The following is a 66,560-nucleotide window of genomic DNA, read 5'->3' as shown; positions in this document are numbered from 1 at the left end:
CTACCCTTGAGACAGTCACATAGCCTGGTGGCCATGTTACAGGTTAAATTTCTTTGCTTTTTATAAGGGCAGGTCCAGTAAGCACCTGAATTTCCCCTCCATTTTATTCATCTGTGAAAAATACTGTATTCTTCTTGACTTAAGAAGGACAGTTTTATGACTACAGCTTTTAGGTGACAGGTTTTATTACCCTTTTTCTCAACACTTTGAGTGCATCATTCAACTCTCTTTTAACCTGCATGTTCTGTTGAGAAATGTGCACACTGGGCAACTTAAACAACAGCAATTCATTTTAACCATCACTAGAGGCTGACATCAATGTCTCACCAGAGCCAGGTTCAGGTGATGGCTTTCTTTCTGAATGTGCAGGTGAATTACCTTTGACAGCATCCTCACATGATAGAGCAAGAGGACCAAGCATTCTTCTTCCTCTTATAAAAAGGTCACTCATTATACTGCAAAGGGTGGACTCTCAAGAACCAACAACCTCCCGTTGGTCCAAACACTACATGTGTCTTAGGTTTCAACATAGGGATTTGTGGAGACACAAACTCACATTCCATAATACACTCACATGTTAATATCAGAGTAAAATGAATTTGCTTATGGATGGAGATTTGGGCTGGGAAAGAAAAGGTGAATCGAAGAAAAATGAGAAGAAAAGAATAATGAACCAACAGCTTTTTTTTTTCTTTTTTGTTGTTTTTTCTTAGAATAAAAGGCATTTTATCTATTGACAACCTTTTCACCTGTGGTATTTTTAGTGAGAATGCCCACCCCTACATAGGCTCATGTATTTGCATATTTGGTCACCAGTTGGTAGAAGTATTTGTGAAGGATAAGGAAATGTACTGCTTTTGGAGGAGGTGTGTTATTGGTAAGGAGTTTTGTGGTTTCAAAGAGACCATGACATTTCCAGGTGATCTGTCTTGGCCTTACAATTGTTGTCTCAAGATATGAACTATCAGCTACTGTTCCACCTCCATTCCTGCCTGCCTGTGGGTCTTTACTATGGTGGCAATGGACTAACCCTCTAAAGCAGCAATCAAGCCCTCAATTAAGTGTTCTTCCTTTTAATTGCCTTGGTCATGGTGTCTCATTACAGCAATAGAAAAGTAGCTAAGAGAGAACCTTTGATCAAATATCAGTAATTTGTGCTTTCTATTGGACTACTATGAAAGCCATTTTTTTTTTTAAATTTCAACCTGAAAGTTTAATTTACAATGGAGGGAATCAGAGGGAATTGATAAGATACCAAAAACCTAATTAATGTTAATTACAGTGATTCTGGGGATCATAGTTCAAGGATTGCCTAGACTAAGAGACCAACACCAACAAAAATATAACCAACCAAAAGTAAATCATTGAAACACTTTCTGATAGTTTACGTTGATTGTCAATTTAACAAGACCCGAAATCACACAGAAGACAAGCCCAAGGGAGTGTCTCAGAAGGACTGGTGATGTTAGGTTAACTGACTTGGGTAATCCCACCCCAATTTCCGCAGAACCATTCAGAGGGTTGGGGTTTTTAACCTAATAAAAAAGACAAAGCAAGCCTAGTACTCATCTCTCTCTGCTTCTTGACTGAGCTGCTGTGTGAACAGCTACCTCAACCATTTTTATGGCTTCCGCATAGAGATGCCTTGTACAATGCAACTGAGAGCCACAAACAACCCTCTTTTCTACAGCTGCTTTTGTCAGGGTATTTTGCTGAAACAACAATACAAGTAAGTGTGACAAAAACATAAGCCTTAAAAACCTATTTTTTTATTTCTTTATTAATTACACTTTATTCACTTTGTATTCGCCCTGTGGTTCTCTCCCTTCTACAGTCCCAATCCCTCACTTCCTCCCCCTTCTGTATGCATGCCCCTTCCCAAGTCCACTGATAGGGGAGGTCTTCTTTTCCTTCCTTCTGATCCTAGTCGATTAGGTTTCATCAGGAGTGGCTGCATTGTCTTTTTCTGCGGCCTGGTAATGTTGCTCCCCCCTCAGAGGGAGGGAATTAAAGAGCAGGCCAATCCGTTCATGTCAGAGACAGTCCCTGTTCCTATTACTATGGAACCCACTTGGATACTGAACTGTCATGGGCTACATCTGTGCAAGGGTCTCAGTTTATCTCCAAGCATGGTCCTTGGTTGAAGTATTAGTCTCAGGATATACCACTGTGCTCAGATGTTTTTGAACCCATTGGCACAGGAGACAACTTCCTGAACAGAACACCAACAGCACAGGCTCTAAGAGCAACAATCAATAAATGAGACCTCATGAACCTGAAAAGCTTCTGTAACGCAAAGGACAGTGTCATAAGAACAAAATGACTGCTTACAGATTGGGAAAGGATCTTCACCAACCCTATATCTGACAGAGGACTAATATCCACTATAGATAAAGAACTCAAACAGTTAAACAGCAAAAAATCAAATAATCCAATTAAAAAATGGAGTAAAAAGCTAAACAGAGAATTCTTACTAGCGGAATATTGAATGGCAGAGAAACAGTTAAAGAAGTGCTCAACATCCATAGTCATCAGGGAAATGCAAATCAAAACGACCCTGAGATTTCACCTTACACCCATCATAATGGCTAAGATCAAAAATTCAAGTGACAACACATGCTGGCGAGATTGTGGAGAAAGGGGAACCCTCTCCACTGCTGGTGGGAATAAAAACTTGTACAACCACTCTGGAAATCAATCTGGCTTTTCCTCAGACAACTAGGAATACTTCTTCCCAAAGATCCAGCTATACCATTCCTAGCCATATACCCAAAAGAGGCTCAAGTACACAATAAGGACATTAGCTCAACCATGTTTGTAGCAGCTTTATTTGTAATAGCCAGAAGCTGGAAACAGCCCAGATGCCCCTCAGTGGAGGAATGGATACAGGAATTGTGATACATCTACACAATGGAATATTACTCAGCAATAAAAAACAAGGAAATCATGAAATTTGCAGGTAAATGGTGGGATCTGGAAAAGATCATCCTGAGTGAGCTATCCCAGAAGCAGAAAGACACAGGATATATACTCACTCAAATAGACATATAGGATAAACCTACTAAAATTTATATACCTAAAGAAACTAATCAAGAGGGAGAAATCTTCCTAAAATGCTCAATCCCTATCCAGAAAGGCAAAGAGGATGGACATCAGAAGAAGGAGAAAAGAGGGAAGAAGTCAGGAGCCTGACACAGAGGACCTTTGAAAGGCTCTGTCCTGCAGACTATCAATGCAGATGCTGAGACTTACGGGCAAACTTTGGTCACAGAGTGCAGGGAATCTTATGAAAGAAGTGGGAAACAGTAAGTTCTGGAGAGGACAGGAACTCCACAAGGAGAGCAACAGGACCATGAAAAGCTTTTTAGATTTACTTTTCAATGAAAGGGCAAGTTCTCAGATGGTGGCTTAAGTATATTCTCTTCTCAATTCTTTCACTTTTACATTTTGATTGTTTTCTTTTCTCCATTCACCCCAACACAAGGGACAATTCTTTCCTGGAGCCAACTGTGCTGCTTGGTTTATAATAGAAGATAGTTTAGTTTTCAACAAACTTAGTAGTTTGATAACAGCCATGACAAAGATCTTATGACCATTTTTTTTTTTTACTGTGAAAATTGGGAAATACTAGAGAATAAATAACTGACTCTCCAAGCTATTAGACAAAAGACACCAATGTATTGATGACTTACAAAGCTCAATTCCATGCCATGGCATAAAAGACACAATTACTGAGGTGAGACCGGAGCTAAGAAGATGGCGATTCCGGCAGGACACTGTGTCTGAGGAAAGGGACAGCAGTGTTGGCACAGCGACCAGGATACTGGACCCAGGGACCTAAAGCACCAGCTTTTGTGATTGCCAGGTGAGAGGAAAGCCTACGGTGTGGAAATTAATTGGGACCGACCTCAGGTCACACAGTCAATACCTGGAAAACGTCCTGGGGACCTTGGTCGCCATCTGAAATCGGCGCACACAGCCTCCTGCGGCGTCCCCAGCCGCCATCCAGGACCTGGACACACAGCCTCTGGCCCAGAGTGAGGCGCCAAACCTCTGACCCAGAGAGGAGCCCTCAGTTGCCAGCCTAGAGAGGAGTGCACAGGTTCCGAACCAAAGTATCACCCCCAGGCACCATCCCAGACAGGGGTGAACAGTGTCTGGACTAGAGCAGCGCCCGAAGCCACCATCCCAGACAGGGACACACAGCTTCCAGCCCAGAGTGAGGCGCCCAGCCTTCAGACCAGAGAGGAGCCCTCAGTTGCCAGCATAGAGAGGAGTGCACAGCCTCTGGACCAAAGCGGTGCCTGCAGCTGCCATCCCAGTCCAGGGTGCACATCTTCCGGACCAGAGCGGCACCCACAGCTGCCATCCTAGACAGGGGCACACAGCTTCTGGTCCAGAGTGAGGCGCCCAGGCTCCAGACCAGAGAGGAGCCCCCAGGCGCCAACTCAACCTAGGCACACATTCTCCAGGCCCAGAGCGGAGCACTCAGCCTCTGGCCCAGAGACTTGCTGGGCGCTCCTCTCACCTTCCTGGACAGAACTGTGTGCCCCAGGATACCAGACTGAGTTTCCCTGTTGGGAGAAAACCCCACAGCTAGGGAATCAGCAGGTTCTTCAAGAGGGCTGTACCTGGAAAACTGTAACAACAGCAGCAGCTCACTAAATTCAGAACGAGAAACCCAGCAGCAGGACAGCTGTCTTGAGAACTTCTACTTGTGAGAGGAGAGCCACTCTGACTAACAAAGACCACAGCTACTACTCAGGTCTATACACCTGACGTGAGCAGTGGCAATTCCTGAGAAACACTGGCCATACAGTGACCATACCCAAAAAGCAGAGGAGGCCTCCTTCAGGAAAAATCATCTTCCGGCCAAGGGGATTCTCCTTACCTCAGGACTCCAGGAAGCACAGAAACTAACAGCCAGCACCTAAAACAGCCCAATGGGTAGAGGTCAGTGTAAAAGCTCAACCAACAAAAGACAGAGCAATATGGCATCTCCAGAACCCAGCCATTCAGGGACGAGCAGCCCTGGACAACCCAGCCTAATAGAAAATCAAGAAGATGACCTTACATCTATGCTGATGAAGAGAATAATAAAGGAAACAAATAAAATACGTAAAGAACTAGAGGAAGATAAAACCAAACAGATCATGGCTATCCATAGAGAAATGGAGGAAGTTAAAGACAAGCAGATTATGGCCATCTGAGAAGAAATTCGGGAAGATGCAGCCAAACAGTTTGCGGCCTTCAGAGAAGAAATAATTAAATCACTGAAAGTAATAAAAGAAACAGAGCTGAAGGAACTAAAAGAAAAACAGGAAAATACAATCAGACAGGTGAAGGAAGTAAACAAAACAACTCAAGATCTGAAGATAGAACTGGAAAAATTAAAGAAAACACTAATGGAGAGGAAGAATTTAGGGAAGAAAACAGGAACTACAGAGGTAAGCATAACCAACAGACTACAAGAGATAGAAGAAAGAATCTCAGGTGTAGAAGATACAATGGAAGAAATCGATGTATCTGTCAAAGAAAATGTTAAATCCAAAAAATTCCTGACACAGACCATCCAAGAAATCCAAGACAATATGAAAAGACAAAACCTAAGAGTAATAGGAATAGAGGAAACAGAAGATTCCCTGCTCCAACGCCCAGAGAATATTTTCAACAAAATCATTGAAGAAAATTTCCCCAAGTTAAAGGAGAGGCCAATAAGAATACAAGAGGCCTACAGAACACCCAACAAATTTGACCAGAAAAGAAAATCCTCCCACCACATAATAATCAAAACAGTAAGTATACAGAACAAAGAAAAAGTACTAAAAGGTGCAAGGGAAAAAGGCCAAGTAACATATAATGGCAAACCCATTAGAATCACACCTGACTTTTCAACAGAGACTATGAAAGCCAGAAGGGCCTGGACAGATATCATGTAGACCCTAAGAGAACACAGATGTCAGCCTAGGCTACTATACCCCGCAAAACTCTCAGTCCTCATAGACTAAGAAAACAAGATATTCAATGACAAACACAAATTTCAACAATACCTACACACAAATCCAGCATTACAGAAGACATTGGAAGGGAAAATACAACCCAAAAAAAATTAGCTACTTTCAAGAAAACACAGGAAATAATTAACTTTACTACAGTAAAACAAAAAGCAACCAAGCACACAACCTTATGACCACAGCCAACATCAAAATCAAAGGATGTAACAGCCACTTGTCATTAATCTCTCTCAACATCAATGGACTCAACTCTCCAATAAAAAGACACAGACTAACAGAATGGATATGTAAACAAAACACAGCAATCTGTTGCATACAAGAAACACACCAAAGGCACAAAGATAGACATTACTTGAGGGTAAAGGGTTGGAAGATGACTTTCCAAGCAAATGGACCCAAGAGACAAGCATGAGTAGCCATTCTAATATCTGATAAAATATACTTTCAACCAAAATTAATATAAAGAGATGGGGAAGGACACTTCATAGTCATCAAGGGAAAATTCCACCAGGAAGACATCACAGTCCTGAACATCTATGCCCCAAATACAAGAGCACCCACATTTGTAAAAGAAACATTGATAAAACTTAAAGCACACATAGATCTGCACACATTAAGAGTGGGAGACTTCAACACCCCACTATCAACAAAGGACAGGTCAACTAAATAGAAATTAAACAAAGAAACAATGTCTTTAACAGAGGTAATGAATCAAATGGACCTAACAGACATTTACAGAACCTTACACCCAAACAAAAAAGAATGTACCTTCTTCTCAGCACCTCATGGAACCTTCTCCAAAATAGACCACATCGTTAGTCACAAAGCAAGCCTTAACAGATACAAGAAGGTTGAAATTGTAAGACCTGGGGTCCTCACAGCTCAGGAGTTCAAGATCGCACCCTTCCCAGAAACTCCCCCAGACCAAGACTCATTGCAAAAGCAAGAGGTTTATTAACCATTGCACAATGGAATCACCCCTGCTGGTCAGCAAAGAGTGGCACTGGGAGACAAAGGCCTTTAGGTTTTTAAAAGGAAAATTGCAGGAGATTTGCAGTTGCAGTCTTGGCAATTTAGGATTGGATGAGGAAGCTATAAAGTAAGATAATTGGTTAGTCTTAGGTGCTGAAGCTTGGCCAGTCCTGCCAAGTGTGGATGCAGCTGCAATTGAAGGTGGGGGTTGTTAGCTCATCCTTGAAGATTAGGGGCTACAGACTTTTGGCTGGAGGTCAAAAGCTACTCAGAAGAAGTCTAGGTTTGTTGCTAAGAAACGTTATCTAAAAGACAAGGGTCTGGTCCTTCTTTTGCTGAGTGAAGGTCATTGCTTGCTTGCCTTTTTTATATCTGTCCTCACAGATAGAGTCACATTCCTCCATTCTCTGGAAAGATACTAAGAGGCTTTAGCTTAACCTGGACCTTAATCTCAAAACTATAGGCTTTAGAAGACATATAGGTTACAAAGTTAGACTAACCCTTTTATTTCCCCTTCTCCTTGTAACTGCTTCAATCATGAAGCAGCTGCAGAGTGAGAATTTTATCTTAAGAATTTTTTTTTCTTTTGACTCAACATTTCAGCCTGTAGAATGGGACAATGGGCTGAAGATCCGTCTTCTGGAATTTCTTCATGCTGATGATTGGATCGTTGATATCTCAGTTTGAAAGAGGCTGAAATGCTGGTCAAAAGTTGGAGAGAGTACATGGGTAGTTATCTTAGTCTGTAATTATCTGGGTTTAAAAGTTAAAGAAACAAGCAAAGTAGATAAGGGTCCCATTCCTTAAGTGTCCAAGGGAGTTGTTTTTAACTGAATTTAAGGATTTTTCCCAGATCTTTAGAGCTCCTGCCCAAGATACTAGAATTTTTTACTTTGATGCCTTTTGTCTAATCATAAGTTTTTTTTTTTTTTTTAATTTAGTAAAAATTACTAGGAGTCAGTCAAAGGCTGGTCAATGAGGCAGTCCTTAACAGTCTCTGGTTAGTTGATCCGATTGAAGAGATAGGGAGCAGTCATGTCAGCTTCCAACAAGTCCAGATTTTAACTTGCAGTCAACCAGGTGAAAATCTGCTGAGACAAATTCAGACTAGAGACAGAAGTTAAGATTTGTCTGTTAAATGGGAAAAGTGAGGAATCCCAACACCAGGGAAAAACTCATCTGGGATCCATTTGAGCTATGTCAGATCCAGGTCTCATGACCTTTTGATTTTTATAAACTCATATGAATTTTTGGTACACAAAAGGAAATATATATATATTTAAAAACTCAGAAAAGTAATATATCAGCAAATCTAATACAACATTTTGAGAGTAACAGCTAAAAACTATATCCAACAGAATGGGTACCAGTCAGCTGTTTTATATTTTTTATAAACAACTTAAGTGTGTCCATGTGGCAGCCTTTTTAGAGTTAACAGCATCTAGCAGCAGCACTCAGCCTCTTGGCTATTTTTTAAAGTCTCGTGTCTCACAGACTGTCCTTGGTGGTCCTACAGTGGACTGCTCTGACCCTCCATGCAACCATAGTAACCAGACAGCAGGCTCTGTGCAACCTTGAGTAAGCCCTCTTATATTTTAGCTAAGTAAAATTGCCTGCGTGAGAAACTGCTTGTACTTTTTTTTTATTTAAGTGTTAACCTGACGTCCATTAAATTGACACTTTGATCAGTATGTAGACCAACATTTTTTAGATTTTTATAACCTAAACTCCTATATCCTCAGACCCTATATAAACTTTATATTTTTTTTAATTTACCTATTATTATAAGACATTGGCAACTGATGTAAAGCCTGTGAGCAGGGCAAACCTGTTTTTTTCTTTTTACACAAAAGATATAGTACCTAGTAGTTTTAACTAACTAATGAACTGTCCAATGAGCTGATAGTGAATCTAACTGTCTGCTCTTTAGCTGCCAAGTTACTGTTAACTAAGCCTAGCCTTTCAGCCTAGCTGTCAATATGATCAGAGACCCTAGAAGGATAAATTATGAGCTAAGTAAATGTACCAATCAAAATGACAGAGATGACTAGTTAGTCCATCACCTAGGCAGTGTCCCTGGCTCCTGTGGTCTCCTGGCTTTCTGAGCAGAGGCAGTCCAGCCATCAGGCATAGAGGATGAGAAACTGCTGCTGTGGAAAGAGGAACAGGAGAGATTGACCTCACCTTGCCTCTCACAATGTGAGACAATAGCTCTTCAGGTGTCCCCGGCTTTGTCTGCAGTTTAGGCTGGCCCTAGCAGTGGGCCAGTTGGGGCAGTATTACCCAGTGGTTAGCATACCACAATCCAGAGTTGCAGTCATCTGTCGTTGTCTAAATCTTCTCGGAGACCTTGGGGAGCTACTGCCAGGATTTTGGGACTTTCTGCCACAATAAACTTACATATGTTAAAATGCCATATTTATCAGATCTCTGATGAGCTTGAGGGCCAGCATATCTGAGTTACTCTTTGTTTTTATCATCTGTTTTAAACTGTGTCCTATAAAACAGAATGTTACTTAATCTAGTTCTAGCATATTTCTGAGATGCATATTTTAGAACTATATATTTTAAAACAAATAGGCAAACTTTATAGTTATCCATCTTAGGCTTAACCTTAAAAAAACCTATACAAAGACACTAGGTAAAACTCAACACCTTTACCAACTGCAGTCATTAGCATAGCTTTAAGACTGCTCTTTCTGAACTAAAATCAAAACAAACATTTTAATCAGATACAGTTTATAGAGGGGCTAGTAAATCTTGCTGATCCTACCACTTTATATTAAAATTGAACAGTAAAAAGCTTTGCACTTAACACTAATTAGAGGGCTGAACATAACTGAGAGACCTAAACAAAATGGTGGTAAACTCATGGCTCCACCCTCTTTATCTCCAGACCAGCATGGCGGCTGGCCATGTATAACTGAACTCAGCTGAAAGCCCTAAACAAATATGGCAGCAAAACTACAGCTTTACGTGCTCTCTATCCCTAAACTATCATGGCGGCTAGCCATGTGTTAGCACAGGCTGTGACTGACAATACCAAACATAGCCATTAGGTGCTGTTGATGACACAGCAAACACTTGGAGCATCCATAATCCCCCACAATCAAAAGTTTTAACATAATGATCAAATAAGTTTTAGAACCAATTGCATAACAGAACAGTACAGAACATTTTTTTAAATTTTTTATTAATTACACTTTATTCATTTTGTATCCCCCCATAAGTCCCTCCCTCCTCCCCTCCCGATCCCACCCTCCATCCCCTTTCTGCATGCATGCCACTCCCCAAGTCCACTGATAAGGGAGGTTCTCCTCTTCTTTCTGATCTTAGTCTATCAGTCCAAGTTGGTTACATAGTAATGGGAAGAGGGACTGCCTCTGACATAATCTGATTGGCCTGCTCGTTGATCACTTCCCCCTGAGGGGGGAGCAGCCTTATTAGGCCACAGTAGAGGACAATGCAACCACTTTTGATGAGTACAGAATATTTTTAAACTGTATGAATTATTTTAGCCATACCAAACCTATCAGCCAGAATTTTTTTCCTTAAAAGAGCATTAAAAAAAACATTTTGTAATGAAGAATCACCAGCCTTTTAAATGAATTGTATCATATTTAAATATAGTTTTTTTCTTAAATCATATTAACTCTCTGGCTTTTTATAATACATTTACTAACCTTCTGCAACATCCTACATATCTTCAGGTTTCTAGCTTTTTTTTTTCTGGCTTAACCAGACAATTTTGCTTTAGACAAACTATTTTTTTAATATCTCTTGCTCACTCTCTCTTTCTTTTCAGACAACAGAAAAACTCCCATTAAAATTTTTTAAAATTTTTTTAAGGGTTGGGAAACTGCTTTAAGTTTGTTGTTAGACTGCCCAAGAGTTATTGCTTAAAAAATCTGATAAACTGTAAATGTTTTATCCTCTTAAACATCTAAACAATTTTTAAAACTCGTCCCTGCAATATCAAAGCAAAGTATCAACTTTAGAAGTGAATTTACAAAGCATAACCATAATTTTAAAAGTCAAAACCAGATTTTAAGACCAAAATTTATCAGTGAAAACAACCCAATCTTCAGAACCAATATCAACTTAGAACAAGACTTTCTTCTTATCCTAAAAGGAAATAAAATCATTTTGACTCAGAGATTTTGCAACCTTTGTTCTTTTCCTGAGCCACACCATGCGGCAATTTACATTGTTGTTATTTAAACATATGCATTCATAGACCCTACAAACACATAGGCACATATAGGTGTTTTAAACAAGAATTTGAATTTAACCTTAAAACATACCCAATTATTTTTTACCATATTAACCATTTAAGACCAGTTGAAAACAATCATATAATGGCTATATATTTAAACAGACAGACAAAACTTTTTTTTTTATTTAGACTCAGCTGTAATTCTAAACATTATAGCAAGTGCAGTTTTTTTTTTCTAAATTACTGTTTGATCTGTAAGTTGCAAGCCCCCTAGGTGAGAGGAGGGAAGAGAGGAGCAAGAGTGTGTGGTGAGCTCCTGCTGCTCACTTCCCTTCTGAGCTGCAATGAAGGCAAGGGGGAGGAGTTTTTCCTCACTCTCAGCAGCCAGAGCAGCTCCTGTCCTGGAGCAGCTACGGTGCCAATCCCAGGTGCTAATCCCTGCCTAGCCATGTATAAGGACTTCCACCTAGCAAGCCCATGAGCCTTGCCTGCTCCCTTGGCTCCCTTGTGAGTTTTACTCTAGCTCACCTCCCCCACAGGTCCTGAACCTGCTTCCTGGCCAGGCCTCTCCCTTCCCCCATGCTCTTTGGTTGTCCATCGCAATCAAACCCGTGCCCTACTGGGTGTGCATTGTTATTTCACAGACCTTCAAGTGCCTGAGCACCACCTGACCAAGCTCCAGCCCCAGCTCCATATGTCTCCCCAGGCACCCAAAAGCATTTCCTCTTCAGCTCCCTCAGGAGGGAGAGCACACTGCTTGGTGTCCTGCCATGCAGCCGTGTGCACTCCCGGGCCAAGAACTAGTTCTAATTTTAATTGTCCTCTGTCTGAATTTTCATCAGTCCAAGTCTACAAAGAAACAGACACAGAAAAATACATACATACATGAGAAACACAGGATTTAAATTGCTAGGGGAGCAGAATCTCTCTGCTCCTCCCTGTTCACAGGAAGGGGCAAGCTGAGCTTCCTACAGGATGTCCTATGGACTTGGCATTAATGACATGTCTGTCTGCCTTAATGAAACTGTTCTAGGCGAGTGGCCTCGAACCACTCAGGGGACTCGAACCCCTTCTACAGATGCTCTCGAGCTAGACCATCTCTCTGTCAAAAGAGTCAGAGAGGCAACAACAACAGAAACACAAAGAATCAGGCAAGTAATCAAACAAGGATGCCCTTGTGAGTGGTACCACAGTGCTCTGATAGAACGGCTGCCTGGTGGCGGTCGTTCTCTACGAAAATCAGACGGGAGGAGGACCGTCTCAGATCTAACCTCCCAAACGGAAACTGGGGCATCCCCCAGTTCCCAGTCAAGCAATATTCTGACACGTCTGTCTATCGCAATGACTGATTACATGACCAAAAAGGTCCAGATAGGTGCCTAAACTGAAACAGATTGGTACCACAGAAATCTAATTGAGAGGCTGCCTCATGGCAGCCATCTCTGACAAGAAACAGATTGGTAAGACAGAAACAGACTAACCTGTTCCCAGATCGACCTCCGAGTTCAGTCTGATGAGGGTTGGGGAAGGGGCATGCCTTTTCCCAGCCAATGCACCAAAAATGTAAGACCTGGGGTCTCACAGCTCAGGAGCTCAAGATCGCGCCTTTCCCGGAAACTAAACCAAACCAAGACTCATTGCAAAAGCAAGAGGTTTATTAACCATTGCACAATGGAATCACCCCTGCCGGTCAGCAAAGAGTGGCACCGGGAGACAAAGGCCTTTAGGTTTTTAAAAGGAAAATTGCAGGAGATTTGCAGTTGCAGTCTTGGCAATTTAGGATTGGATGAGGAAGCTATAAAGTAAGATAATTGGTTAGTCTTAGGTGCTGAAGCTTGGCCAGTCCTGCCAAGTGTGGATGCAGCTGCAATTGAAGGTGGGGGTGGTTAGCTCACCCTTGAAGATTAGGGGCTACAGACTTTTGGCTGGAGGTCAAAAGCTACTCAGAAGAAGTCTAGGTTTGTTGCTAAGAAACGTTATCTCAAAGACAAGGGTCTGGTCCTTCTTTTGCTGAGTGAAGGTCATTGCTTGCTTGCCTTTTTTATATCTGTCCTCACAGATAGGGTCATATTCCTCCATTCTCTGGAAAGGTACTAAGAGGCTTTAGCTTAACCTGGACCCAAAACTCAAAACTATAGGCTTTAGAAAAAATATAGGTTACAAAGTTAGCCTAACCCTTTCAAATTAATCCCTTGTATCCTGTCTGATCACCATGGAATAAAGCTGGACCATAACAACAACAGAAATAGCAAAAAGCCTACACACACATGGAAACTGAACAACTTGTTACTAAATGACAGCTGGGTCAGGGAAGAAATAAAGAAAGAAATAAAAGATTTTCTAGAACTCAATGAAAATGAAGACACAACATACCCAAACTTGTGGGACACAATGAAAGCAGTGCTAAGAGAAAAGTTCATAGCACTAAGTGCCTTCAAGAAGAAATTCGAGACAGCTCATTCAAGCAACTTAATGGCTCACTTAAAAACACTAGAAAAAGTAGAAGCAGACACACCAAAAAGGAAATAATCAAACTGGCTGGAAATAATCAAACTCAGGGCTGAAATCAATCAATTAGAAACAAATAAAACAATTCAAAGAATCAATGAAACCAAGAGCTGGTTCTTTCAGAAAATCAACAAGATCGACAAACCCTTAGCCAAGCTAACTAAAAGGCAGAGAGACACCACTCAAATCAACAAAATCAGAAATGAAAAGAGGGACATAACTGCAGACACTGAGGAAATCCAAATAATCATTAGGGCTTACTTCAAAAGTTTATATGCCACAAAATTGAAAACCTAAATGAAATGGACAATTTCCTTGATCGATTTGCCTTACCAAAGCTAAATCAGGACCAGGTAAATCAATCAAATAGTCCTATATCCCCCAAGGAAATAGAAGCAGTCATCAAAAGTGTCCCATCCAAGAAAAGCTCAGAACCAGATGGTTTCAGCACAGAATTCTACCAGACCTTCAAAGAAAAGCTAACTCCAATTCTCTTCAAACTATTCCACAAAATAGAAACAGAAGGAACATTACCAAACTCATTCTATAAAGCCACAGTCACCTTGGTACCTAAACTTCACAAAGAATCAACAAAGAAAGAGAATTTCAGGCCCATCTCCCTTATGAACATTGATGCAAAAATACTCAACAAAATACTTGCAAACCGAATACAAGAACACATCAAAGATATTATCCACTATGACCAAGTAGGCTTCATCCCAGGTATGCAGGGGGGATTCAGTGTAGGGAAATCCATCAATGTGATCTACCATATTAACAAACTGAAAGAAAAAAAAACACATGATAATCTCCCTAGATGCTGAAAAAGCATTTGACAAAATCCAACATCCATTCATGTTTAAAGTATTGGAGAGATCAGGGATAAAAGCCACATATCTAAATATAGTAAAGGCGGTATACAGCAAGCCTATAGCCAACATCAAACTGAACAGAGAGAAACTTAAGGTGATCCCACTGAAATCCGGGACAAGACAAGGCTGCCCACTCTCTCCATATCTCTTCAACATAGTGCTGGAAGTCCTTGCTAGAATAATAAGATCGTTGAAGGAGATCAAGGGGATACAGATTGGAAAGGAATAAGTGAAATTATCACTATTTGCAGATGAGATGATAATATACATGAGTGACCCCAAAAACTCTACCAGGGGACTTCTACAGCTGATAAATACCTTCAGCAAAGTGGCCAGATACAAAATTAACTCAAAAAAAATCAGTAGCACTCCTGTATACAAAAGACAAAAGGGCTGAGAAAGAAATTAGGGAAACAACACCCTTCACAATAGCCACAAATGACAGAAAGTACCTTGGTATAACCCTAAATAAGCAAGTCAAAGACTTGTATGAAAAAAAATTTCAAGTCTCTGAAGAAAGAATTAGAAGAAGATATGAGAAGATGGAAGGATCTCCCATACTCATGGCTTGGCAGGATCAACATAGTAAAAATGGCCATCTTACCAAAAGCAATCTACAGATTTAATGCAATTCCCATCAAATTGTCAACACACCTGGAAAGAAAAATTCTCAACGTGGTATGGAATAGCAAGAAACCCAGAATTGCTAAAACAATCCTCTATGATAAAAGTTCTTCTGGAGATATCTCCATCCCTCATCTCAAGCTGTACTATAGAGCAACAGTTATAAAAACTGCATGGTACTGGCACAGAAACAGAATGGTGGATCAATGGAACCGAAAGACCCAGAAATAAACCCACACAATTATGGACATCTGATTTTTGACAAAGATGCCAAAACCATACAATGGAAAAAAGATAGCATCTTCAACAAATGGTGCTGGTCCAACTGGCTGTCTACATGTAGAAAAATGAAAATAGATCCATACTTATCACCCTGCACAAAACTGAAGTCCAAGTAGATCAAAGACCTCAACATAAAACCAGACACATTAAATCGGCTAGAAAAAAAAGTGGGGAATGCCCTTGAACTCATTGGCACAGGAGACAACTTCCTGAACAGAACACCAACAGCACAGGCTCTAAGAGCAACAATCAATAAATGGGACCTCATGAAATTGAAAAGCTTCTGTAAAGCAAAGGACACTGTCATCAAAACAAAATGATTGGGAAAGAATCTTCACTAACCCTATATCTGACAGAGGGCTAATATCCAGCATATATAAAAACTAAAGAAGCTGAAAAGTGGAAAACCAAGTAATCCAATTAAAAAATGGGGAACAGAGCTAAACAGAAAATTCTCTGTAGAGGAATATTGAAAGGGAAAGAAACACTTAAAGAAATGTTAAACCTCATTAGCCATCAGGGAAATGGAAATCAAAATGATTCTAAGATTTCACCTCACACCCATCAGAATGGCCAAGATAAAAAACTCAAGTGACAATACATTTTGGAGAGGTTGTGGAGAAAGGGAACCCTCCTCCACTGCTGGTGGAAATGTAAACTTGTACAACCACTCTGGAAATCAATTTGGCACTTTCTCAGACAAATAGGAATAGTGCTTCCTCAAGATCCAGCCATACTCAATAGCAGAATATCAAATGGTAGAGAAACACTTAAAGAAATGCTCAACATCCATAGTCATCAGGGAAATGCAAATCAAAACGACTCTAGATTCCACTTTACACCCATCATAATGGCTAAGATCAAAAATTCAAGTGACAACACATGCTGGAGAGGTTGTGGAGAAAGGGAAACCTTCTTCCACTGCTGGTGGGAATATAAACTTCTACAACCACTCTGGAAATCAATCTGGCTTTTCCTCAGACAACTAGGAATACTTCTTCCCAAAGATCCAGCTATACCACTCCTAGGCATATACCCAAAAGAGGCTCAAGTATGCAATAAGGACATTAGCTCAACCATGTTTGTATCAGCCTTATTTGTAATAGCCAGAAGCTGGAAACAGCCCAGATACCCCTTAATTGAAGAATGGATGCAGAAATTGTGGTACATCTACACAATGGAGTATTACTTTGCAATGAAAAACAAGGAAATCATGCAATTTGTAGGTAAATGGTGGGACCTGGAAAAGATCATCCTGAGTGAGCAGTCCCAGAAGCAGAAAGACACACATGGTATAAACTCACTCATATAGACTTATAGGATAAACCTATTAAAATCTGTACATCTAAAGAAACTAATCAAGAGATAGGACCCTGACTAAGGGAAATAGTAGGTTTTGGAGAGAGCAGGAGCCCCACAAGGAGAGCAACAGAACCAGAAAATTTGAACACAGGGGTCTTCCCAGAGACCCATACTCCAACCAAGTACCAGGCATGGAGATAACCTAGAACCGCTGTGCAGAACCGCTGCCTAGAACCATGGCAATTTAGTGTCTACGTGGGTTACATAATAATGGGAAGAGGGACTGTCTCTGACACAATCTCATTGGCCTGCTCTTTGATTACCTCTCCCTGAGGGGAGAGCAGTCTTACCATGCCACAGAAGATGACAATGCAGCTACTCCTGATGAGATCTGATAGACTAAGCTATGAAGGAAGGAGAAGAGGACCTCCCCTATCAATGGACTTGGGAGGGACATGCGTGAAGAAGGGGGAGGGAAGGTGGGATCAGGAGGGGAGGAGGAAGGGGTTTATGGGGGGATACAAAGTGAAAAAAGTGTAAAAAAAAATGAAATAAAAAATTGCCAAAAAAAGACACAATTACTGTCTCTCCTTTCTTAATTTTTTTAAATCACATTCTGTGTTTTGGAAGTTTACTTTTTAACTTCTTACATTGTTGGTTACATTGACATGCTATTTTGCATTCTGTTCAATTTAGACACATAACAATGCTAAATGGAAAACAGATTCACCTCCAGGTTTCCCCGCCCCTTCCCTCCTTCTTTCCTGCATATCTGTCTGCTGTACTATGACCACACAAAGATGAGCATAAAGCTGAGAATAATAACCCTTCTCCCCAGACCTCATGAACACCATGAGGAGATCCCCAAGCACTCCAGTCCCTTGTATTTTGGACTGCTTTCTCCACTGCAATGTACCAAGGAAGGACCTGTGCTCTTAGAGTAAAAGACTACCTCCTTCATAAGGTGTCAGCCCCAGGTACTAGCATATGCTTGTGAGCACAAGTACCTGGGAAGTCAGAGGCATCAGATCATCCAAAGCTGGGGTCACATGTGCCTGTGAGACTTGGTGTGGGTGCAGGGAGCCAGACGCAGATCCTGAACAAGAATAGCACATGCTTTTAATTGCTGAACCATCTCTCTAGCCCCATGAAACTTTCCTTTTATAATACAAACCCTCCAATTCAGTAAATCATAACAACCTGGAAGATAACTGAAAAATGCCTTTCAGTTAGGTAGTCTCCTTTCTCATTAATATTGATTTGGGTTTGGACCATCTCCCAATGGCCCTTGGAAGAAATATTAGGACCCAGGCCCCTTCCATCCCCCCTCTCTCTTTTTTAACATAATTTTTTATTTATTACCATTTATTTATTCTGTAACAAAGCTGTAGCCCCACCCTTGATCCCTCCCAATCCCACCATTCCTCTCTCCCTCATCTCCTCCCATGCCCCTTCCCCAGTCCAGTGATTGTGGAGAACTTGCTCCCCTTCAGTCTGACCCTAGTCTATCAGGTCTCATCAGGACTGGCTGCACTGATCAAAGAGCCAGCCACTGAGTTCATGTCAGAGACAGACCCTGTTCCCCTTACTAGGAACTGGGGCATGTATACCACAGTATAGCAGTAGAGGACATAGAACAACTTGCATCAAACCCACCTTGTCAGGCTTAGTGCAAACATACCTTTCCACTGAGCCATCTATCTGGCCCCTCTTTAAGGTTTTAGTATAAGTTGATTTTGAAAGTAAATAGCTGTATGCTCTGAGGACACATGAATAAAATGAACACTGGGCTTAAGGCCTCCTGAATTTGAAAAAAGTAGACTTTGAGAACATTTTATACCACATCCTAGCTTAGATTTATTTTAACTTTATTTTGTCAGTATTTTACTGTATCTTGGGGCTTAAACCAGAGCCACATGTTTAGTAGGCAAACATTGTAACCCTAAGATAAAACCATATATCTAAAAAGGGCCTTTAAAGGATTGGCTTTCTCATGTGCCTGCTTCTAAGAAAGAGTTTTGTGATAAGGTTTGAATTGCCAAGGGGAAAAATCATGCAACAGTGTGGTTTTTTAATTACCTGATTTGGTTTGTCAGTGCTCTAAAAAAATAATCCAATGTGTGATGTGAGTAATGAAAGAAGGGATTGAAGACAAAAGGAGACACATTAATGAGAAGTCGAATCTTGGAAGCATCATGTCTAGAATAAAATAAAAGCGCTAACATCTCCTATATGTGGATGTCTATTTCAATGTAGCATGACTTCAGTGCATATTTTCAGCTTGAAAGACCTCCAACATCAAAACGGAAATTCAATGGAGTTAGTGTTTCAGAAATAGAAAATTTTTAAGCTATTTAAACTTCTACAGAAAACACAAATTTTCCTTGATTGAATTAAAAGAGAAGATGCCATCTGAAATTGAAGGCAGGTTTACAGTTCAGTGTGGGGGTTACCATAGAAGTCTTCTCTGGGAAATTCTTAAGTGTTAGCCCAACGTTCTATTTTTATCATTAGTAAAAATACTTTTTGAGGTCTCTAAAGAAAATAGTCCCTATAGTACCTCTCATCATTCAGAACAAGTGAAATGTATATTCTCTTCATGGGCTTGTGAAGGGCAGAAGAAAACTCACTACAGCTTGGTTTTCAGTTCTCCATCATTGTCCACCTCAGGACTTCTGTGCACTTCCATGCACCGCTTTCCTTCTCTGCAGGTTTAGTTTCTGAAGAGTTGATTTCCTCAGGGAGTTGAAGCTTCCTCACAAGTATTAGAATGAAGAATGCAGGGAGAAAGCTTGATGCTTTTATTGCTGCAGACATCCCAAGGTAGACACGTCTATTGAAAAGAGCTGATCTGTATCAAATCTTAATGTGCTTAGTGAAAGATAATTTTTTATATTCTTACAGATTGTTTTACTCTTCCAAGAAAAGCATCTAGTAATAATTCTGCCCCTGAATTTTATATAATCTTCTATGCTGAGTTATTAATTTTGTTTGTTAAAGTGTCAAAAAATTTTCACTATAAAATATTAGATAACTTTTCTTCATGTTGATTATGTCTCATTTCCATTTGGAAATGACTGGATTTAGGATCATTATAGAAATGTATCTCTGGGTGTGTCTGTGATGGAATTTTCAGACAAGTTTAGCTGACACTGAATTTCCACCATGAATGTAAGAAGCACTCAGTGCATCCAGAAACAACGTTCAACATGACCAGCCTCCTAAATCATATCCTCCATACCTCCTGTGCCTCTACCTCCCATATCGCCACCATACCTCCTCTGTCATTTCCTCTGACACCATGTCTTTCTACCATTATGACCTGTTCTCTGAAATACTGAGCCAAAAAAAACATAAATCAGATTTAGGGACCTCCTCTTTTCTGGTTGTTTTGCTCACACAGGTTTTATACATGTGTTTTGATCATACATGTATAAAACATCATAGAATCATCTTTCAAGTTGTGTCTGCTCAGTATTCCTATCCTGTCACACCAATAGATTTTTGTGACATTGAAATCCTTGTATGTTTAAAATAAGTCCTATTAGTCATTTTATATGTTAAACAATTTAGCTTGTTAATGTTCATACACAGTTTTGCATGTACAGTAATCAAATTATCTTATAATATTTTTATTACTTTTAGTTATGTATGTGTGTTTTGTCTCTGTGCAAATGTGTGTTCATGAGTCCTGGGAGTTGGAGTCAGAGGAAGTTGTGAGCTGTCCCATGTGGATTACAGGAATTGAACTTATCTCCCTGGCAAGGGCAATGTGTGTTCTTAACCCCTGAGCGATCTCTTTAGCCACTAATTCTGTCTATTTGAGGAACATGCTCAGGGTAAGCATGAGGGCTGTACAAGCTTGCCGAAAATAATTAGATAAGCTTTCCTTTCACAGTTTCTTAAAATAACCTATACACTTTCATAAGCGTCTCTTCTTTGTAAATTAGGTAAAATATGCCTTAAGGTTTCTGGATTTCATGTGTTTGGGAAATCAGTATTTTTGACAAATGCACATTTCTAAACAACTGCAAAAGTATTCTTTCCTATTCTCAACATATTTATAGGAACTACGTTGTGATACACAGTCTTGTCAACTTCACACAATCTAGGATCTCCCAGGAAAGGAGTTTCAGTGAAAGCCTGTGTAGATTATGTTGGCTGGTGAATATGTCTGTTAATCTTTATTTTGATCACATTAACTGAGATGAGAAGACACAGCCCAGAGTTGGTTGCACCATTTCTTAGGCAGGAAATCCTGGGATACATAAGAGAAAATGGAGCAAGGGCTTGTTGTACACCTTTCATATCAGTACTTGGAAGGCAGGGTTAGACACATCTCTGAGTTTAAAGCCAGCCTGGTCTACAAAGTGAGATCCAGAAAAGCCAGGGCAGTAGACAGAGAAACCCTGTCTTGAAAAACAAAAACAAACAAATTAATGAAAAAGAATAGAGGAAATTGCCTGAGGAAGATGGCAGCGCCGGGAGAACACTGTGTCTGAGAAGCGAGACAACACTCTTCATGCAGCGACCAGGAGACTGAACTCTGGGCCCTAAAACTACAGCGTTCGTGTTTCCCAGGTGAGGGGAGGCTCCTACAGTGTGGAAATTGGTCGGGTCCACTCTCGGGCTGCCCAGCCAGAACCCAGAATCTGGGTTCTGGGTAATCTGGGCTTTGGATCTTCGCGCTGGAGCTGCAAGCCTGTGTGTCCTGATCACTTTTCCAGGCTGATCGGTGGGCACAAGGGTGCCAGAGACTGAGAGTCCCAGTCACAAGAAAACCCCACAGGAAAGGAAAGTTGCTAGACTGATCACAGTTCACCCAGTCTTTCCCTGAAAGGTCTCCCTGACCACAGGTACCCACCACCATAACAACTGAGCTCCTGCCTCTTGAGGAGAGCAGCTGCGTGCCCAGTTCAAAATCCCTGCTCCCTCTTCAGAAGAGGCAGGAGGCGTCCAGCAGAATCTGCCACAGACCACATTGTCTGTACCCCAACCCGAGATTGGGGCTGAGAAAACCCAATCCTTTCGGGCACTCCCCCAAATGCCACCAAAACCCTGCCACAGTGAAGCGGAAGAATAAAGAGGCACACAGCAGCTTCACAGTGCCAGGACCCCAGTGCTGCCGGCTGCTCCTAGGAAACAAACTTCAGCTTGGGATCTGGGACTGTGGTCATTCAACACATCCTGAGACTCTCCTGGGTCCAGCACAATAAGGTCTAGCAGCAAGTCTTATCACCGGCACCCCCCCGACCCCTGGCAGAGAAACCCTGGCTCAGGATCGGACTGAGAAGTCCAAATCCCTTCTGGCACTCCCCTGAGAGCACTGCCATAAGCTTGCCCTAGCGGAGGGGAAGGTCAGAAGGGAAGGACAGAGAGGCAGCCTACCACAGGACACAGCACCCCCTCTCTAGCACATCCAGCGGCCCCTAGCAGAGAAACCCAAGCTCTGGATCTGAGGACACTCAACCCTACCTGGTACTCTCTCACAATCAGCAAACATAGGTTCTTCCACCAGGCTGCTTCTGGCAGAGAGATCTGGGCCTGGGATTTGGGATTGAGAACACTCAGCCTAACTCTTTCCCGCGTTACCCTGGGACCACTCAACATAACCCCTCCTGGCAGAGGGAAAGGACAGGGAGGCAGCACACAAGAAAGGTAGACACCGAGTCCTGTGGCCACAGTGTCACAGAGCTGACTGTTACCCTACCCGTGCATTTTCCGCAGAAGGACCAAATCAGAGAGTAGAGAGCAAGGGGAATCCCTGTGCATTCCAACTGGTCCTGCAAGAGAGTGAGTGAGCCTTCTAGGAAGAGTTTGTCCCAGACCCAGGGCCTCTCCACAAAAAGAACCAGACGAGATCCCTGCCACTCACACCCATAGTGTGGGCATCATAGGGATTCTTGGGATAGCGACCCAACATTGAAGCTTCTGCCTTGTGGGTCCACCAGTGTAATCCAGGCAAACAAGCCCTAGATCTCAGACAGAACTGCATAATAGTGGGCTGCAGGCAACTGCAATAGTCAGAGAACCCACACATGCACAATGTGCCCGCTAAAAGCGCATGTGAATAGCGCCAGCATCACATTCCTTATTTAGACAAAACTGAAACCACAACGCATACTCCCAAACCAGTGAACCTCTCTTATCTTCCTGAACAGTCCAGAAAACAGCCTGAACTACAAACTCGAGGAACAAACAGTGAGGGTTATAAATAACCAGATGGCTAGAGGCAGACGTAAGAACACTCCCAACAAAAATCAGGACATAATGACCTCACCAGCAACCCCACAAAACAATAGACACTTCAATTCACTAAATATACAAGAAAACGACTTCAAAACTATGTTTCTCCAGCTATTAGAGGCCCATAAAGATGAAATGAACAAAGCCCTCAGAGAAATGGCCAAAGAAATCGAGACAAACCAAGAGGAAACAAATCGAGCTCTCAGAGATATGACCATGAAAATTGAGGCAAACAAAGAAGAAATGCACAAAGCTCTCAAAGAAATGTCCACACAAATAAAGGCAAATAAAGAAGAAATAAACAAAGCTCTCATAGAAATACAGGCAATTATAGCCAAAGAAGTAGAAGCACAATTAGTGATACATAGAGAGGAAATGGACAAAAAAATAGAAGCTGTCATTGAAAAGCAGGAGTCCACATTCAAACAGGTGAACGAAATGGTGCAAGACATGAAAACAGAATTAGAATCAATAAAGAAAACACAAATAGAGAAAAACCAGGAGCTGGAGAACATAGAGAAAAGATCAGGAACTACAAAGGTAAGCATCACCAACAGAATACAAGAGATGGAAGAAAGAATCTCAGGAGCTGAAGATACACTTGCAGAAATTGACACGTCTCTCAAAGAAAAAATAAAATCAGAAAAGTTCCAAACACAACTCATCCAAGAAACCAAGGACACCATGAAAAGACAAAATCTAAGAATAATAGGAGTAGGAGAAAAAGAAGACATCAGGCTCAAAGGTCCAGAAAATATTTTCAAGAAAATTATAGAAGAAAACTTTCCCAACTTAAAGAAGGAGATGGCCATAAACATACAAGAGGCCTACAGAACACCAAGTAGACTAGACCAGAAAAGAAATTCTTCACGTCACATCATAGTCAAAACACTGAACCTACAGAACAAAGAAAAAATTCTAAAAGCAGCAAGGGAAAAAGGCCAAGTAACATATGAGAGTAGACCTATCTGAATCATACCAGATTTCTCAACAGAAACTATGAAAGCCAGAAGGGCCTGGACAGAAATCATACAGTCCTTAAGGGACCACAGATTCCAAACCAGACTACTATACCCAGCAAAACTTTCAATCAACATAGACGGAGAATTCAAAATATTCCATGAAAAAAAAAAACAAATTTAAACAATATCTACATAGTAACCCAGCTCTACAGAAGTTACTAGAAGGGAAACTCCAAACCAAAGAAAACAACTACATCTAAGGAAACAGAGGAAATAGATAACCACACAACAAAAAAATCAAAAAAATACAAGCAATGAAACTCAGTAACACCACAAACCCCACATCAAAAGTAAGCAACAATTCTTGGTCACTAGTATCTATCAACATCAATGGACTCAACTCCCCAATAAAAAGACACAGACTAACAGAATGGTTGCGGGAACAGGATCCATCATTCTGTTACATCCAAGAAACACACCCATGCAACAAAGGTAAACACTACCTCAGAGTAAAGGGCTGGAAAAATGTTTTTCAAGCAAATGGTTCCAGAAAACAAGCTGGAGTAGCCATCCTAATTTCTAATAAAATAGACTTTCAACCCAAGTTAATCAAAAAAGGTAAGGAGTGTGGAGAGCCGCTTGGGCGTGCCCGGGCAAAACGCCATTACGAGATGGCGCCAACATCCAGCTCTGACCCTGGAAGACAAGTAATATTACGCATGCGCAAGGGCAAAAGCACACCAAGTCTTGGCCCCGCCCAGGGCGTCTTGTGAGGTAATGAGTAAGCAGCCAATCATAGACCACACACCCCCTTAGGGTGTATATAAGCACTGCGATTCCTGGGCTCGGGGTCTTCCTCTCATTACTGCTGAGTAAACGCTTGCTGCAGAAGAATCCTGGTGTCCGTGTGCGTTCTTGCTGGTGAGACAACCACGCGGGCTACAACTGGTGCCAAAACCCGGGACGCCGGGTTACCGACCATCGTCGGCGCTGAGGAGAACCCCCACTGTGGGGAGGATTCAGAACTGCAGTTTCAGGTAAGCTCTGAGAGACATGTTCCTTGAGCCCCTCGTGGCTATAGGAGTGGTTCTCTTGGCTTTTCTTTTGTTTTGCGTGGGCGGATATTGCTATCATCAATTTGGCTGCTAAAATAGTCCTTGGCCGTTGGAGACATAAGTCGGACATAGGTAAGCCGCCGTCTTCACCCTTGTGTAAGTTCTTTTGTAGATAAAGGAGCATCATGGGGGCCTCTCACTCCACAGTGAAGGCGTTACAACTTTTACTAAAAGAACATAATCTCACAATTAGAAAGAGATACCTGGAAAGTTTTGTCGAGGAGATTGATCGAGTTGCTCCTTGGTTCGCTGTCTCAGGAAACTTAACGCTTGCAGCCTGGGACAAATTAAAAGTTGATTTAGATCGAGAAAAGGGGCAGGATAAATTAAGAGCCGGTATCATTCCTTTATGGAAATTGGTCCGGTCTTGCTTGCAAGATTCAAATTCCCACCACACTATATTAGAGGGAGAAGCCATTTTAGGGGAACTACAGAATAGCATGTCAGAAACAGAGCGAAGTGAACGTCTTGGAGCCCGAAAGAAAAGACGTAAGGACAAGCAGTTAAACCCCTCCAAGGAGGAGAAAGATAAGGGAAAGGACACCCTGGGAGAGAAAGATAAAGAGGAATTTTCAATTAAAACTAGTAAAAAGAAGCCTTTGTATCCACTAAAGGAACTAGAGGCTTTGGGACTTTCCAGTTCTGATTCAGAGGGACTTTCCCCTTCTGAGGAGGAGGATCTAGAAGAGGAAGCAGCTCGCTATGAGAGAGAGAGAGGTACCACCCAGACAAGCGGCCACCCTGGCAAAATCGAAAGCAAATAAAAGTAGGAAGTCGGGGTGCTGTCTATTCTCGGCCCGCTGCTTCTGCCATTCCCTCTGCTCCCCCACCTTATTCCCCGGGTGGAGCCTCTAAGACATTTATGTCCTCTCAGGCTCGAAGGCAAATTTCTCTCTAGTACTCTGTATGGGAAAATGTTGAAGGAGGATGCACTCATGTAGCCGTAGATTACCCTCAGATCAAAGAGCTCGCAGAATCTGTCAGTAAATATGGTATAGATGCTAATTTTACCATTATGCAGCTAGAGAGACTTGCCACTGTGGCTATGACTCCTAATGATTGGGAGACCACTATTAGAGCTGCCTTACCTAACATGGGCCAGTATATGGAATGGCAGGCACTATGGTATGACGCCTGTTGAGCTCAAGCTCGGACTAATGCCTTGGAAGTGGGTCCCCAGAGAGAATGGACCTTTGCTCTCTTAACAGGACAAGGTCAATATGCCAACAATCAGACCGACTATGAATGGGGAGCTTATGGGCAGGTTTCAACCTCTGCTATTAGAGCTTGGAAAGCACTTTCAAAAAAGGGGGAACCCACAGGTCATTTAACAAAAATAATTCAAGGTCCTCAGGAGCCTTTTGCTGATTTCGTGGCCCGAATGACGGAATCAGCAGGCAGGATCTTTGGTGATCCGGAACGAGTTAAGCCAATGATAGAACAATTAATCTATGAAAATGCTTCCCCCGAATGTAAAGCAGCTATCCTCCCAAGGAGAAATAAGGGATTAACAGACTGGATAAAAATCTGCCGAGGACTGGGAGGACCTCTTACAAATGCTGGTTTAGCGGCAGCTATTTTACAAAGTAGAAGCCAAGGTCAATCAAAGAATTCTAGGGTTTGTTTCAACTGTGGAAAACCTGGACATCTCAAATGAGAATGTCAGACTGAACAGCAGAAAAAGATCCCTGGTCTCTGTCTAAAGTATAAAAAAGGACGCCATTGGTCCAATGAGTGTAGGTCGGTTAAGGATATTCAAGGAAAAATTATTTACCATGATGCCCCAGCTGAGGAGAAAAATGAAACTATTCCAAAAAACGAGCCTCTGGGCCCCAGGTCTCAGGGTCCAAAAAGATATGGGACACAGATCAACCCCAGGGGGACTTATGCGGCAGCCGAGTCACAAGAGGCTCCGCAGGAGTGGACCTCTGTGCCACCTCCCAATTCTTATTAGTCTCCCATATGGGAGTTCAACCAGTTCCGGTACAATTTTCTGGCCCTTTGCCTAAAGGAACTGTTGGCCTTATTTTGGGCCGCTCTTCACTTACATTGAAGGGACTTATGGTCCACCCTGGTATATTAGACCAAGACTTTACTGGGGAGCTTCAAGTTCTCTGCTCCTGTCCACAGGGTATATTTTCTATCTCGCCTGGGGATAGGATTGCTCAGTTGATTTTACTTCCAAGTTTACATGACAATTTTCCATCTGCTGAGGTGTCTAGGGGCTCCAATGGGCTTGGCTCTTCTGGAACTGATTTTGCCCACTTAGTAGTTGATCTCAAAACTAGGCCCACCGTACAATTAACAATAGACGGAAAAAATTTTACTAGAATCTTAGATACAGGAGCAGATGAAAGTATTGTTTCCTCCAACTGGTGGCCTAAGGCGTGGCCTGTTACAGTCATCTCATCCTTTACAAGGGCTGGGACATGAAGCCAGCCCCACAGTTAGTTCCCGCTCCTTGATTTGGCGGGATCCAGAGGGTCGAACAGGAATTTTTGTGCCTTATGTACTTCCTCTTCCTGTTAATCTCTGGGGAAGAGATGTTTTACAAGACCTAGGCCTTACTTTAACTAATGAGTATTCTCACCAATCCAGAGACATGATGAAAAAGATGGGATATAAAGAAGGAAAAGGGTTAGGGAAGAGGGAGCAGGGAAGGCTGAGCCCTGTTCCCCAAGAAGGCAATAAGGAGAGACAAGGTTTGAGTTTTTCCTAGCTGCCACTGAGGGCTCCATACCCATACCATGGCTTGCAGGGGAAGCAGTATGGGTTCCTCAGTGGCCTTTATCCTCTGAGAAATTAGAAGCTGCTACAAAGTTAGTTGAAGAACAGATACAGCTTGGTCATCTGGAACCTTCCACCTCTCCTTGGAATACACCTGTTTTTGTTATAAAAAAGAAGTCAGGAAAATGGAGACTTCTCCATGATCTGAGGGCCATTAATGCACAGATGCGATTACTTGGATCCGTGCAGCAAGGCCTACCTTTGCTCTCTGCTTTACCTAAGCAATGGAGGATTATAATTATAGATATTAAGGATTGTTTTTTCTCCATTCCCTTATGCCCACAAGACAGACAAAGATTTGCATTTACCTTGCCTAGTGTTAATCATTTGGAACCAGATAAGAGGTATCAGTGGAAAGTTTTACCCCAGGGCATGGCCAACAGCCCCACCATGTGTCAATTGTACGTACAGATGGCTCTTGACCCAGTTAGAAAACAATTTCCTTCTTTGTTATTGATCCATTATATGGATGACATTCTCATGTGCCATAAGGAACTAGCTGTTTTACAAGCATCATATCCTTTATTGTTAAAAACCCTAGGGCAGTGGGGCCTGCACATTGCCACTGAAAAGGTCCAAATTTCAGAAATTGGTTCCTTCTTGGGGACGGTCATTTGTCCTGAAAAGATAGTCCCTCAAAAATTAGAAATTCGAAGAGATCATTTGCATACTTTAAATGATTTTCAAAAATTATTGGGCGATATAAATTGATTAAGGCCATTTCTAAAAGTTCCCTCCGCTGAGCTAAAGCCCTTGTTTGATATTTTGGAGGGAGATACTCATATTTCTTCACCTAGAAAATTAACACCGGCTGCAAGCTGCGCCCTACAGATGGTAGAGAACGCTCTACAAGATGCTCAGTTAAAGCGCATAGATGAAATCAAGCCCTTTGACTTATGTATTTGCAAAACCAAGCATCCACCAACTGTCGTGTTATGGCAAGATGGACCCTTGTTATGGGTTCATCCTAATGCTTCTCCTGTGAAAATTATTGATTGGTATCCAGATGTGGTCGCTCAACTTGCCCTACGTGGGCTGAAGGCGGCCATCACTCATTTTGGAAAAGAACCTAAAACTTTAATAGTGCCTTATACTGCCCATCAAGTCCAGGTATTAACTGCTACCTCCGATCTTTGGGCTGTTTTAGTCACTTCCTTTAGTGGCCCAGTAGATAATCATTATCCTAAGCATCCTATTTTGCAATTTGCTTTGACTCAGGAGATTGTGTTTCCATGTGTTACATCCCGGGAACCACTCCCGGAAGGAATGGTTGTTTATACAGATGGGTCTAAAGCGGGAGTAAGAGCCTATGTGGTTAATGATAAGGTTGTAACCAAACAATATCACGAAACTTCACCCCAAATTGTAGAATGTTTAGTAGTACTTGAGGTCCTTGAGATCTTTCCGGGCCCCTTAAATATTGCTTCAGATTCCTGTTATGTAGTCAATGCAACCAAAGTATTGGAGGCTGCTGGCTTAATTAAGGATTCCAGCAAGCTTGCCAAGATTTTTCAAAAGATTCAATTTACCTTGATTAATAGAAGGTCTCCTGTTTTTATTACTCATATAAGGGCACATTCAGGCCTACCGGGACTGATGTCCCGTGGAAATGACCTGGCAGATCGAGCCACAAAATTAATAAATATTGCCCTTTCTTCAAAATTAGATTTGGCTCAGGATTTTCATAAAAGGTTTCATGTTACAGCTGAGACACTGTGTCGTCAATTTGGCATAACTAGAAAAGAAGCTAGAAATATAGTAACCCAATGTCAAAATTGTTGTCAATTCTTACCTATGCCTCATGTTGGAATTAATCCTAGGGGAATCCGTCCATTACAAATTTGGCAAATGGATGTTACTCACATCCCATCATTTGGCAAATTACAATACTTACATGTCTCTATTGATACCTGTTCTGGAGTCATATTTGCCTCTCCACTAGCTGGAGAAAAGGCTACCCATGTTATTCAGCATTGCCTCAAGGCTTGGAGTGCCTGGGGAAAGCCTAAAATTCTTAAAACTGATAATGGACCAGCATATACCTCTCAAAAATTTGGACAATTCTGTCGCCAGATGGGAGTAACCCACCTGACGGGCCTCCCCTATAACCCTTAGGGACAAGGAATAGTAGAGTGGGCTCACCACACACTCAAATCCTACTTAATAAAACAAAAAGGGGGATTCGAGGAGGCTCTGCCCTCAGTACCACGAGTGACTATTTCCATAGCACTCTTCACCTTAAATTTGGACAATCAAAGCCGGTCAGCAGCAGATCGCCATTGCTCAGAGCCTGACAGACCAAAAGAGATGGTCAAGTGGAAAGATGTCCTGACTGGTCAATGGAAAGGCCCGGATCCTATTTTAATGGGATCCAGGGGAGCTGTCTGTGTTTTCCCACAGGAAGAAGATAATCCCTTTTGGTTACCAGAACGCTTGACACGGAAGCTTGTGATACCTGAAGATGACTCCCCAAAGGACGTGCCTGCAGAGGTTCCTGGTGCTTGTTTGGATCCTCCTGATTTGGGTTCCTAGTATTATAGGGGACCAACGTTGGGCCATTTTATCTGCTTATCCAAAACCTATCCCAGTCAGACATAGTTCGCATGTTTTCCCCAAGTTTTTCACCTCCAATAAAACTTTAGGCTTACCTTATCTACCTCATGATGGATCTATAGCACCCTTGGGAGAGAGCCGTGCCTTCCTTGAGTCAGGGTCCCTCTGCTTTGTGTTTTCGATCACAGAAAATGTGACCGCGGAGGACGAGGGAGATTATATTCATTTGATTAACAGACCCTTGGCTTCATTTCAGCATTCGCGAAAAAATTATGCAAATATAACTCAAAAGCAGAGAGGGAGTGATGAGGGCATCCATGACATCTTTTATACCACCTGGGAACAAGTTACCTGGATAAATTGTACTTTCCTGGCGCCCGACTACAGGGTGTATTCTCAAGAGGAAACCGGGTGGAGATTGGGTGATGAGAACCATCCCCCTCAGCCTAGAATGGCCCCCTCTTGTCGTCCTGGAGACGAGGGGGTCCTCCTGCCATGGTCTGATTGTCAATCTTGGGTCACTTGCTGGGCTGACAAAGCCAAAACCTTCACTTTCTCCCCTAACATGATAGTGGATCCAAAAGAAGCTTCATGTATGAAAAAAGGATTGTTTGTGCAAAATGAAGGAATGGACCCATTTCACAAATGGGTGCTTTGTGGGATAAATGGCAGTTGCACGGATATTTCCTCTATAGGATTTCTCCAAGGCGGTGCAGTGGGAAAGTCAACAGTCACGGGTACTATGACTGCCACACAATTGGGAAAGCCTGGTGAGAGAAAAATATTGGTTAATACAATGAATTATCCACCTAGTCCCGTTTGTGTGTATCCCCCCTTTCTGTTTATAATCTTAATGCTCCTTTCGCAAATTGTAGTAGCGATACATGTTGGATGTCGCAGTGCTGGGATGCGAAACGATTCTCACATGCTATGGTTGCCAGAGTCCCTCAATGGATTCCCGTTCTGGTGGAAACACCATCCACCTTGTCTCTGTTCAGACAAAAAAGAGATTTTGTAATAACCGCAGCCGTTATCACAGCAATTTCCCTTAGTGCGGTGGCAGCCATGGTTGCTGGGATTGCCATGTCAAACAGCGTCCAGACAGGCCCGGTGTTAAATCAGTTATCTTGGGCAGTAACAGAGGCCATGAGCGTTCATTCATCCACCACCGCTCAATTAAAAGGTGGCCTGATGATTCTAAATCAACGTTTGGACCTGGTGGAAGAGAGATTAGACATCCTTTTTCAGTTAGCTCAAATAGGGTGTGAAAGAAAAATGGGAGCGCTTTGCATTACTAGTATACAATATGAAAACTTTACACAAGCCACTAATCTGTCCAGAGAATTGTCTTTATACTTTGTAGGAAATTGGTCAGAAGGATTTGATGAGACGCTGGAGGCATTAAGAGCAGCAATTGTGACGATTAATTCAACACGAGTGGACCTGTCACTGACGAAGGGACTCTCCTCGTGTATTTCTTCAGCCTTTTCATTCTTTAAAGAGTGGGTGGGGGTAGGCTTGTTTGGCACTGCCTTAGTTTGCGGTTTAGTGTTCTCACTTTGGTTGGTCTGTAAGCTCAAAGCCCAACAAAAACGTGACAAGGTGGTAATTGCTCAAGCGTTTGCAGCCATGGAACAGGGTTCCTCCCCCGCAATGTGGCTTTCAATGCTGAAAAAAAATTGAGTGCCTTTCGCTGACAGCCCATGCATCCCTAGGAGTCGAGCTCCATTGCACAGGGAAGGGTGTCACAGTGGTATGGTCTAATTTTCTTCACACTCGGGATGCGAGGTTAAGCACTGCACAGAGAAAGGCTCATAATAGGCAGTTCTTTGGGAAGCATGTTTGATTGCATGAAGGTTGTACCCAAGATCCTTCCCCTGGAAAAAGGTACGGGACGGGTCTAGAGTCGCATACAGGTGAAGGGCCTGTAGCTGGCTCTAGTACAATGCCCCATTTTTCACACTAGGGATCAAACCTCTACTTCCGCCCGTTGTGTTCTTGTTTGTTGGTCAGCTTCTAATAAAACAAAAAGGGGGAGATGTGGAGAGCCGCTTGGGCGTGCCCGGGCAAAACGCCATTACGAGATGGCGCCAACATCCGGCTCTGACCCTGGAAGACAAGTAATATTACGCATGCGCAAGGGCAAAAGCACACCAAGTCTTGGCCCCGCCCAGGGCGTCTTGTGAGGTAATGAGTAAGCAGCCAATCATAGACCACACGCCCCCTTAGGGTGTATATAAGCACTGCGATTCCTGGGCTCGGGGTCTTCCTCTCATTACTGCTGAGTAAACGCTTGCTGCAGAAGAATCCTGGTGTCCGTGTGCATTCTTGCTGGCGAGACGATCACGCGGGCTACAAAGGAGGGCCACTATATTCTCATCAAAGGAAAAATCCACCAAGAGGACATCACAATTTTGAATATCTATGCCCCAAATATAAGAGCACCTACATTCGTAAATGAAACAATATTAAAGCTTAAATCACACATTGATCCTAATACCTTAATAGTGGGAGACTTCAACACTTCACTCTCACCAAGGGACAGATCAACTAGACAGAAAACAAATAGAGAAATAAAAACACTTACAGAGTCCCTAAATCAAATGGACCTAATAGACGTCTACAGATCTTTTCATCCAAACTCAAAAGAGTATAACTTCTTTTCAGCACCTCATGGAACCTTCTCCTAAATAGACCATATAGTGGGTCATAAAGCAAGCCTCAACAGATACAAAAAGATTGAAATAATCTCTTGAATTCTATCTGACCACCATGGACTAAAGCTGGACCTAAACAACAACAGAAATAACAAAAAGCCGACACGCACATGGAAACTGAACAACTTGTTAGTCAACGACAGCTGGGTTAAGGAAGAAATAAAGAAAAAAATTAAAGACTTCCTAGAACTCAATGAAAATGAAGGCACAGCATACCCAAATTTATGGGACACATTGAAAGCGGTGCTCAGAGGAAAATTTATAGCACTAAGTGCCTGCAAGAAGAAATTCGTAACATCACATACAAACAACTTAATGGCCCAACTGAAAACCCTAGAAAAAAAAAGAAGCAGATACACCCAAGAGGAGCAGACGGCTGGAAATAATCAAAATAAGGGCTGCAATCAAACAGTTAGAAACAAATAAAACTATTCAAAGAATCAATGAAACAAAAAGCTGGTTCTTTGAGAAAATCAACAAGATAGACAAACCCTTAGCCAAACTAACTAAAAAGCAGAGAGAATCTATCGAAATCAAAAAAATAAGAAATGAAAATGGGAACATAACTACAGACGCTGAGGAAAATCAAACAATCATTAGGTCATACTACAAAAGCCTATATGCCACAAAATTTGAAAACCTAAATGAAATGGACAATTTTCTTGATAGATTCCATCTTCCAAAATTAAGTGAAGATCAGGTAGAAAGACTGAATAGCCCTATATCCCCCAAAGAAATTGAAGCAGTCATTCACAGTCTCCCCTCCAAAAAAAAGCCCTGGGCCAGATGGTTTCAGTGCAGAATTCTACCAGACCTTCAAAGAAGTGCTCACACCAATTCTCCTCAAACTATTCCACAAAGTAGAAACAGAAGGAATATTACCAAACTCATTCTATGAAGTGACAGTCACCCTGATACCTAAACCACACAAAGACCCAACAAAAAAAGAAAACTTCAGACCTATCTCTCTTATGAACATTGATGCAAAAATACTCAATAAAATACTTGCAAACCAAATCCAAGACCACATCAAAGATATCATCCACCATGACCAAGTAGGCTTCATCCCAGGCATGCAAGGGTGGTTCAACATATGAAAATCCATCAATGTAATCCAGCACATAAACAAAATGAAGGAGAAAAACCACATGATCATCTCCTTAGATGCCGAAAAAGCATTTGACAAAGTCCAACACCCATTCAGGTTTAAAGTCTTGGAGAGATCAGGGATACAAGGCACATACCTAACGATAGTAAAGGCAATATACAGCAAGCCTATAGCCAACATCAAACTCAATGGAGAGAAACTTAAATCAATCCCACTGAAATCAGGAACAAGACAAGGCTGCCCACTCTCTCCATACCTCTTCAACATAGTACTTGGAGTCCTAGCCAGAGCAATAAGACAACTAAAGGAGATCAAGGGGATACAAATCAGAAAGGAAGAGGTCAAAGTGTCACTATGTGCAGATGATATGATAGTATACATGAGCGACCTCCAAAATTCAACCAGAGAACTCCTTCAGCTGATAAACACCTTCAGCAAAGTGGCAGGATACAAAATCAACTCAAAAAAATCAGAAGCCCTCCTGTATACCAAAGACAAAAGGGCCGAGAAAGAAATTAGGGAAACAACACCCTTCACAATGGCCACTAATAACATAAAGTACCTTGGGGTGACACTAACCAAGCAAGTGAAAGACCTGTTTGAGAAAAACTTCAAGTTTCTGAAGAAAGAAATTGAAAAAGATCTCAGAAGATGGAAAGATCTCCTGTGCTCATGGATTGGTAGGATTAACATTGTGAAAATGGCCATCCTGCCAAAAGCAATCTACAGATTCAATGCAATCCCTATCAAAATACGAATTCAATTCTTTACAGACCTTGAAAAAAAGATTCTCAGCTTCATATGGAGAAACAAAAAACTCAGAATCTCCAAAACAATCCTGTACAACAACAGATCATCTGGTGGTATCTCCACCCCCAATCTCAAGTTGTACTACAGAGCAATAGTAATAAAAACTGCATGGTGTTGGCATAAAAACAGAAAGGAGGATCAATGGAACCGCATAGAAGACCCAGAAATAAACCCACACACCTATGAATACTCGATTTTGGACAAAAAAGCCAAAACAATTCAATGGAAAATAGACAGCATCTTCAACAAATGGTGCTGGTCCAACTGGATGTCTACATGAAGAAAAATGAAAATAGACCCATATTTATCACCCTGCACAAAATTAAAGTCCAAGTGGGTCAAAGACCTCAACAAAACCCAGTTAGTCTAAAACTGTTAGAAGAAAAAGTGGGGAACAGCCTAGAACTCATTGGCACAGAAGACAACTTCCTGAACAGAACACCAACAGCACAGGTTCTAAGAGTAACAATCAATAAATGGGACCTCATGAAACTGAAAAGCTTCTGGAAAGCAAAGGACACCGTCATCAAAACAAAACGACTGCATACAGATTGGGAAAGGATCTTCACTATCCCTTTATCTGACAGAGGACTCATATCCCGTATATATAAAGAACTAAAGAAGCTGAAAAGCAGCAAACCAAGTAATCTAATTAAAAATGGGTAGCAGAGCTAAACAGAGAATTCTCTGTAGAGGAATATCGAATGGCAGAGAAACACTTAAAGAAATGCTCAACCTCATTAGCCATCAGGGAAATGAAAATCAAAACAACCCTGAGATTTCACCTTACACCCATCAGAATGGCCAAGATGAAAAACTCAAGGGACAACACATGCTGGAGAGGTTGTGGAGAAAGGGCAACCCTCCTCCACTGCTGGTGGGAATGTAAACTGGTACAACCACTCTGGAAATCTATCTGGTGCTTTGTAAGACAATTAGGAATAGTGCTTCCTCAAGACCCAGCTATACCATTACTAGGTACATACTCAAAATTTGATCAAGTACACAAAAGGGATACTTGCTCACCCATGTTTATAGCAGCTTTATTTGTAATAGCCAGAACCTGGAAACAACACAGATGTCCATCAACAAAGGAATGTGTACAGAAATTGTGGTATTTTTACACAATGGAATACTACTCAGCAATCAAAAAAGGAGGAAATCATGAAATTTGCAGGCAAATGATGGGATCTAGAAAATATCATTCTGAGTGAAATATCTCAGAAGGATAAAGACAAACACGGTATTTACTTACTTATATAGACCTATACGATATGACAAAGATAATGAAATCTATACACCTAAAAAAGATTCTCAAGAGAGTGGACATGGGGTAAGATGATCAATCCTCGTTTAGAAAGACAGATGGGATGTGCATTGAACGTATGACAGGAGTCTACTGAGTGCATCTGAAAGACTCTAACTAGCAGTGTTTTCAAAGAAGATAAAAAGACTCATGACCAAACCTTCGGCAGAGTACAGGGAATCATATGAAAGAAGGGGAGTTAGTAAGATGGTGAAAGGATTGGAGCTCCACAAGGACCAAATATATCTGGGCACAGGGCCTTCTCAGAGACTGTCATTCAACCAAGGACCATGTATGGATATAACCTAGAACCTCTGCTCAGATGTAGCCTGTGTTAGCTCAGGAACCAATTGGTTTCCCATAGTGAGGGGAACAAGGACTATTTCTAACGGGAATTCCATGACTGGCTCTTTGACCTCCCCACCCCCCCAAGGGAGGAGCAGTCCTGTTAGGCCACAGAAGAGGGCTTTGCATCCAGTCCTGAAGACACCTGATAAAACAGGATCGGATGAATGGGGAGGAGGTCCCCCTTATCAGTGGACTTGGAAAGGGGCACGGTGGAGATGAGGGAGGGAGGGTGGGATTGGGAGGAAATGAGAGAGCAGGACACAGCTGGGATACAGAGTTAATAAAATGTAACTGATAAGAAAAAATAAAATTAAATTAAAAAAAGATTAAAAAAAAGAATAGAGGAAATTGTCATGACTTTCTACACAGGAAACTATAAATATAGTATATAAGTGTACACACAGGACACATCGCATGTAACAGTCTAGAAATATATTTTTTCTAAATGGATAATAGATTTAAATATCGTAATTTATTTTCCTTCCATTATTATTAAAAAAAAAACTTGACAAATCAATTCGTGGAAGAGGGATTATTTTGCCCACAATTCCAGGATACAGTCCACCATTCTGGGGATGTCAAACAATTGGAGCTTTAACACACAGTGAGATATGTCAACAGAGTGGGTGAGTCCTTTCACTCTGTTATTATGGATATTCCAGGCTGGGGATGGGATCTCAACCAGCCATAGTCATACATACTCAGACAAGGCAAGGACCTAGAATGCTAGAATCCATGCTGCCTGAATGTGCTGGGGCTCTGTCATCCCTATTCCTGTAGAAGGAAGGAATCCTCCTTTCTGTCCATAGGTATAGGGTGGTAGGTGCTGAGAGATTTTTTTCTCATCTGTAGCACAATTGTTCCAAGTCTCATTATCTTGCTGTCTTGTTTATCACCAGTGTTTTGTCACACTTGCTCAGCTCAAGATGTGGCTCTTCCCTGCCACTTGAGGCTTTTCTATTCAGACACCTGCTCCCTTTCTGAAGTATGTTGAGTTTTTAGGGAACCCACAGAGGCCTATATGTATCAGTCACTTTAGAAATAATGTTACCATCTATGTGCATCCTTGCATTCTGAAAATGAAGCTATGTGCTATTTTACCACTCAAGAAAATGGTATGTATGAAAGGGGACATTGTATGCACTACAAAAGTAGGTCGTAAAAGTTATCTTTACCTGAAACTATTTATATCGTATATCCTGCATGCCCCTGGCTCGCCACATTTCAGAGTTCCCCAGTGTAAACATGTTCTGTCTAGCAAAGCACCAATGTAAATAGGTGCTGGTATGCCAGCTGCAATGAAAAGACAAACAAACAAATGAAAAACAAAACAAAAAATTAAAAATCAAAGAAACAAACAAAAAATCCTCTTATTCACTTTAAGGTGTGAGTTGTGTTTTGGGTTGACAAGATAGTTTCGTCTTCTTATACAAGAAAAATTATTTAAGCACTTAATATTGGTCGGATATGTTGGAAAAAGTTCTCATACCTAATATTCTTGTGCAAAATGCATGGAATCCAACTCCAAGTGACTTCTCTTCAGGTTTGATACACCTAAAATGCATAAATAAGTACATAAATAAAATTAATCATGCCAATCATACATCTGACATATTATCCTTCCAGTGACAGTGGTAGTTCATTATTCTAATGCTTAAGATTTCCATTCTGAAGTGAAAATGATACAGCTCTGTGTCTATTAAGCCCACATAGAGAAAGGACAGTAAGGACTTCTGGAAGCTGGCCTCTGACCTCCACACATCTAAAGCCAGGCTGAGCCCATTAACAGTTAAGAGATTGTTTGCTATGCTAGATGAAGAGTTTCATGGTTACCATGACAACCACCATGCTATGACCAACAAAATGGACCGAAACTTTTGAAACCACAATCAAATAAACCTTTCTGCTCTTAAGTTGTTTGCCAGGCATTTTCTCATGTTTGTAAAAAAAAATATAACACATGTCATATAAAAATCCAAGATATCGTTAAATGCATTCCCTCAGGTAAACAGAGAATGAGCCAACTATACATACTATGACATTGAGAAATTATTGGTTATATGGATTTTAAAAACTTTAGATGTTTTTCTTTACTGCTCTATTAACCTAGGAGGTCATTGGCCTCCTAGGTTATTTTTCTTTACAGTACTAAAGAAAAATAGACTTGAGGTAGTTTTAAGAATTACATTCAAAATGGAGGCCTATGAAGCCATAAGAATAAACTAAAAAATAGTCTTATAAATTAAGAAAATAGAATGGCACAGCTATATCTAATGGAAACAGCATAAGTCATAAAGTCAATACATGTTCTTGGCAAAGCTGAGCTGAGTGATACAGTCGCTATGGTGCAGTCTCCTACTCTTTTGGCCTTGATCCCTATGTGTCAGATGCATGGGGGTCGGGGTCTTTCATTATTTGTACAACTTGGGAATATTAGATTGATGGAAATTTTCTTAGGAGTAATTTATGCCCTCTTCCAGGAGCACTGCTTTTAAGCTTTCCCAGGAATGTCCTGACCTAACTACACACCCTCACCCCGCTTTTAGGAAGATATCCTTTTCTGGCCATACTTGAAGGTCTGCCTTACACCCTGGAGGTTGTGACCCAATTAGTTATGTCACAGACCTCCTTAGGAGGCTCTGAGTCAAAGATGCTCTTGGCACATCTGCCCCAGCACTTAATCAGAAAAGAAATAATCAAAACAAAATAAACTTAAAAAGGTAAACAACATTTGGTAGACAAGAAAAGTTTGCAGCACATCAAATGAAAAAACTTCTTCATAATACTGATGGACAAAGAATGATGTGGATACATGATAAAAAAAATAGAGTATTAAGACCTCCCTTTCTTAGAAAAAGTTAACTCCTACAGGGCCACTATGACCAAGGAACAACAACAACAACAAACACCAAGATTAGATATATAAATAAATTCTACAAATACATAAAATATAAGTTTTTTTTAGCAGAAATTAAAAAATAACTGCAGCAGCTTTGGTCTGAAGACTTTTCTTGGGCCTAATGACATTTAGCACTCTGACTATTAAAAGTTGATAGTACACTGCTTGGAAAATGTCAATTCGTCCAGGCTGGCTTGGATGTTTACTTTCTGTCTGGTGGCCTTTGAAACTGGAAGAGCTACCAGCCTGAGAACAGGCAGTCATGCTTTGGCAAATATGCCCTTGAAACTGCAATATTCTTAAAAGTTGGGTTGTGGGATTGACTAGAGAAATTGATTGAAAAGATAATTCTGTTCTAATATGGTTTCTCAATGATGACTAAAGTTATGACAAAGCAGAAGTTAAAACATGTGTGGGGATAGAAATGATATTGTTTATGTTTTGGAACAACATGCATCTATCCCTGCCTACTAAATCCTGAGATAATAAAAAAGCCCCCAGACTGCCAGTCAGTCAGGATGTAAAACTCCCCCTGATCTCCATGCCTGACTCACTCTTTTCTCAACACTCATTGCTGTATCGACCCATTTTTAGGCTCTGACCTCAACAGGGGCTGGAAACCAGCAATGGAAGTCTTTAAATGTCGCCTTTTCTCACAAAATACATCCTTGGGTAAGAATATGTGTGTGTGTGTGTGTGTGTGTGTGTGTGTGTGTGTGTGTGTGTGTATTTTATTATGGAAGTGACTACATGAAAGACTTTAAGAAAATACAACAGACTAGAAGAATAATGATAGTATTATTTACATTGCAATCATAACATTCAGCAGGAAAGAGCAAAGAAATATGAAAAAAAAAAGAAATTACATATTGTTGCCCACAAGATGGATCAGTAGGTAAAGTATATTGCCACCAAAATTGACAAACTGAGTTCAATATCTGGAACCCAAATGGGCAAAACGAATCAACTCCTGTGAGATGTCTTGTCATATTAATATGCATGTCATGGTATGTAAACACACACACACTCATCAACACAAACAAATGCATGCACATACATGCATACACACATCCATACTTGCACACACATGTGCCTACACACAAAGTACTTTAAATAATCATACATTAAAACAGTAATGAGCCACATCTTTATACCCAGTTACATGTTAATTTCAGAAAGTAAGGTAACTGAGAAAGTGAGTGGGGGATGAGAGCATGTCTACAGAGCATGTTTGAATGCCCTAACAAGAGAGTTCGCTGCTCATGTGCCCTAAACCTATGACCATCCTCCTCTAAGAGGAAAATGCATCCTTATCAAATGAGAATCTGGCTTTGAAACTGAGGCACCTGGAATAGTGAGGGAGAAAGGAGATTTCACTTAGCCACATTAGTTGAATCTGCCTGGCAAGTAATGGGATGAAAGATGTCATAGCGAAATGTCCCTCACAGTAAGAGTCTTAAGAACTAGCAATACTTGCTGCCCTTATCTATCCCTGAACCTATAACTGAAAAATGGCATATAATGTATCTATTTAGTAAATATAAAAATAAAGCATCTTAAAATAGAAACTGAATAAATAAGGACAAATATCTAGCCTATTCCAGTGAGTGTGTATGAGGGGTAGAAGCAGAGGAAAGATGAACAAAGGAGAGGGAATGGAAGGGTTAGCAGACAGAGGGGGAGAGGAGAGGAGAGGAGAGGAGAAGAGAGGAGGGGAGAGGAGAGGAGACAAAGAAGAGGAAGGAGGGGAGAGGAGAGAAGAGAAAAGAGAAGAGAGGATGAGAGAACATGAGTGAAGCATAGGATAAAGAAAGGAAAAGGGAATTCGGAAAAGAATGAGAAGGGGGTGCAAAGGGAACGTGGGAAGGGGAGCTGGAAAAGCACAGGGAAAGGGAGAAATGAGAATCACACTTCAGTTTTTAAGGATAACATGTTTTACACATAACACAATTACACATCATGCTTACCTCAACTTTGCTTCTGAATTGCAATGAGATAAGAAAGGACAGGTTGAGTTGTCTTCCCATTATTAGTGGGTGTAAAGTTTGCTAGGCTGAAAAGAACACCTGCTAACACAATACACTTTGAAATTTTGCTCTGCAACATGCTGGTTTTATCTTAAAGAGCTGAGCATTTGTCATTGCATTCATAACCCACCTTGATCCAGAGTATATATCAGTGCATTGATGTACTTCCTGTTTAGAGAGTATCTGTTATTTTCTTCATGTCTTTTATTTAAGACAGTTTCAGCTGAGGGTGTCAAGGAACCCTGGTCACTTTTACAAAGGATTTCACACTCTGCCAGTCAGTTGGCTGAACATAGAAATGAGTGCTACACAATTACTCTCCATCTGTTAAAACATGATTTCCATTTATATGGTTTAAGATATAAGGGACAGAACTAGGAAAAAGCAGGAAAGAAAAATTTCAAATTATTGTTAAATTCAGCAATGCTTAGTATAAGAATCTTAGTGAAGGTATCTTAGAGCATTAAAAATCTAAGAACCAATAACAAGAGCCTTTCTTGGCAAAAGAAACTTCAACAAGTGACCAAAAATCTAAATGACAACAGTGGAGTTGCTCAGTGGGGAGATGTTCTGGCCACAAAGGCTTGGTAACCTGAATTCAATCGCCAGAACTCAGGAACATATGTAAAATATTAAAATAAAGAAGTCCAAATGAGTAGCATACTTTGTTATAACAGTGAAATAAAAGGCAAAATCAGAATTGCTTGGGACCTTGACGGCCAGGTAGGTTGGAGTACACAGGCAGAACGGCAGCAGGAATAAAAAGAGAGACCCTGTCTCAAAAAGAACATAAAAGGCGAGAAATGGTATCTTAACATTGTCCTCTGACCTTTCTGAGTTCTTAGTGGCATACAGAAAATTACCTCCCTAATATATACACATTACACATTTGCATATGGACACATTTAAAGAAAGAAAGAAAGAAAGAAAGGAAGGAAGGAAGGAAGGAAGGAAGGAACGAAGGAAGGAACGAAGGAAGGAAGGAAGTAGGAGAAAGAGAGAAAGCTAAGTGAAGGAGTTACTTTTTACCTTAGAAAAACCATGAATCCAGGCATGGCTTCTAGTGAATAGATAAAACTGCAAATTAATGAGATGATTAAAAAGTACTGCATCATGTTATCACAGTCACGGCCCTTGTTACACAACCCAAGGACTGCAGATGAGTTTCCTGATGAGCGAATGCAGCTGCAATTTTGAAACACCTGTCAAAAAACAATGTCCTATTTAAGGAAGAAAAATATCAGCCTTAAACTATCAGTATTTTCGACACAGTCAGTTGTATCAAAATGGAGAGTATTGGGTCAGCCATAAAACTCAGAAAGAGCACATATCTAGTTTGAATAAGGACCCAAGTATGAACACAAAACCATTAAATAAAAAATACTCAGTAAATGAAATGAAGACTCTTTTTTTATGTTTATTTCCATCTCTTGTTTGGTATTTCAGAATTCTGTCATAAAATATAAAGAGCCAGAGGTGGCAAGGATACCACAAGAAAACCCACAGAATCAAATAACCTAGAACCACTGAATTGCCAACCAAAGAGCATGAATGAGATGGACCTAAGCCCTGTTCACAAAGTAACAGTTGTGCAGCTGGGTATTCATGTGTCACTCCTAATGTGGGAACAGAGGCTATCTCTGACTACATTTTCTTCCTTTGGATCTCTTTCCCCTAATTGATCTGCCTTGTCTAGCCTTAAGAGAAGACGCTCCTGATTTTATTGAAACATAAAATGCCAAAGATGGTGATGTATATGGGAGGCCTCCCTTTATCTGAGGAGAATGGCATGAAGGGCAAATGGGAAAGGGAGTGTTGTGGTCATTTTACATCCCTAGCCCCAAACTACTGGACTCAAAAAAAGTTTCCAATATCTAGACCATATAGCTAGACTCTTCTCTGACTAGTTTAAAACTTAAACACTTTATATCAATCTATATTCTGCTATATGGCTGGTTACCTCTGCTCAGGTACTATGCATTTGTCTTCCACACATTTTGATGGATGAATATTTCATGCCTAGCTCTATCCCAGAATCCTATTTACCTGCTGTATGTCCCACCTCCTATTTCCTGCATTATCTATAGGCCATTACATTTATTGACAAGTGATAAATGCTTCCATATAGACCCAATAGTGTCCTTCTGCATTTCCCCTTTAGTCTAATAAAAGGCTATTTCTCTTACAACAATAAAATATATACAATAAGAACCATTATGAAACAATTATAAAAATTCTAAGGTATGATATACATTATCCAGTTCATATGTATTTGACAACTTTGAAGAAAATATTTTACTGTCTATTCTGTCTTGGTGAGGTCAGAGTACTGGGCCTAAATTATTTTCTACCATGGCTTGCATTACCAACCTAAAAATACCTTCTAGATCTAAAAAACATCTTCTTAAATCTTAAACAACTTGATCTTAATTATAAGACTACAACTCTGTAACTATCTAGTTTTCAAACCCACCAGAGACTTCAGAAGTAAATAATATTACTTCAGTATATAGGAAGTACAAACAAGCAGCTTCCAAAATAGAGAACTGACAGCCAGCCAGCTTCCTGGAAAATCACCCAAAATTTTCCTATAATGTTGGAGCATCATCTTCAGATTCTGGCTCAGAGTATCTAATAGACATAAATGTGAGGCAGGACTTATGAAGAACTTGACAGAGCTAGGCAGTTGACTTTATCTGCATCCAAATTTTATGCATTTGGACAACATTCTGTCTTCAATTGAAGTAAGGCATTTTCTTTGCCTGATGGCTAGCTTGCTACATATGAAGCCAAATACTAATGGAGGTGCATTATTAATCATCTTCTTTCACATAAAATGGGGTGCTAGGAGGGGCTAACATGTCTCAATATCAAAAAGTCTTAAATTAATAAAATTAATAACATGGCATATCTAAATGCCATATTTTGTAGGTCTCTGATGTTTTCAAAGACCACCTTTCTTTCTATAAACATTTATAAATTGTATAATCATTACCCAGCTATCTAAAGTAAATCTAAAAAACTATGTGTTGCTTGTTTCTAGCTATTTAATATCCGTTCAACCTAGGGTGTATATATTTGCAATAAACTAGACTAATATCTAACATGACCATGAGTCTGATTGATTAACTATTAACTTGCATTACTTAATTATCCTAAACAGATTTTAAAAGGACCGGAAGTAATCCTTGATTTATAAATGAGTTGCATAGGTCCAATACCATATGCAGGAGTTGAAACATAATATCTGTGTAAGAAAATATTTTTATATTTGTATTAATGGGCAATAATAAAAACAAATGTATCAAAAATAACCTTAATTATGTATTAATATACAAAAATCTATACTAATGTAAGCAAAATAATCTTATTTCTATATCAATATACAAAATCAACACCAATGTTAGATTATAGGTTTATAAGATGTTCTTTGGTTTAAGAGTAGATTCAACAATCTACCCTTTTCTCTTATTATTCCTATATTACTCCTATGTGCTATTCCTATTTCTTTCCATTTTTCTTTTTAACTCCTTAGCTTCACCTAAGCAAGAAAGAAGAATAGATAAAATAAAAGGAAAGAAAAAAAATACCTGAGTCTAAGTCCCCATATCTACTTTTCCCCATAATCAAGACAAATTAATAACTTGTTAGCAACTCCTTTTTAATGACAAACATAGATCACTCAATAGAATGACCATCCTAGTATATGGGACTGGGATTCTGGGAAAGAACCAAGTGCCAATGATTCACCCAGGTAGCTTGGTGGGTAGAACATGAGACTCTTAATCACAGGGCTTGGGTTTGTGCCATGCTTTCCATCTTTAAGTTGAGGGGGGTTTTCCTTTGAGACCCAAGTTCCCAGAGTAGTGACTCATGGGGCTTAAAATATATTTACAAATACTTAGGTCATCCTACTCTCTTCCTTGACTAGCTCATAACATAAAATAACTCATTTATAATAATCTACATTCTGCCATGTGACTGGTTACTTCTGCTCAGATATCACATGCCTGTCTTCCACACATCTTGCTGGGCAAATCTCTTGCAACTAGCTCTATCCCAGCATTCTTTCTGCTTGTTGGATGTCCCCCATCTTATTTCCTGCCTCAGCTCTAAGTAATTAATTTTTATTAACAGGTGATGCTTCCATACAGACACAAGAGATTACTTCTACAGGGAGTTGAGAGGATAGAACTTGGGGTAGAGGAGGGAAGGGAAGGTGTAATCAGAATGTAAATAAATAACTTAATAAAGAATATAAAAGTATATAAAATAGGTATAATTTTTTAAATAGCATTTTTTCTAACTCTATGGAATAAATTTACCAAAATTCAATTCTCCTTAATGCACACTTTAAATATATATATATATATATATATATATATATATATATATGTATATATATATATGCATATGTATGTATATTTATTTATTTGGTTGATTAGATGGTTGATTTTCTAGTAGGTGTGCATGCATGTGTGTGTGTGTGTGTGTGTGTGTGTGTATGTGCATACACATGTATAGACAGGAGTTTGCCATGGCATACAAGTAGAAGTCAGGGGTTTAGTTATTCATTATACCACATGGATCCCAGCATGCAACTCTGATGGTTAATGGCAAATGACTTCACCCACTGAGCTAGCTTTATACCCTTCATATGTGTGTGTGTGTGGGAGGGGTGTTGTTGTGACAGGATTTTTGAGTAGCCATGGCTTTCCTGAAACACACTCTTTGGACCAAGCTGGCCTCAAAATCAGAGATCCTCATGCCTCTGCCACTCCAGCAGAGTTCAGGGATTAAAGGCATGTGCCAGCACCCCTGGCAATTTTTACAAAGTAAACAAATAATGCTTTGTTTCGTTTTTTACTAGTACCAGTTACTAAAACAAAATTTATCTCAGAATGTTGACTAAATAGTTAGGTACTTACTCATAAACAGTAATGTCCCCAAGAAAAAAAAGTTTATTAAAAAAAAAAAACAAAGTTTGTACTTTTTGAATTGTTCTATTTCCATGTCTGATTAAGAATTAAAAGTTTTATTTTAATTTGACTGTCAACGAACTCTAAGTACTATAACATGTTTAAGGCAAAAGAAAATGTCTTAATGACTCCTTATAAATGACTCTTTATCATGCTAAACCATCATGATGAGGGACTGGGAAGGTGAAACGGTCTTTAAAGTCCTGCACAAGCATGAGGACCTGAGTTCTCATCCACAGCAAACACGTGAACAGTGCATACACAGAGGATGTGCTTGCAACACTGGTGCTCTGAAGGTGGACACAGGTGACTCCTTGGGCCTCACTTGCCCAATAGAAGCACTAAATACCAGGCCAGCAAGATCCTGTCTGAGAAGCACCAAGTACATGGGACCTGAGAGTCAAGAGCTGAGGTTGCCTTGTGTTCTCTTTGTGTACATGCATCAGCATACCACACAAATGAACACAACAAATAAATAAAAATAAATAAATAAGTAAAGATCATGATATGAAAAGAAAATGCTTCTGTCTGCCTCAACTACAGATCAAGTTTGAAGGTAGCCCAGGCTTCATAAAACCCAACACAACAAAGGTCAGTTTCTGTCCAGAGTAATTTACATATATATTAACTCAGAAAACTTGAATAATGATCTCAAGTGTTTTGAAATTACAAAATAATGCTCAGTCACTGCCAGGGTTTTACATAACATCTAGGAATTTTAAGGTCAAGTGTGCATAAACAAACTAAAGTGAGTTGTTCACAGAAATATTAACCTATTTTAGGCATGACTAATTTTGCTTTTCAGCAGCTGTAGGATTAGGTCATAGCACATGTAACACAGTACACACACATCAGCCCAAACATTAAATGGATGTTTACCATGTTGATTCCTGTTCCGACAGACTTCTCACAGCCCTCAAGGCAGGCGGACATGTATGCTAGGCCATTGTCTCCACACACCGTATCCCATGTTTTCGTTAAGCAGCTACACCTTGTGTTGCAGTCAGTGAGGACCTCATTCTCCACATCAAGAGGCTGCTGAACTCTGAAATGATTTAAAAATAATGGTACAGATACTGGAAACTTACCCAAGCACTTTATTTTCTTCTCTTCATCTCACCAAGCATGCACTCACATGCACACAACATAGAGGGAGAGAAGAAAAAAGAGAGATAGGAAGGAATGGATGGAGGGAGAGAGACACACACACAGAAAGAGAAAGCATTTCATCCTCTCCCAGAACACAAACAGAAATCACACAAAAATCACCATGTGGTCTCTACATGGCTTTTGTCACATTAGTTATGTGGTCTCGTGACTTGTCTCTACAAGTCTCATGATAGCTTTTATTCAATGACTTAAAAAAAAAACAAAAACAAAACGTTAAGTGGCTGCCCTATAGGAAAACCCTGTGCTGTTAGAGCTAAATTGAGAAAGGCTAATCTCTCATTAATCTGCCTGATGGGAAATAATGTAAGGCCTGGCTTGAACCAAATCTGTGATTTCCATTTAGAAGAGAGACTCTGCTCTCCGTCCACAAACAGATTGGTTTGACTGAGCAGCCATGTTCTTCTAAGATGCGGAAAGTGTCCAATGCATATAATGAGATTCAAAGAGGAAAATGTTGATTCTAGAGGCTGAATTCAAACCCTGTCCCTCAAACACAGTATGCAGTCAGCCTGACTGGAGATGGACTCAGTATGTACAGTTCTACATTGGTGTTGTTGAAGGCAATTACAGTAAATTCACTAATTCCCCCTGGGTTTCAATTTCTGCATCTAGAAAGTGAATGGAAAATTTCCTGTGTTAAAAAAAGAGATTCAAATCTAATGAGATATATATGATTATACTTAAAATTATTAATATCTTACAATTCTTAAGGATTTTGAAAGAAGCTTTATTTTTAATCTCTCTGTCAGGTGTATGTGTGTGTACGTGGGTGTGTACAACAGCATGCATGTGGAGGTCAGAATACAACCTTTTACCTTGGTGGAGACAGAGTCCCCCGTTATTCACTGCAGCAAATGACAGACTAGCAGGCCCTGAACTTTGAGGGTTTCCTCTCTATGCTGCTCAGCACATTGCAGGAACACTGATTACGCTTATTCTACCATGTTAAGATTTCCATGGATTCTGGAAATCTGAACTCAGGACCTTGTGCCTGCTCAGCAATCAGTTTAACACTGAGTTCTCTCTCCTGCACTTTGAAAGAAACATCCAAGTGTGTGCTTTATTTCATTTAAGTGATTGGTTGATTATATAACAGTGATCTAAACTAAGTTTTAAATTTCTCGTGCTAGTACAGAATACAGCCAAACAACCCTTAAAATGTAAACTCAATACTATAGAGAACATGAGAAATAAGTACACTAGTGACATAAATAAATATATACATAGATTGACTTACTGTGTATTAAATTCAATTATGCTAAATTTGAGCCCACTTATGAAGGCCTGCTGATGAGTTTAATTTTTAAAGCTGTCTGTTGATGGGTGTATGAAATAAATAGATAATTTAGGCGATAAGCTCTATGTTGTTTTCTTTTATTATACTTTAAAGCAGACTAGAACACTATCATGACAACTACTCACATGCATGCAAAATCATAAATGTACTCACTGGAAGTCCCCACAATTTTTTAAGCATATAAATTGTATGGAGTGGTATATGATTACTGGGTGGAAGGAAGCTAAAAGACAACCATGGATCACTGTTATAGAGTTGTAATAAAATGATCTGGTCATGTATAACTCTTGGAGAAAATGAACAGAAATTGTGAAAATATGATCTTCATTAGGAAACAACATACCCTTCATAAGAGGTAGTTAAGCCAGCAACTGGGAAATTATCACAGGTCATCAAAAAGTTACAGAGTGATACAGGGTACTCAGCCAGGAATAGGAAGAATGCTATATATGCAGCTTTCCTGACAGTAATCTTGAATTTCTTCATAGTATAACCACCAACCATGTAGCCAATGCATATTGGAAGTAAGTTATAAAGACCTATAAATGTGTTTTGTTTTGATGACAGTGTCCTTTGCTTTACAGAAGCTTTTCAGTTTCATGAGGTCCCATTTATTGATTGTTGCTCTTAGAGCCTGTGCTGTTGGTGTTCTGTTCAGGAAGTTGTTTCCTGTGCCAATGAGTTCTAGGCTCTTCCCCACTTTTTCTTCTAACAGATTTAGAGTATCTGGTTTTATGTTGAGGTCTTTGATCCACTTGGACTTTAGTTTTGTGCAGGGTGATAAATATAGATCTATTTTCATTTTTCTGCGTGTGGACATCCAGTTGGACCAGCACCATTTGTTGAAGATGCTGTCTTTTTTCCATTGAATGGTTTTGGCTTCTTTGTCAAAAATCGAGTATTCATAGGTGTGTGGATTTATTTCTGGGTCTTCTATGTGGTTCCATTGATCCTCCTTTCTGTTTTTATGCCAATACCATGCAGTTTTTATTACTATTGCTCTGTAGTACAACTTGAGATTGGGGATAGAGATACCTCCAGATGATCTGTTGTTGTACAGGATTGTTTTGGAGATTCTGGGTTTTTTGTTTCTCCATATGAAGCTGAGAATCTTTTTTTCAAGGTCTGTAAAGAATTGAGTTGGTATTTTGATGGGAATTGCATTGAATCTGTAGATTGCTTTTGGCAGGATGGCCATTTTCACAATGTTACAAAACACCTGCCTACAGATTGGGAAAGAATCTTCACTAACCCTTTATCTGACAGAGGACTAATATCGAGTATATACAAAGAACTAAAGAAGCTGAAAAGCAGCAAACCAAGTAATCCAATTAAAAAATGGGGAACAGAGCTAAACAGAGAATTCTCGACAGAGGAATATCGAATGGCAGAGAAACACTTAAAGAAATGCTCATCCTCATTAGCCATCAGGGAAATGCAAATCAAAACAACCCTGAGATTTCACCTTACACCCAACAGAATGGCCAATATGAAAAACTCAAGGGACAACACATGCTGGAGAGGTTGTGGAGAAAGGGCAACCCTCCTCCACTGCTTGTGGGAATGTAAACTGATACAACCACTCTGGAAATCTATCTGGCGCTTTCTAAGACAATTAGGAATAGTGCTTCCTCATGATGCAGCTATACCACTGCTAGGTATATACCCAAAGTTTGCTCAAGTACACAAAAGGGATATTTGCTCAACCATGTTTATAGCAGCTTTATTTGTAATAGCCAGAACCTGGAAACAACCCAGATGTCCATCAACGAAGGAATGGGTACAGAAATTGTGGTATTTTTACACAATGGAATACTACTCAGCAATCAAAAACGATGAAATCATGAAATTTGCAGGCAAATGATGGGATCTAGAAAAGATCATCCTGAGTGAAATATCCCAGAAGGAGAAAGACAAACACGGTATATACTCACTTATATAGACCTATAAGATATGATAAACATAATGAAATCTATACACCTAAAAAAGATAATCAAGAGAGCGGACATGGGGTAAGATGATCAATCCTCGTTTAGAAAGACAGATGGGATGCACACTGAAAATATGACAGGAGTCTCCTGAGCGCATTTGAAAGACTCTAACTAGCAGTGTTTTCAAAGCAAAGACTCATGACCAAACCTTTGGCAGAGTACAGGGAATCATAAGAAAGAAGGGGAGTTAATCTGATGAGGAAAGGATAGGAGCTCCAGAAGGACCAAAAATATCTGGGCACAGGGTCTGTTTGAGACTGACATGCAACCAAGGACCATGTGTGAATGTAACCTAGAACCTCTGCTCAGATGTAGCCTGTGGTAGCTCAGTAACCAATTGGTTTCCCATGGTGAGGGGAACAAGGACTATTTCTAACAGGAACTCAATGACTGGCTCTTTGGCCTCCCCACCCCCCAAGGGAGGAGCAGTCCTGTTAGGCCACAGAGAAGAGCTTTGCAGCCAGTCCTGAAACCTGATAAAACAGGATCAGATGAATGAGTAGGAGGTCCCCCCTATTAGTGGACTTGGCAAGGGGCACCATGGAGATGAGGGAGGGAGGGACTGGGAGGGAATGAGGGATCGGGGCACGGCTGGGATACAGAGTTAATAAAATGTAACTGATAAGAAAAAAATAAAATTCAAAAAAAATGGGAAAAAAAGAAAATAATAAAGAAACATAAGATATCTGGCAAAAAAAGAAAAGACCTATAAATGCAAGTAAAATTTTATTTATAAAAGACAGGAGAAAAACAGATATGCTATAAATTTGTGTAATACATCTTACTTTAAAAATTATTTAGTTGGGCTGGAGAGATGGCTCAGATGTTAAGAACACTGACTGTTCTTTTAGAGGTCCTGAGTTCAATTCCTAGCAACCGCATGGTGGCTCACAATCATCTATAATGAGATCTAGTACTCTCTTCTGGCCTACATGCAGACAGAACATTTTATACACAATAAATAAATAAATATAAAAAAACAAAACAAAATACTACTTACTTAGAGCAGACTCAGTGATCCTAGCCTCTACTCAGCCACATATTGCATATAAAGAGGTTTCTAAATGTCCCCAAAATGCCACTTTAAAGAGACTATTAGCATTTATTTAACCATTTTCAGCAATCTATAGACTTTATATCTCACACATATAATATGCACATATTAAATATTTCATGTATTTCTTCCATTTTGTTTAATGGGAATTTGACTCCATGTCAGGTGAGTTTTGAATATCACTGAGTCTGTGCTTATTAAGGGAAGAATATTTTGTGCATTGTCTGTTAGTCAGCATTCTTCTCCCCTGACACTCTTTCTCCAGCCAAAAAATCAAAAGAAAAAAAAAAGGAAGAAAAAAAAATCCTGGTTAGGTTGCATAGACACAATGCTAGAACCAGGCTTGGAAGACTTTAAGCATCCTCTGCAGGTCTACACCTTGGTATATAATATACTTCTGAGGGTAAGGAGTGGGGTTTGGACTTCCAGAGAACCAATATGCATGATAATCAGCTTTTAAGTGTAAAGTAGAATCCTTGTGTTTTGTGTACTAGCAAGAAAAGCAGATGCTGGCTGCACAGACTCTTCATACTACCGTAGGACTGAGCAACCAAATTAGAAGTAATGAGGACAGCAAGCATTGAAGCCCAAAAGTAAAACCTGGGAGTAAGACACAAAATCCCAATGAATTAACTCCTCATTCCTCACGAGTTAGCGCTGACCTATATGAACATCTCCAAAGATTTCCATAACTATGATGATTTCATTAAGATTGGACAGGGAACAAGGAGTGTATCTCTGTTTTATTCCTTTCCCTATCCTTTCTTGATTTCTCTGGAGACTGGAAGGAAGAATTTTACAAGAATATCTTAAGAGATTTCAATTTCATTGTTAGATCCTAGCTGTATTATTTTACTCTTTACTGTTCTCTTCGGAATACAGTTTTTCATGTCCTTCTGGGAGGGAAAAGTGCTGCTAAGGAAATAATGAAAGCACATACCTGTTAGGAAGATTGCCACTGCATTTGATTTTCCAAATTGCTGCTCCACGTATTTAGGCTTAAAGGTAGCAATATTGGTAAATGCAGTGAATTGGAGCACACTTGTAAGAATGAAAAGCATGTAAATTGGATTGCAGATCAGCCTCTTCATGAATGGCAAGATATCTGAAACAAGATAGTGTTGAGACCATTAAGTCAAGCCGACCTTAAAATTTGTGTCCAGTATTCTTTTAAAATCTTATCACAGATTTTGTTCTGTGATATAAATGCATTTGATAAATCTTTACCTCTTGGGATGAAGTTCTGTGTAATTGTTTAAGTCACTTCTGAAAGTTAGTGGCACAACTGGCAAAATAATAATACAACCTAATTTGCCAACAAAAACACAGGGAGATGGATTCAAATCTGTGGCCACATTCTTTCATTTCTTTTTTTCTCCTTCCCTTCTGTTAGTATCCTGCACTCACTACAAGTGAATAGTCTGTTCTCTGGAATCTGCAAAGGACTAGCTTTAATGAGTTCAGACTCTGACTCTATCACTTCTTTATGAAAGGGATAAGCTAAAAACTTAGAAAGGCTCCAGAAATCCTGCTGCAGCCCAGACCACCTTAGCATCTCACCAGCACTTCTCAGCAGGACATGCCTTAGAAGCACCTAGTAATATTTTAAAATATCTCAACATGAAGGTCTCACTGTAAAGAATGCTTACTCAGTTGGTGTATACCAAGCATCTTCCAAGTGACTTAACCAAAGCTTTCCCCTGTTTAAGAAGCAGGAAGCCAAGTTTGGAGCCTGTCTCTAGATAAAGAATTAGATCCCACTGAAGATAATTTGGTTGAAATTCACAGTTTAAAGTCTTTTTTTCTTTTTCTTTCTTTTCTTTTCTTTCTTTCTTTCTTTCTTTCTTTCTTTCTTTCTTTCTTTCTTTCTTTCTTTCTTTCTTTCTTTCTTGGCTTCATGTCTAATGTCTTCATTTTCTAATTATATACTATCCTTAATAAACTGCCTAGAGTTTCTTAGAAAGAAAATTATTCAAAAGAAAACATTTAGAAGTAGAAGCAGAGCAGTTTAATAAAAAGAAATGAAACCTAGTGGTAAAGTCCATCTTTATGAGTGAGATGTTTGCAGTCAGAAGTCCTAAAAGCTTTTGAATTCACCCATGTTTGTTGACATCCCTGTTTTCCTAAATTTGTCTTCACAGTTCACAGTTTCTTTCTGTAGTGTCTTATTCTCTGCTCAACAATTTCCTAATTTTGAAATTAGGTTGGTTTAGTAGACCACAAAACTGCACAGAGAGGTCAGTATTGGCCTTTTCAGGAGAATCACTAATATGAACTTGATTCTAAGAAGGTTCAAGCCCCTGAACTGGCTCTCAGTAAGACTGGCTCCTCAGCATGGTCTGTAGTGTTCAAGGAAGACATGTGACTGTTTAATGCACATAGGTGTTGGGGGCTAAGAGTGATGGAGGAAATAGCAATGTCATCAATAAGGTGTTCACTACAGTATTCTGTGTCAGAACAGCAGAAAAACACAAGAACATAAGATAATACTACCCTCATTTGACAGTTAGAGCAATGGCCATTGCCCATATTCCAACTCTACACTTTAAGTATACTACACAGCAACTAAAAACAAGGAAATCATGAAAATTTCAGGGAAATGATGGGAACTAGAAAAGATCATCCTGAGTAAGGTATCCCAGAAGCAGGAAGACATACATGGTATATATTCGCTTATAAGTGGATAGCAGACATATAATGTACAATAACCATGCTAAAATCTGTACACCTAAAGAATCTAAGCAAGAAGGAGGACCCTGAGTAAGATTATCAATCCTCATTCAGAAAGGCAAACAGGACGGACATTGGAAGAAGGAGAAAACAGGGAATAGGACAAGAGCCTACCACAGAGGGCCTCTGAAAAACTCTACTCAGCAGGGTATGAAAGCAGATGCTGGGAATCTTACAAAAGAAAGGGGAGATAGACCTAGAGAGGACAGAAGCTCCACAAGTGGAGCAACAGAAGAAAAAAATCTGGGTCCAAAGGTCTTTTCTGATACTGATACTCCAACCATTCATGGAGATAAACTAAAACTGTTGCACAGATATAGCCCTTGGCAGCTCACTGTCCAAGTGAGTTCCCAGGAAGGGGAACAGGGGCTGTCTCTGACATGAAGTCAGTGGCTGGCTCTTTGATCACCTCCCCCTGAGGTAGGGCCAGCCTTACCAGGCCACAGAGGAAGACAATGCAGCCAGTCCTGATGAGACCTGATAGGCTGGGTCCAATGGAAGGGGAGGAAGACCTCCCCTATCAGTGGACTTGGAGAGGGGCATGAGAGGAGATGAGGGAGGAAGGGCAGGATTGGGAGAGGACAAGAGAGAAAGCTACAGCTGAGATAAAAAGTGAATAAACGGTAATAAAAATAAAACAAAAACAATTTCTAAAAAAAAAAAAATAAAGAATCCTAGAGCCCTAAACACCTTCTTATGCACTAACTCTGATCTCTTGTGAGTACTACATAGGTCTCAACACTCACAAATGTGGAACAAATGTTAAGTTTTATAAATATTTTCTCCCTCTTCTGATGTCTGTCCCATTTGCCTTTCTGAATGAAAACTGAGCAGCTTATCCAGGGTCTTCCTTCTTGCTTAACTTCCTTAGGTATAGAGATTTTAGTATGATTATCCTATCTTATAGGTCTAATATCCACTTGTAAGTAAGTATATACCATGTGTGTCTTTCTGCTTCTGGATGCATCACTCAGGATGATCTTTTCTAGATCCCACTATTTGCCTGCTACGAAGCAAATGTCCTTGTTGGACACTTGAGCATATTTTGGATATATGCCTAGGAGTGGTATTGTTGGATTTTCAGGAAGACAGCAACCAGGACAGGATCCTACCACAGAGGGCCTCTGAAAGACTCTATTCAGCAGGGTATCAAAACATGTGCTGAGACTCATAACCAAACTTTTGGCAGAGTGCAGGGAATCTTATGAAAGAAGAGGGAAATAGAAAGATCTGTAGTGGACAGGAGATCAACAAGTAGAGCAACAGAGCCAAAATATCTGGGCACAGGGGTCTTTTGTGAGACTGATACTCCAACCAAGGACCATGCATGGAGATAACCTAGAACCCCTGCACAGAAGTAGCCCATGGCAGCTCAGTGTCCAAGATAGTTTCCCAGTAATAGGAACAGGGACCATCTCTGACATGAACTCATGGGCTGGCTCTTTGATCATCTCTACCTGATAGGGAAGCAGCCTTACCAGCCCACAGAGGAAGACAATGAATCCAGTCCCAATGAGACCTCATAGACTATAGCAAATATTATATCGGTGGCTTGACAGAGACTTGCAGCTGTTATATTCATTTGTTAGGAACTGAAGCAGTTTGGGGTCTAGGGATTGTTTTGGAGTAATGGAGTTTGTAAATAAAGATATGAACATTTCTTTTAAACTCCAAATGATCCAGTGTTTTCCCATATGAGGAGTTCTACTTCTTTTTCACGGCTCAGCAAATTTGAGCAATATATATAATTAGATTTTCTTTTTTTCCTCATCCAACAATAAAATTTGGAGAAAATTGTTTTTACAAATGTGCACTCCTGATCACTCAGCTGTCCCACCTTAGCTTCTCACAGAAACATCACTAGTCTGCATCATAGGTTAATAACATTCCTGCTTATTTTAAAACAGTCTGTTTTAAGGGGACAATTCTGTAAACTATCAGACACCTTCAAATGGGCAGGATAATGTCACCTATCATGATTTCTTTTTCAGCCTTGATCAAGAATGTTCACAGCTAAACTTACTTTTTTTTTTAATCAAAAAAGTTTTTGTCTTTATCTTTACCTTCGATTTCTGGCTATTTGCATTTTTCTAACTTGGACCAATATTTTCTGTAAAATAGACTCGTCAAAACAGATGGAAAAATATATTTGCTCACTGAGTGTTCAGAATGACCTAACATTTTCATAAAGTCTAATCTAATCAGGTTCCCTATCACGTCAGTTGTTTCTGAGTAGTGACTGTGGAAGACCTTTATCATGTCTGAGTAGGGACGATTAGTGATAAACTATCTTAAGTCAGCACAGTGTAACAATTCCCCCTGAAGGCAGACCCATCTGAACCAAATAGATTTTAAAGATTTCCTATTTGCCTTTAGTGACTCCACATCTTTGTTTTTCTTCTTTATCTTTTTCTCTGTGTTTCTCTTCATTGTCATTTTTAGGTCCATCTTCAATATCCTCTAGTCCTTCCTTTGGGAGTGTTTTTGGAAAAAAGAAAAACGGGATGCTGGTCAGGATATTCACTCCTGCAGAGATCAAAAATCCAATCCACCAAGCTCCAACCCAGCGAGTATCAGTGGGAGTGATGGTCAGGTCATCTGTAAAGAAACACAGATATTGTGTTAGCTTGCACCATTCTTTCCTGTATAAAGTACAGAAAACTATTAATCCTTATAATTCCATGTGACCATAAACTTTGTATATCATTTCTTCTTGTTGTTTGGGCCTTGATTTTGTGATCCTCTCCCTATGCTTCTTAAATCCTGAGATTACAGACATCTACCACCCTCTTTGCTAACTCAAACCTTCAGAAAAACTGTCTAAGATTGATCAGTTGGTGAAATTAAAACTAAACAAAAAGTATTTCTGGAGTACTACATGCAGAAACATTTAACACTACATTTCAAAAAGACAGAAACAAGATTTGAGACATATTTTAGGAATGTTTTCCCTTTAGCCTGGTTTATACATGTCTCAGAACATTACATTGGCTGAGAAATGGGGCTGGAGAGACAGTTACATGAAGGGTATTGTTGCACTTGTAGAGGTCCTGAGTTTCTATTTGTAACACACACATTCAAAGTCACTACTTTCTGTAACAATAATTTTGGGAGATTTGACAACCTGTTCTGACCCAGAAGGATCTCACACACAGGGAACACACACATACACACACACACACACACACACACACACACACACATGATAAGAATATAAAATATACATTATCCAAATATTCTTTGCATTTTGTGTATTCATTTAAAATTAACTAATTTTATCTATCTGTATGTGGTGCTATATTTTCCAGCAGTGACTATTTTTTTTTCTTCCATGTGAAATGTTTATAAATTGGTGCTCATCATGTAACCAAAAGATATGTATTGTTGTTTTTTATCCATAATGACTTCCTCATTGGAAAAAAAAATCATTTAAGTAAATTTCTAAAACCAAAGGTGTGGCTGAAATATGGGGGGCGGGGAATGTTGGAGTAATCAGAATGTGCCATTTCATCCTTACCTCTGCTCTTCTTAGGTCTGCATCTGTAAATGGTGATAAATTGTTTACAGATGGCAGCCAGAAGAGGAGCAGAGGTAAGGATAAAATGGTACATTCTGATTATTCCAACATTCCCCCTCCATATTTCATTAACTGAGGAGCCAAAGAGTCAGTGATGCAACATTTCACAGGATTCTCCCATACTCTGAGGACTGGATGATATAAAGGAAATGCATTGTGTTAACCTGTATTCACAGACCCAGTGTCTACATAAGTCCTTGCACAGAAGGATCCTAACAAAACTCCAGGTCATCAGGGTCTTACAAAACAGGGCCATTATACATTGGAAGCGTCTGATCTGGCTTTTATTTTAATTTTATAGGGAATTGTAGTTAACAGATTGCATGAATCTGAGGAGAGACTTTGAATTTTGGACTTTATACATGCTTGAGGCTGTGAACAACTATGGCAGTTTTGAGGATGGACTAAATTCATTTTTTATTATGTTTTGACTATAAGCCTATCAGTGCCAAGGAGTATAACTGGTGGTTTCAACAGTTGTGGCCCACCCTAAATTCATGTGTTTGAACGCATGGCAATAGAGAGCAGCACTACTAGGAGGTGTGGCCTTGTTGGGGTAGATATGGCCTAGTTGGTATAAGTGTGGCCTTGTTGGGGTATGTGTAGCCTTGTTGCAGGAAGTGTGTCACTGGGGCAGGATTTGAAGTCATAAATAAGCTGAGCTTCTGCTGCCTGCATATCAAGATGTAGAACTCTCAGCTTCCTCTCCATTACCATGTCTGCCTAAAAGCTGCCATGTGTTCTGCATGATGATAATTGACTAAACCTCTGAAACTGTAATGTAGCCCCAATGAAATGTTTTCCTTTACAAGAGGTGCCTTGGCAATGGTGTCTCTTCACGGCAATGAAACCCTAACTAAGACATATGGAAAAATATAGCTCCAAAAACATGACAGCAAGATATAGATGAAATCTAAGATGCCAGTGCTTGAATAGTAGCAGCAGGAGGAAGAGGACAGGGAGGAAGATATTACCAAGGGAAAAAGAAAATCACAGCAAAATGTCTTGACCTAAGGCACCTGATTGAGGTGTCAATAGGCATCAGTTTGAGACTATAAGGCACACACACACACACACACACACACACACACACACACACACACACCTTTCACCAGAGTTAGAAATGGGATACAGGCATTAGAATACTAATTCTAATTTCAGCTCCCAGAGATTTTGAAACAATATCATCAAAGTACATCAAAGTCTCAAACTTTATATAGGGAAATTTTCTTCTACAGAATAATGTATGGGAAAGGAAAGGGTAAGCTGCTCTTCCAGCACATATTTTAGAGCAAGATAGAGGCAAAGCAAGGTCATGGTGGTGGCTCATCCTTCTAGTACCAGCACTTGGAAGGCTGAAGCAGGAGGATCATCAAGAATTTGAGGTAAACTTAAGCTAAATATTAAATTCCAGACTAGCCTGAGCTATATTTCAACACCCTATCTCAAAACAGAAAAGAAAAACAGGACAGGAGAGAAGTCTCAGTGGTTAAAAGCACTTGCTGCTCTTGAAGAGAACCTTGGTTCATTTACCCATAGGTAGCTGACAACCACCTGTGATTCCAGGTTCAGGGGATATAAAACCCTGTAACGGAGGTTTGATTTCTTCAAAAACTCAGTTATGTTACATAAACAAGTTTTTGCTTTAATCACAGGTGTGGGATATGAGGCTGCTTTAATTTGCCCACAGCTGCTAACTAGGATTATCTCATGCTCTGAGAGGGACATGATCTTTGCCAGATGCAGAATGTTTCATTCTGAGGACTCTGAGAGTATATAAATGCCAGACTCCAGAGAGGAAAAGAGGCTCCAAGAAAGAAGAAGGTTGCTCCCTGCTTGTGCCCTTGGTTGCTGTTGATGTAGTTTGATGATAAGAAGTTGGAGATATCTTGAAATGAATTTTAGATTTGCCCCAAGGAACCGAATGATCCTAACAAGCAGAAAGTAGCAAAAACACCTATGTTCCTTCTCCCACTAACCTTCTTTCTCTCCTACCTATTGTTAGGGGTGGGGGATTGGAAGGAATTAGAGAGGATAAGGGTTGGAAGGGAGGTGGAGCTATAAGAACTCAAATAAAATAGATTAAAAACTACAAGCATCAATACCCTCTTCGGATCTCTGGGCACACCAAACTCCTAGATGTTAAAACACTCACACACCAAAAAATAGATGAAAGTGCCTAAAAAGAAATAACAAAGATGGCATAAGGAAGAGTAAGATGAGAGAAAGATGTAAAACAAATTCATAAGAAAAAGAATGATGGAGAATTTTAAAAAAAATGTTACTAAAGGTTTGAGGTTTAGAGGCAGGTGGAGTAAAGAAAATGGAAAAAAATGAGCTATTCAATTTAGGTAAAAATCAGGTTCTACAACAAAGAATAGCATAATTTTAGGGCAGAAAACATTTTTATAATGATGGAAATATAAATTTTTTATTCTATCTAATATTATAGTATTAAAAACTATGAAGACACATAGGTAAACAGAAGAAAGAACAGAAAACTCCCCAGAAAGCAGGAAAGGGAGTAAGAGATAACTCAACAAAATTCCCCTTTTGCAATTTTCTGTGTAAGGTACTTTGGTAAACATGAAAACAAAATCAGCCTTCATATTGGTCTATATCTTGGTGACAGGAGATTGTGTCAAACTATACTTTTATCCAAATCATCAAAACAGTCCTGAGGAAGGACTCAGCACAAGGGTTGGCAGATTCAGAGAATCCTTTCATGCATCTCAATTTCATGAGATGCCTCATGTTTCCACTTCACAAATGGACTGGATGGGAACTTAAATGGATGCAATGCCACAAGAGTCACAAATCACATTGACAAACACTAGATCTTCCAATTTCTATATACCTTCTCTACTCTTGGGGAGCATTACTCTGCCCAGAGTGTTATTTCATGTAGGTAAAAGTTGAACCTAAAATAACATCTAGGACTGGAATACTCACCGGCCCATGAGGAAATGAGGTAGTGACATTAAGAAACACCCTAGGCCCATAATTACACATCCAACACCAATCATGATAGGTCTGTGCAGTTTTGTTCCAAAATAACTCACAGATATAATGAAGAAAAGGTTTCCTGGGATGGAGGAAGGAGAATGCTTTTTTCAGTAAAATATTAGCACCTGTTAGTCAACAGTTTCTCCAGCATTTGGATTCTAGGGTTCATTGTTTAACAACTACCTTGAGAATGCAGGAATGGGTGCACAGGATGTTTTGTATATTGTTTTAATATGTAGAACAATTGTGACACTAAAGCAAGGGTCTCCTCCACTTTGGAGAATACTAAAGCTAATATTCAGGATTATCCTGCCCTCATGACACACAAAAAGTAAGTTGAAAAGAACAAAATACATAAGTAAGTTTGAACTTTTTGTTCATCGTGATAGTATATGACTATTCTGTCTAAATGCACAGAATGTTGTCTGAAATATCTATTAGTTGAAAAAAATTTCCGTCTTACATTAGGCTTAGTTCACCTTTTACATTGCCTTGCTGTGCCCCTCAAATAATCCATGGGAAGGCGGGGGGAGAGAGGTAAGGTTGTCCATTCTAGTGAATGGTTGCTTGCAAAACTGCCTGGGGAAATGCCAACAAAATGCTGCTTTCACCTGCCAATGTGAATTGCTTTCTCTCACACTTATTTCTACTTAAGACTTCCCTTAAGTCAACTGCCACAGCCAGTGATGTTATGAATAGTTAATATTTTCTACCTTAACAGGAATTTTTAATCTTTAGTCTGAAATTAATGAGTCACAAAAATTAGTGTTTTCAAAAATTATAAAGTTTTCCTGAACATAGGTGAGAACTGTTTTCAGTAATCATTAACTGGGCATCAACATTCCTCTTCATTGTAAAAAAGGAAGCAGTAGTGATATAAACAGTCATGATTGCTTCACCAATAGAAGCATAAATAGTGGCATATGACATCATGGTTGTTATAAATACTACAAATGGTATGGGGCCAAAATTATTCAAAAATCAACTCTGGATAAATTTTACCTGTGGTCTGTTGAAGTGTTCTGAAAATTTTACTTTGGTGTAACCGGCTTCCTCTTCACCTACATAGTTTAATTGTGTGGAATTGAATATTATCCTGAAATGGCATTGGGTTTTCATGGAGAGTCCTCTTCAAAGAAATGTCAATCCCACTTTTTAGACCTGTGCTGACTCTTGGCCACCAAGAGGGAAGAGAGAACTCCAGAGTAAGCAAGAGTCTCTATCCAAGATAGTGTTCTAAACGCTTCCAACTTCCCATAAAACTCAGCTGACTTTATCTCCACACAAATGATTTGATGATGCTTCACTCTCAGTACCCTTCATCATATTTACCTATCCATTTCTCCTGGAAAACCTTTACTCTTTCAGGACACTGACTTCCCTAACACTACTGCATCCTATTGGGCCCTGGATAACCAGTGTTCTACACTTGGTGTATCTAAAACATAGAACATGAGCAAAACCTATGTGAGGCCCATGTAAGGCTTTCATCCTGACTCCACTGAAGGCTTAGAACATGGATGGAATAGTAAGCACTAAGGAGCTTGGCTCTGGGAGACAGGACAGGGCAGACTGAGGAGTGTGGGTGAGCTTCTTTTCAATCCCAGTTTTTGTTTTTTGTTTTTTTTTTTTTTTGCTATTTATTTAAATACATTAAAGGCAAGTTCACCATGAAGGAGGCAAAAACTATGGTTAAACTGGAGAAGAGAGGCACCAAGGCTTTCAGTTCACTTGGTTTATAGAGGTAATATTTCTCTTAGTCACCCTTTGCACTCTCATACCCCAGTTCATCACCCAAAAGCAGGAGTTGAAGTTCATTCACTCTTCTAAATTGTTTCTGAACTGTGTCAGAAAGCTTCCTCATCCTTCCTAGTGACTAGGAGTGGAGAGCCATCAACATCACAGACACAGTAGGGTAAAGAGTTTGTTCTCTCATTTAGAATTTAAGTTCCTCCAGACTCCCACGTGTAGATTCTAAAGTGCCAAGGAAAAGGCTTTAGCTTCTGTTTGAATTATCAAATGGTAAGATTTGACAGTAATGTTTCCAATCTTCTGCCACTCTTCAAAGAAACAGACCTGTGTCACCCTATGTGGCAATAATTAGCTGCCATCATAAGAGTATTTAAATAAGTGGCTTCTTCATGCCAAACCAGGCTCCTCAGTCAACATCAAGAAGCACACATAACTCAGACTATACATTCCATTGCAGGAAATGTGAAAATATTAACATATAAAAATAAGTAAATGCAAAAATAACTCACCCATCTCAAAACTCCCATTGATTATTCCAACTGTAGATGTGGGGAGACTGAACTGTCTATCTGTGTGAGCATGGAATTCATATAAGTTCCTGATAGTCCTTTGCCTAGATATGCACATGTTAACGCCAACAGAAATACCTAGAAAGAAAAAAGGTTACGAAAAAATATAAATGCTATTTTCTGATTGTATATCTGCCATTTACTGACAAATCAGCCTGTACCATGAGGTGCAGGGAGGTATCCAACTTAAATAGCCCTTGAACATGCAAGAAAATTTAAAGTGTAACTGTCCTCTGTCAGTAGCCTCATGCTGGAAAAGCAGAGTTGGAATAGTTGCCTAGTGGTGGTGAATTGTGTCAATATGAATGGCTTTGCTCTTTTGCCAGTGTATCTTTTTCATGCAGAAAGTCATGGAGTTGTGGCCTGGAGATTGTTTTCTGTAAGAGAGCGCTATTGATGGGTCTTCAGTATTGTACTATTATCTGCAGTACAATGCTCTCTAAGGGGGAAAAACCCAAAACACAGAATTACACCAAGGCATTATATATGCATCAAAACTTGTGTGGTCTGTCTGCAACCATGACATGTCTCTAGATGTCATTGGCCAGTATTTCACAGTCTCTTCTTTCTCTGTATTCTTGGGCACAACACTGGAGCCAAGGGCCACAGTAAAATGACCTATGCTCTTTCTTTCTCCCTGGTATAGTGTTCTCTATAAAACTACCTCAGCTGGTGTTCATGGTGTACAAACCCATGGCAAAAAAATTGGGGGTTCCTCAGTTACAGGATAAAGGGTAGCACTACAGATAATGCAACCTTAGTACCCGTATGTGACCAATTAACTCACTATGACTGATATAGAGAATGAGATTTCTGTTTCTGTAAACTCATCTTCCAGCATCTCCTTGATGGCAAATTTTATTATCCATGTTTCTGGAACTTCTGTACTATTTCATCAGAAATAATATGGAAAATTTATTGTGTTAGATTAGCATTTACTTCTTGTAAATTTGTTGTCATAAGAATCAATTGACTTAGATAAATCAGAGTAGAAACATACGCAAATTATTATAATAATTGGGAAATGGGAACATTAAATTCAGTATTCCTAAAAAATATTCTGTATCTCTAATACAGTATAATTTCATTTCTAGACATTTCTCTTATAAATTCAAATGGCATTTCCAGAGATGTTCACTCTTCCTGCTGCAAATCTTTCAAAGGATCTGATTGACATTTTATAATTTTCACTCGAATTCCATAATCCAGACCCTATATTTAAAAGCAAGGTCTACCGAATTAAAGAAAAGTAATCAGACTTGGGAAGATCATTTATTCTATTTGTGCTTTTGAGAAGAAACTTAATTAGGCAGTGAGCTCACTCTTCTCTCTCTAATGTGTTCAGTTCTGTGTGAAATAAACCGGTGGCCATGCTGCCTCAGGTCTACTGCTACATAACATCTGTGTTTATTAAGCTAATTCCATTGACTTTTCATCTAAGCACTCTGAAGTCTAAAGCAAACCCCTTTAGAACAGTCTTTTTCTGTTTTCTAAGGGAGTTTTTGTTTTTCTGTTTGCCATTTTTTCTTTTTGTGTCAATGTGTTCATGTTTGTGTGGGGTGAGCTCAGGTATGTACATGCACATGAAGAGAGGACCTAAGGTATGATTCCCTAAGTTTTGTCAAGTTTTGTCCACTTTTTAATAACAGAAACTCTTCCCTACCTAGAATGTACCCATGATGCAAGAGTGTCTTGTCTGTCATCCCCAATTATCTATCTGACTCTATTGCCAATGCTGGAATTATGGTTGTGTGTCTCCTTGCCTAGTTTATATGTTGGCTTTGAGGACTGAAGTCAGGTCTTCCTGCTCCCATGATAACTACTTTACTGACCAAGATATCTTCCCAGATGCTTTGAGAAATTTTTCTTTCTTTTCTTTAATAATTTTTGTTGATTAAATTTACTGCTTGGGATTTCATACATACATGGTATGTTCTGATTATAATTTCCTTCCTCTCTTCTTCTGTAGAGGAATTTTAATTAAGAACATGGCTGCTCTGGCCAGAGATCACATCCAAAGACATTCTAGGTCTGTGTGATCCAGCTCTAATACAAACATGCCCTTAATCCAGGAAACAGAAGCAAATAGATCTGAGTTCAAAGCCAGCCTGGTATAGAGCAAGTACCAGGTAAAGAAAAAGTTAGGTCCAGGCATGGTGGTACATACCTTTAATCCTGAACAATAAAGGCAAAGTTAGTTTGTAAAAGGAAGCACCTATTTTTTTAAATGATGCCTGAGTGACAGAAATAGTGATGATTTAGAGAAGATTTGACAAAATAGGATTTGCCCAACTCTCAAGAGAAGAGAGAAGAAAGGGAAGCTACTTAAGAAGTAATGAAGAGAGAGAGGGTCTAATTTTTACCTGGATAGTAATAGAGAAACAGGTTCTAGTGACAAGACTAGGTGAGCCACAGAATGAGAAGGAGCCAGAAGATTAGAAAAGATTGCTGGAGTTAGTCTGAGGTCGACTTGAGCAATTCAATTCAATTCAATTCAATTCAATTCAATTCAATTCAATTCAATTCAATTCAATTCAATTCAATGCAATGCAATGCAATGCAATGCAATGCAATTCAATTCAATTCAATTCAATTCAATTCAGAGGTCAAGGGAAAAGCAAGGTAAAGTTAATTGGGAGACATGTTTGAGCCAGAACAACTGAGTTGAACCAGCCAGCCCAGAGCTCAGTGAGAACAAGTAGTGGTGAGTTTATTAAACAGTAGGTCTTAGAGGCTGAAAACATTCTAGGCCTAGGTTAGATTGTAT

The 66,560-nt window shown here is 40.0% G+C and overlaps 1 pseudogene; it reads right to left on the bottom strand.

Moving 5' to 3' along the window:
- Nucleotides 1-18,234: 18,234 nt before the first annotated feature.
- LOC129676529 (solute carrier organic anion transporter family member 1A5-like) lies at nt 18,235-58,687 on the bottom strand (annotated as a pseudogene).
- Nucleotides 58,688-66,560: the final 7,873 nt, after the last annotated feature.

This window comes from Psammomys obesus, unplaced genomic scaffold (assembly GCF_907164565.1).
Source record: "Psammomys obesus unplaced genomic scaffold, mPsaObe1.curated_primary_1811, whole genome shotgun sequence".
NCBI lineage: Eukaryota > Metazoa > Chordata > Mammalia > Rodentia > Muridae > Psammomys > Psammomys obesus.
Note: the sequence above shows the minus strand (reverse complement) of the source record. Positions and strands in the feature narration are given on the sequence as shown.